This window comes from Mytilus edulis, chromosome 7, assembly GCF_963676685.1.
Source record: "Mytilus edulis chromosome 7, xbMytEdul2.2, whole genome shotgun sequence".
Taxonomy (NCBI): Eukaryota; Metazoa; Mollusca; class Bivalvia; order Mytilida; family Mytilidae; genus Mytilus; species Mytilus edulis.
The window spans coordinates 55,136,681-55,208,769 of NC_092350.1; the positions used below are offsets into that span (position 1 = coordinate 55,136,681).

Consider the following 72,089-nt stretch of genomic DNA (forward strand, 5'->3'; position numbering starts at 1 on the left):
GTAAAATTTGTTGATTGATGCACGTGGCTATTCTAGTAAATGAATTAATCCACAAAGCGAGAGCACTTTCCATTTTCATCAGCTTAGAGTCGACTAGCCCTTTTTGAAAGGCTAATGCTTGTTAAAATGTATTTGATTTTTTTCCTTGTTCATCTCTTACTTTTAAAAGGGGCCTCTAAAATAAAGATATACAATTTGGAAAAATCTTGACGAACATGCCCTTATTGACCTATCAAAAAGGTCAAAACTATATTTCCAAAGTTGAGACAGGAATAAAATACAAAAATATAGAAATTAGAAATGATAATTTTTGTTTGCTTTTACCTTTTTATTTTGTATTTCGGTAGTTGTGTCCATCGCCATTTTCCTAATTGTTATCACTATGAAAAAAAACTATATGCATTATTGTCATTTTGCGTTTGGACCCCAAATCATATTGTCTTCTGAGACCAATCTATAAAATTTGCGGATGATCTTAATTAAAAGTAGATGAATTTATTAGAATGATGCGTTCCAATAATCGCAATGTTAGCGTTTACATTTATACTGCATGTACTATACTTAGATATATGTATGATTTATATTTGCGGAAACCATACCCCTGTATTGCAAACAAAGCACAATAGAATTTAGTAGTACATGTTAGTAATGTGATGTTGTCTAAGGTCAAAGGTGGATGAGCGTAAAAGACGCATTAACAATAGAAAAAAATCAATAATTTAAAAGAAGCACATAGTTACGCATGATACAGTTTATAAACATTAAATAGGGTACAGGATGTTTCCATTGAAGAAAGCAAATATATTGTTAAATCTTCTTTCGCAATTAATACTGCAATACAATTAACACCAATTACAAATATGATACGAAGAGAAATCAAACGAAATACCCGGAAACACCCTTTTTATATCATAACCGAAAACATTTTGGGTTAACGTCATTGAAGAAGCAACCCCACAACAAAAAATAACCGAGATATCTAGTCAACAGTGTCTAACAAAAGACAGGTGTCCACACACAATGTCAAACTTTTAATCATGCCGAGTCCATTAAGGTTAACATGTGTACATCATCAGCTTAAAATCGAGAAATCAAAAACATATCCGTTATTCAAATATTCTTTCCCACACATATCGGACATCCTCTTGGGGCTTTTAGTATTTCTCTTTTAGTGAGCAACAGCAGGTGAGATGCAATGTGTTTTTGTCTTAATGGCAAAATTCACTTTAAGACGCATGTTGGTAACTAAAATACACATTGCCATTTGGTCGCTGAAGGAGAGTTTTCTCATTGACAATCATCTTCTTATACAAATGTAAACTTGTACTACTACCGATATACAATTTCCATTTTCAACTTTGTACTTTATTTGGCCTTTTTAACTGTTTTGGATTCGAGCGTCACTGATGAGTCTTTTGTAGACGAAACGCGCGTCTGGCGTATATACAAAATTTAGTCCTGGTATCTATGATGAGTTTATTTATGAGCCATACGTTTATTTGTCTTTATCCTTTTATCATTTACGTTTTATCAAAAATAACTGATCAAGAAGCACTCAAATGCCTGATTACAAATAACGGTTCATAATTTTCAATTAATGGATAACATATATGTACTCTTAAACTGTGGAAAAGAACATATGCTATGTTTTCTTATACATTCAAGTGATCATGCTTAATTAAAAATAAATCTTGTACACAAGCTACTTATATCTAATGACGGTTCATAATTCTAATTTAAATGAACAGATAATTTCACTCTTTTTCAACACCAACACAAGCTTAAATATATTTAATATGAATATAAGAAGATATGGTATGAAACAACCCTCTACTAGTGACCAACTGACGTAGAAGTTTGCAACTACATGTCACCGTAAGGCATTCAACACTCCAAAACAATGCAAACAACAAAATAAAGGGGAACAGGAGGGTCCCTAATTTCAAAAGATAAGATTATATTGATCATTTATTTGAAAATGTTATTAATCAAGGTAGGAAATTGCAGGGTAGTGGTTCCAATGCAATAACTTGTATTCAGTAACTATAGTATGTGTGTAAACTTCTCCGGCGTCTCTGTATCATAACGTTGTTCATATAGTGATCAATCAGGGTCCAGCATGTGTCCCTTATATATGTCTTGTATTTCAATGTACAATTTGTCAGATGCTTTCGAAACATTATATTTTTTATGATTTTGCTGCATCTCCCTTGGCAACTTGAGCAAGAAAACAAAGTAAAAACTATTCTAATAGTATAGATACTAGAATTGCAGAAAATGCGACTGCTTTTGGAAAATGCGATTATGCTGGATTAGGGAAGAAACTTTACCTTGCAATATGCTACATGCGGAACCATCAATTGACTGTTGAAAGGGTTGAAATTATTTTACATCCAGAGAGTGTGACTCACCACTTCCAGGAAGCACACGATTAAACATTTCGGCTGTTCGCGTCAGCGTATTTTCATACTACATCTCACACCCCTCTTTATATTGGGTTTATCGATAGATGGGAGAAGTGCATGAAGGACCATATTCCCAAACCAAAGTCAATATCTTGAGATGCGAAACTTCAATTGGAATCATATAATATATTGTCCAGATACGTGCCAACTCATGTTCTTAATCAAATAAATGTTCACTATAATTCGCCTTATTCTATAAATTCACGATGTTTAATTCATTTTCCTTGATTTTGTATTTATTTCGAAAGAAAGTAAAAGGCTGATTGGGGAAAATTTACCGTTTTTGAAGTATAAGATTTGCAACTTTTCATGGATATTAGATTTAGTGGGCATGGTATATAAACACTCAAAATCACCCGCCCTCCTAAATAAAGGCAACAGTAGTATACCGCTGTTCAAAAGTCGTAAATCGATTGAGAGAAAACAAATCCGGGTTACAAACTAAAACCGAGAGAAACACGTCAACTATAAGAAGAAAACAACAGAACAACAGAAACACTGAAGTGCAACAAATACAAACATAGAAACGAATGCAACAAACATAGAAACGAACTATTTGATGACAACTGCAATATTCCTGGCTTGGTACAGTACATTCTAAGAAAAAAATAGTGGATTGAAACTGGTATTATTGCTAGCCAAACTTCCCGCTTATATATAAATGTTACACATACCTCTAAAATGACAATATTACGTGACAGGAATGCAGTACAAATAATTTCAAGAACACTCAGGTCAGAGAAATACATAAAAAAAAATATAAATTAAAGTATATTTCGAAATGTAAATCACAGTTAGCTTAAAATTGATTCAAATAACAGTTACAACTGTACAGTAATGTATCTTTTGAAAAGTAAATATTGAAAGTCTTTAGACCCTTTAATAATTAAGACAAGATTATTTTATAGGTTTATAGGTAAATTTAGTAATGGGGAGGTATCAACAAAAACCAAGGTAATCATAACAGAAAAAAATACTGATGAAGAAGTGTTCAACTATTCCCCCTTTGTTTTTCTTTAATAAATGATAGAAAATTCAGAAATAAAACAAATCATCACCTTTAATCTGCAAATTCCGACCACATTTCGTAATGTTTTTGGCATTCCATAGAGCTAATTGTTTGCCCTGGCACTTCCGAAGTATCTTAATTTGTATCGAAGTATCTTAATTTGTATTATTGTGATTTTTATCGAATCCCTGAGTATGTTATTCAGGTAAAATTCATTCAAGGTTGTGTTCACGGTGCATATGTGACGAACATGTTAAGTTCATTAAATACATCGAAAAACAGGAGACAGGTGTCCGACACTTCCTCACAAGTTTGAACTCATCATCGTCATCCTGCCTACCAAATATGAAGTAATAATGTACAGTATATCATGAAAAAAAGTATGTCGGAATAAAATTAATTAATAAAATTAAACATTTTTATCAGATTTATAAAGCGTAAAACGTTTAAAACCAAAGCAAACTGACAATTTATAAAAGAACGGTCCAACAGTGTAATTCCGTTGAGAGACCTATTGGTTTTGTTCTGGTTATTATTTTGTCACCTTCCATCAATTTTTTTTTTTTGCGTTGTGTAGTGGTTTAGCAAGAAGAAAGTCTGGTAACAAAAATACCAAACTCCGAGGAAATTCAAAACGGAGAGTCCCTAATCAAATGGCATAATAACAAGCTCAAACACATCAAACGAATGGATAAGAACTGCCATATTCCTGACTTGATACAGGCATTTTTTGATGTAGAAAATGGTGGATTGAACCTGATTGTATAGCTAGCTAAACCTCTCACTTGTGTGACATAATAGGTAAAAATGTCAAAAATAGGGGTACAGCAGTCAACATTGTGTTATAATCTTAATCACTATAAAAACAAACAAATATGCCAACAAAGAAAAACTAAAAGGCATATAGACAAACGCACATAAGCAAACACGAAAGACAAGAACAAAAACATTTGCCAAAGCACAATAATACAATGACGGGATGAATAAATACCGAGCCATGTTAAATGGATATTACCACCGACCATGCAAGGGCTGTATAGCCAGTCAGGGTCGTTAAAAACTTCCATCGTCGTGGATATTACCAAAAATAGACTAAACAGTAAAAGTAATAATTTATAAAGACAAATAAAAGAACACTATAACACTATAAAATTTCGCTTAGATTTGTTGCTGTTGAAATCAAACAGATATTGCTCTTTTAGAACTCTTGTTTATCCGGGGGCATTTCATTGTAAGAGTTATATATTGCGAAACACTATTATTCTTATTACTGTATCTACTTCGAAACCAAACGAGATAACGACAACATGTTTTAATTATTCATTACATCCTCAGAAATGATTGGCTGATTTGGATCGAAGCGATTCAATGACATCTTATAGGAGTTATCTGTCTTTACCGATTTAATTTATCGTAAGGTTTTGGTAACTCTTTTACCATAAGCCGTATAAGACCTTGTGTTATGTTTTCTATGGTGTTGAGCCTGAACTTACAAAGTAATGTCAAGGTCAAAGGTAAAGGGCATGTTCTTGGTAAAGACGTGTACTCATTTCGTGATCTACTCTTTTTAAAGATATATACCGGTAGAAAAGAAGTAGTGCAAAATGTTTGCTTTATTGTGATGAAGATAATTTTATAATACATTTGTTATGAAACTATCAAATTACATCTTCTAGGAGTTATTGCCCTTTACATTTTTTGTTTGTTTGAGGTTAATTGAGTATTACTTCAACTTGGTATATGATAAAGTCAAAGGGTCTTTTACAAAATGTTGGGTGACAAACGACCTTGAAATAGTCAACTGAAAGTGACCTTGTGTAAACTGGACTTTATGCATGTTTATGGACCTAAAAACCATTGGCATACATGTAATATTGATTCATTAATAGTTATTCCACAAGGACGCGGTGTGTCAGTGTAAGATCACCCCGATGGTCAGAGGTCAGAAGGTGATCTTACACTGACACACCAAGTCCGAGCGGGGTAACTATTTTACATCCCAGCTCTTTTAGATTGGACGAAAAAACATTTACAATTCATAAAATCTAGTTTAGAATGTCACACAACCATTATAATATACTTTATATATTACTATATGACGTATACCCTTTATGACCCCGGCCCGAACACGATGAGTAGATTTCAAACAATGTCAACTCGTCCCACTTGCCTATCGGCCCACAATATATCGCCACTTTATACAAAAATCGCCCCACTCTTGTTCACTGACTCGCCAAACTTTTGAAAAAGTGTAAAATCAAATGGAACAATCAGTCTGACAACTCACTTATTAACGAAAAAGGTTTAAACCCCACTGAATAAAGGTCTGCCAACTCGCCCCACTTATAAAAAGATCTTGCTTCCTTTAAGTATGTTAAATTATTGTGATTTCGTATCCAGTCCTCCTGGTGTAGTGGTATGTGTCTTGAGTCTTGAGTTCGAATCCAAGCATATACACAGGATTTTTTCTACGTGAATTTTGATAGATAGTCTTTTCCGTATAATTAATTATAAGTTTCATAGTGGATTTACATTCCCGCCAAATTGTAACAGAACAAATGAAAGCATGCATAACAAAGAAACTCAAACTGGGTGGATCTGGTAGGGACGATCCGGCTCAGATCACCACTGTTAGAACAAAGGAGCTGGGATGACGGCATGTTTTTTTCTGTGGTATATTAGCCTGTGCGCTAGCACCTTGGAACATTGTGTCGGTCTGCACAAACCATGATGAGTAATTTAGACGAGTTATATGCGAAAACATATATGAGTTTCATTAATATGTATATGTAATACTTGCTGCTGAACGTCAAGCGCCCATTTTTTAATCTAATATACAGAGCACTGATTCCCTGGCCGGCTTTGGTTATATATATATTTGTAGGATCCTTTACTATAGATAATTTAGCTGATCTGTAACAATAACATCTTCATGCCTTATATATCATGTACTGTAGTACGCCGCTAGATTAAAACTGACGTGGAAAGGTAACAAATGGCCAGCGAAAGCTCTTTTTTTGAGAGCCCAGGTGGTCGTGTGGTCTAGCGGGACGGCTGCAGTGCAGGCGATTTGGTGTCACGATATCACAGTAGCATGGGTTCGAATCCCGGCGAGGGAAGAACCAAAAATTTGCGAAAGCAAATTTACAGATCTAACATTGTTGGGTTGATGTTTAGACGAGTTGTATATATATATATATATATATATATATATATATATATATATATATATATATATTTGGTTAACAAGGTGTTCATTTTTTTAATAACTTTGGATTTTCAAATATTTTGGCTTCAGGCATCACTGAAAAGACATTTATTGTCGAAATGGACATTTGGTACAGTAAAAATTGGTACCGTTAATGCTATTATCTCTTTAAATTTACACACTATTATTATGTTAAAACATTTTTTAAGCCATATTTAATATTGGATTTTAACACTTAGTGTAATAGCATCACAGAATATCAAGGAATAAACATTTGTTTTCAAGTACTAGGAGAGAAAATCTGATCAGTTTTATATGTTAATGACACATAGTTATATAGAATGAAATTCAAAACAGTGTAGCTGTGGCCATTGATTGACAAATTAAAATCATCCATTGACTGGGACAATTTAGGTGAACGTTTGTATGTAACGACCAATGCTCACTATGTACTTTTTAAAGGCACTTAAACTATGGGGTCACCAAAGGTTCTCAACACCTAAATAAAGTAATTCGAAAAATTAATCAGAAATAACACGATATTTTGATTTATATCAATTATATAAATCAAAACACAAAGGTTATTCCTGATTAATTTTTCGAATTATTTTATAATTAAAGGCGTTAAGAAACCGTTGGTGACCCCACAGTTTAAATGTCTATCGTAGGTACATTTTTTGTACTTCGTGAATAGTGGTCGTTACAGACAAACGTTCACGTAAATTGTCCCAGTCAATGGATGATTTTAATGTGTCAATCAATGGTCACAGCTACACTGTTTTGAATTTCATTCTAATTTATAATGAAAAACTTAATCTGAACTTAAGCTCTTTGCCTTGTGTACTATCAGTAATATCGTATGGAAAATGTCCAAATATTGTGATTATTGTTATTGCAGTTTATATCATTTCTTCGCTACAAAAATTATTCAGACGTACAAAATGTAGGTTTGAAATGTTCACTGCATCTGATTTAACTCACTAGTAAACACAAATCTAGATTATTTGTAAAGCCCTTCATATGAACGGAAAATTACTCAACGAAATTGTTCAGTTACAATCATGAAATTGTTCAGTTACAATCATGAAATTGTTCAGTTACAATCATGAGTAATTGAAATGATTGGCACATTAAATATTGATGAATTAACCTTGAAGTTTACTCTATGATTACTGATAATAGATCAGATTAGTATTCTTATCAGAAAAAAAAATTAACTGTACTTTTAATAGTCCGGCCGATTGGTGCAGATATAGAGCAAAATTGCTCACTTGATGAGGAAAGCATGAAACTTTGCATGGTAGTTCTTGGTTATATACCCTTTGATTTCAGCTATGGACCCACTCTGAAAAATCCAATATGGCTGCCATTTTCAAGATGGCGAAAAAAAAAGGAATAAATATCAAGATTGTCCTAAAGGTATTCCACATATTATCGCAAATTAAAGTAATGATTCTTTAAAAATGAGTTTCATGTTCTTGAATTTTTTATCAATTAATTTTAAAATATAAAAAAAATAATTTGGTTATTTCTATACCACATACATTTGCAAATATGGTTGCATATACAAAAGCAAATAGTGAAATTCAAAATGTTAATCAATATGTTACATGTTATTGTAATTGTTCTTTAAACGCTTTCAGTTTTGATGGTTGGAATGAAATAGGTTGAAACGAGTCGATTGAACGTTAATATAGGTCGGTTAAATGTGGTGGAATAGAAGGTAACTCATCTGAACTTTGAGGCAGTGCCGAGGGCACCTTGTCTCGTGTCTCTTCAATGCCACGTCTTACGTCACTTATCGCGTTTTCATCTGCCGTACCCACTACATCGTCAAATTATTCTATGTAATCAATAGGTTAGACGATTGCCATCATTTAAAATGGTTAAAGGGCAACCATTTCCTTTTCCAACTACGTGCGAAACCAGTTTGCAACTATTTAGCGAGCATGGTCCTAAAATACACTCCTGATCAGCAATTTTTTTTATTTAATGGTAACAGTCATTTTTGAGTTTGGCGGAACTGTAATGGTTCGTTTTATGCAAACTTGCTGAGTTGAAATCTCGTTTCGACTGTTAAAAAATGCCGCATTTATCACTTTATTGTTGATGGTAATTTTGATAGTACTCAGGTTTATCACTGCGCTCAGTGTGTCCAAAATATCTAGCCTAAGTATAACATCGTCTATTTGCACACATCCCATAGTATGTTCCCAATAACAAGCTGTTAATCCAAACCACGTAGCGTTACGTTCTCCAAATCTCCATTTTCTGCCGGAATTAATTTCTCATTTACAAATGTTATCATTGCAGCAGTGTCCACAATCATGCTCACATTCTGGTCATGCATAGTACCTCGTACTGCTACGCTCTTTCAAATGGTTCGTCGGATGACAATATCGGACGAGGACGTGGGCCTCTGTTCGATTTTGTGATGAGGTGATGTTTCATGGTCAATATACTTTGGAATCGTGCGTTGGCCTACTGGCCCGACCCCTTGCTGTTTAAAGACTCCATTGTTGGGGATGCACTTTGATTTGCTCCGTATCCTGGTGAAGGTGACCGTTGTCTGAAATAACCGGGATTTCTGGAGTTTGTCCGTGGAGATGCTAACCGTTGTCTTTAGGAACTATATGATCTTGGGTGTATATCTATTTGGCGATATACCGCGATTGTATTGCTCAGGAGATCTTTCACGTGTATATTGATCAGGTCATCTTCCATTGAACTGGTGATCTTCCATGATTATTTGATCAGAAGAACCGAGGTTATATTGATCGGCCAATCCACGGTTATGCTGATTAGTTGAAAGCATAACATCAGCTAGTTTTGTGACTAATTGTGCGAGGTTATGCACCTCATTATCCAAAGGACTGCTCATATTTCCTTTATCGGTCGGTGATACTGCGCCATCAGCAAAGTAGACTTGTAGATGTCATAAATGGCAGTTTTTGATCCATATATCTCTATCTGGTTTGCTATTGAGGTTTTCAATGGTTTTTATCGCCTTAATGAATGTTTTTGGTTCCTCTCTATTACATGCCTTGACGAATCTTTGTCTGTACTTCCTCGGAGGAATGATTCGGTTCCAATCTGGTCAGACCGTCTTTCTTGCTAAAGCGCTGCTCCAAATGAATGCTTTTTTTTAAGGCCTTGAAATCATCATCTGTGTGTACCTTGCTAGCGTACTCAAAGCCAACATCGGCCTGTCAATCTGGGGCCTACACACATTTTTCCTATTTTCCCATTGTCATCTACCCGCAGTTCGTTCAAATTGGTAAATGAACGTCTCCCATTTCAAGGATCCTCTTCAATTGAGTTTTTGTATTTTTGGGAGCTGTGGGCTTCGGCTCCGGTCCCGTGCACCATGATTTTCTTGCCATCGGGTATATTCTCTCTCCAATGAGAAGTCTGAAGAAGAGCTGTTGCCAAACTCTTTTGGTTTACTCTGCCCTTTCCTGGATCGGTCAGTGGAGTCGGCTTGCTGTTATGGGAAGCATGTTAGAGCTCCAGGAGCTGACGAGGTTGTCATAATTGGAGTGATATATGTGGGATTTGCCATTGACTCGGCGGGGATGATACCGTAAGTAGGCACTGAATTTAGCATTGGAGAAACTTGATAAAATCCACTTGCAGCCGGTTGTTTCTGTAATGGTGTGCTGCTCTGAACCAAATATTATTGACTCATAGTAGATGGCAAATGTGCGTAAGAAGACACATAAGCCTTTTGCTGCTATCCTTGATTAGAACTAGAGGTTTATAGTATGTTGTTAAATTGAGATTGTTGTTGTATAATTTGAACTGTCTCATGTAGGGCCAAGGGCCCTGACATAGGACTTTTGATTAAAATGTGAAGACACCTTCAACAGAGTTGGTGCGGTACAATAGGGGAAAGACCCAAGACACGGATTTTTTGTATACTTTTGGTAAACTTGGGTTGTACTGGCTAAGGTCAAATTTTGGCTAAGATGGTGTGTCAATTGCAGGAATTTTAACTCCTTTATTTCGATTGTCCACTAATTCATTTACAACAGATGCCAGTTGTAGGAAGGTACCCTGCTGTTCAAATGCACTTTTGAATTGAACTATGTCTCCTTCCTCATTTTGTCCACCCGTCTCACCACAGCATTGAATATCTTATTGTTCTGACCATCATTTCCGCCAAGCAATTACCACAATTACCACTAGCCTTCTGGTCTATCCTGTCTTCAGACTGCTGACGTTGCTGAGATATTGCTTCCATCTGTTCGTTATTAATATGCATTGCCTCTTTCTGTTCAGCTTGAATCGTAATGAGACCAAAACATATTTTATCAATTCGCGCTTTGCTCTGTTTTATATTGCGGTAAATCTTAGCTGTTCTTTGAGCATTAGATTTTCTATCTGCTAAAAATTCTTGGTACAATTGTTTAATAGTCATTTTTTAGCTTTCCTCTGTCAAAGCGTCTTCAGTTGTGGGTTTCTCCATATCCCCAAGTGATTCAGTTTCTGCCATTTCAATGTTCTTGTCCTTGTTGTCCTCAAGTCCTGCCATTTCACTAATATGTGTTTAATGATTCTACATTCAGAGTATAATATTTCAAGTTGCAAAATATTGCGACCCAAGAAATAAGATAGGCACTGAATAATATCTTAAGGCAGATAAATCCCAAGTCACAGATATTTTGTTTTTGTGAGACCCAAGACAACAAATAGTGCAGCTTTTAATGAAAGCTACTTCTGCAGCTTTTTAGGAAAGCGACTATTTTGTGTATGAAATGACAAGCAAGCCAAAATCAAAAAGGACAGAACTGTGACAGATACTTAATGACCATATACATCAATAAAATGCTTATATTCAGGTCAATTCTCAATAATGAATATTGGCTTATTTTTCATGGCGGCCATTTTGAAAATAGCCGCCATTTTGTATTTCAAAGATAGATCAAAACAAAATCTTGCTTAGTACACCAAGTCATTCAAATATGTTGATTTTTGTGCTTCCAGCATCAAACCCACTGTGGTTTGTGCAATACTGGAAAATATTTTAGAACTTATGGCAGCCATCTTGAAATAAGCCGCCATATTGAATTTTGAAGGTGGGTCCATAGCTAATACTGCTCAGTACACAAAAATGTACCATCATGCAAAAATTGGTGCTTTCCTCATTATTTGAGCAATTTTTTCACCGATCGGCCGGACTATAAGGAACATACCATTCTCAGTTAAATATACCCATGTAGAATGAAGTGATCTTCATAGAACAGTCCATTCCGGTGAAGGGGCGTGACTGTAAGGAAAAATCCATTTCAAACAAAATTATTTAAAATGAGGTTATCGTTTCAAATGTACTTAACTTTTTGGGGATATTCGATAGTCAATTCAAGTTTCTTAATGGACTGGATATTCATAGAATAATATTACATGTCTAGATGTTAGACGAAATGTTAATTAATGTATGTAATAACAATGATAATTGTATTGATTTTATGGTTCTGATCCTGCCTGGAATTAAATGTATATGATTTTTATAGAATGAAGATAATAACATCTGTCTGATATTTTTTTTAATGTTTCATTTTAGTTTATAAAAATGTTTTTCTGTTACAAATCATGATGTATTGTTTTATGTGTACATGTTATGCTGCCCATCAAGGGCCCTTGATTGGAATAATAAATATTCTTATTCTTAATATTCTTATTCTTATTCTAATAAGTCTTTCGAGATTCACTTGTTGTCGAGTATCGAGTTGCGAGTTACGAAAGTCGAGTTGCAAGCTACGAAGGTCGAGTTGCGAGTTACGAAAGTCGAGTTGCGAGTTACGAAATTAGATTTGAGTGAAAACGGGGAAAACTTTTTACATTTTTTAGTTTACCTCTTTACCATTTTTGAATGATGATTGCTTATAGAATTTTTTACAGTATTGTTGATTCTTTGTGTTGTTTGGACTTCATCTGAGTCTCGTGTAAAACAAATGAATGGATTGCTTACATAACCACTTCGCAAAGTATGGTTATTTTCTGTAGAAACCGATAGCCTTTTGAAGTACAGCGGATGGCTTGTTGTTTGATTATTATTAAAATTTCATAGCTAGCACCGTCATATTAAACGTAAAGGGAGATAGCAACTAAATCATAGAACATATATGTAAAAAAAAATACTTCTGCAGATTTCGTTAAAAGTGAGCTCTTTCAGGTAGCTGCAGAGTCAATATTCTTTAGGCACCCCGAAATGTAATCTTTGGCAGTGACACTCAAAATTGTGGTCGTTTAAGTTATATATGTCTACATTGGCTAGAGGTAAAGGGGAACAGTTGAGCGCTCATAAAACCTGTTTAACCCCGTCGCATTTTTGCGTATGTCCTAAGTCAGGAACCTCTAGCCTTTGTTTTTTTAATTTTGGTTAATCTCATTGTTTCGGAGGATATAATGGCGTCGATTTTCTTCATCTAGTGTACATAGTGTTTCGGGTCCTGCTCTGGGCTGCCTCTGGGTGTTGGATTTCTTGCTGTGTTGAAGACCCATCGGTGGCCTTGGATTGACTTGTATATTTTGGTTGGGTTGTTGTCTCTTTGACACATTCCCCGTTTCCATTCTTTATTCTATACATGTAGCTGTCGAAGATACTTTTGTAAAAGAGACAAACGACACAGTTTTGGAATATGAAACTTCTTTCTAAAAAGCGGGTTAATCATCAATAATATACGATCGATACCAAGCTGATATCTGAAACTACAACATTTGTATCAAGGCTGCATGCAGGTAAAAAAGTAAACCTGGGACAGACAAGGCTTCCGTGCTCAGATCGTAAAAACACACGCCATTACATTCCTTAAAACTGTTCCTTTATTTTTTGTAACAGCATTATAGCTTATTGTATAATAACGTCAATCCAAATAAAAAAAAATCCATATTAATATGATATATGCCAGGAAGTTACCATAATGCCATATAAAGACATCTATAGCATGCTTATTTTTGCGTTGACGTATTCCAGATATACATGTAACATTAAACAACTCAATTATTAACTATTTGGTATATATATATATGCACTCTCCGCTCGGGGTTCAATCACAAAGTTAACAAAGTTCAAAATTATTTAATATCACATAAAGCACATAGCATATCACATTTCTGGCTAATTCATGAGATGTTTTCCTAAGGTAAATGTGCAATTGGGCCTATATCACCCTAAACCTTTGCGAAAGAAGAAAAGTTAGCACTTGGTATGATAACGGGATGAGTCTTGTATAGACGAAGCGCGCGTCTGGCGTATAAAATATTATGAGCCTGGTACCTTTTATGAGTATTTACTTTAGGCCTAACACAGTGCCATATTCTGTGAGATGTCGATATGCAAGTATATTTCATTTGTATACATGATTTATTTTCTTATGCTTGATTTGTTCAGTACGGTATACATTTTGTCTTATACATGTATCTACATTATATCCTGTTTTATTTTAGAAAAGGAACAATGTCGCTCTCATGAAAGAAATCTAAGCGTGCGTGACTTTGCAACATATAGACTCTTTAAATAAGTATCACTTAACACTTTCAAATCCTGCAATCAAAATACTGGGAGCCTTCCCAATGCAGTGTATAACTAAGTTCGGGTACATTAATTTTATGCTTTGTTTATTAAATGCGAAGTAATTTAAAACCTGAAAATTTGGTTTCAAAAATCAGACGACACGACCGTTTATATATAGTTGTTCCGGACGATATGAGTATATGGTAATGACCATATAGGTATATACTCATATGGTCCGACCATACGCATATGGTCCGGCCGTACGCGTATGGTCGGGATAATTAACAGGTTTCCTTTTAATACATAACTCTTCATATAACCCTTCTAGTTTCCACGTCATTAAAAAGACTCTATCAAAGGTCATTTTATTATAGATCTATTAGAAATTAATAATAAAAAGATTAAAACTAAAACAAATAAGCAGTTTCACACAGTTAATTTCATCAAGGATTTGTATATTTGTATAGTGATACATAAATCCTTGATTTCATCACTAGTCAAAACTATAGTAAACACATTTTATTTTTTATATTTTCATTACTGATATGTTATAACGAGTGAATGGCAAAATGTCGACGTGGGAAAATCTCTTCCATAAATATTTTAATGATCTGTTACCCAAGGAGTCAACTATAAACTTACATTAAATTCGACAGGATAAAGAGTCTAATAATTTTCTTACTTTTGAAACTTTATACAATTAGCATTAGCAGTGCAATATTCAGAATTTTGTTACTCATACGTGTTTTTTGTTTTAAAAAAATGAATGATGTAACTGGCAAGGACACTAGTTTATTTTTAAAGCTGTCTGGTAATATGATGTGATTCAGTCATGGTTACACAATTGGAGATCTAGAGATTTTTAAAAACACCGTTGACACATCGGAATGACCTTGGACACAAGAAAAGCTATGGTACCGTGTGGAAGTCATTGTCACCCTATGCATACATGCAAGAATACAATTAGCGATGAAAACTAACTTTTTCCTCAATATTAAATGTTTATGTAGCCTTTGAATTGTAACTAATAAATTTGCATATAGCCATCATTTTTTTTTATAAAGTTTTCTAATGCATATTATTTAAAAAAAATATCTAATATATGGTCCAAATAAACATATGGTCCGGCCCGTTAATAACCAAACTAGTCATGACCATACGCGTATGGTCCAAATACTTGTATGGTCCGGAACATATATATAAATCTTAATAAATTAGAGAAACATAATATTTTTGTAACTCGTAACTCGACTTTCGTAACTCGCAACTCGACCTTCGTAACTTGCAACTCGACTTTCGTAACTCGTAACTTGCAACTCGATGATAAGAAATCCTCAAGTCTTTCACCTCCTAAATTGTCTGTTTTTAGGTTTTATGATACATTGCCTAATTTTAAAGAACTGTTAAAACAAGTAATTATCTAGTTGTTTCTCACTCATGGCCTTTCTCTGTTCAAATGATATGTAATATTATTTAAAAGCTGTTGAAATCTGAATAGGATAACTTTTATTATATGTCCTTTCGTGATTTCCTTGATAGAGGGTTGCTGCTCACAAGGAAGCTATTGAATCAAGAGTTCCAAATGGTGAAGTTGAAATCATCCCTTTATAAATTTTATGGGCGCCATCACGAGTTGGTTTATCGTTATGGAATAATCGTTTCACAGATGATATCGGATATGTTCCGTATGTCGTAACTGCAATCCCCTTCTGTTCCCTTTTCACGAATATGACCTACCGAATTAGACTATTTACCGGGTTTGTAATACCATGAGCCACACGACGGGAGCCACATGTGGAGCAGGATCTGCTTACCCTTCCGGAGCACCTGAGACCACCCCCGTTTTCAGTGGGATTCGTGTTGCTTAAGGTGGTACCTAACACTTTAACTAAAATTAATTTGGCTCGTTTAATTTTCTTAAAATTTTGACAAAGTATTCACTTTGACCCTTTGACAAAAATATAAAAATTTCAAAAAATTTGAACCAACCGTTTAATCAGAAAAATTTCACTGCTTATATAGCAGTTTGACAAACACTTATTTTGATCATTGAGAAGCTTAATATTCCCTTATGAACACAACGTCATTAAAACGTTCTGCTGATTTTACAGAGTTATCTCCCTGTAGTGTTAGGTACCACCTTAATCTTTAGTTTTCTACTATTTGTCTGTTTGTCTTTTTCTTTTTTAGCCATGGCGTTGTCAGTTTATTTTCTATCTATGAGTTTGACTGTCCCTCTGGTATCTTTCGCCCCTCTTTTATAACACTAACTACTCTGTGAAAGTTTCAGGGAACCCGATTTAGTTGAGAAAGCTACACTATGTTTGAAAATACCATTGAAATAGTTCGACTCATTTTGTGGAAGTTGGAATTTAAGAATCAAATATTTTCCCGGAAACATCAATGATTTACAAATCAAAGAGTTTGATGAGTAACTTGAACGCATGATTTATCTTGAGATTGTAAAAGTTGTATTTTTTATAACTGTTATCCTTTTCAAACATTCTGACAAGTGCTAAACGTATTTCGCCCTATTTTTTTATTGTTTTTTTTTAATATGAAATAGCATTTTACTAACATGCATTACTTATTCTAACGACGTTGTTCTAAATGTTGAAAAAATTAAGGTAATTTGATACAAAATTAAGAAGAAAATGATTTAAAAACAGCTAAGTTATTAGTCTCAGTCAGTCATGAAATGAAAAATAAGGGACACGACGCATTATTTGTTGATAACAAATCAGTAAATCTTATTGACCATAAGCAGAACAGCGCGTGTATTGCTGTTCTTCATTCTAAAGTCTTCATGGGAAAGGCCCATGTTTCTTTACAATCAGTGGCTGTCCTAATATAAATGTAGTAACTATTGCAATTCATTTGGACGTATCGACTACGCTTCATTTTAATCAATATTGACGAAAAGATATGCTGGCTTAAATTATCGAATTATAGACAATAATATAACAGACACTTGATCTACAATGTTTACAGATTTCGGGTGAAATCTTCAAAATAAGTCGATCTGGAAGAATGTCGGAAATATGTGATTGCCATTTAAAACTAAGAGTATGCTGGATAGGGGCAAATCTAAAGAGTTTTTGCAAAGGCTTTTTAACAAACAGAAAGTGAGACATCGAATTTAACGACCCAATTCTGTAAATATGAATAAAAAATTATGTTTTAGTTCAAGCACCGGTATACAGTCGTTTAAGAGAGAAATGAAACTCGTGTTCGATCAGTAAGTCCTCTATATACAATAATGAACCAAAGATGGGATCAATATAAACAGGCTTAACGAATAAAAAGTCTTGCAACTTTTTGCTTTTAGACCGACAAAATGATGCATGGACATGGATATAAAAATGGTATGCTTTGACGAGATGGAATGGGTGGCAAACACACACGTTTTAAATGATATGAAATCGTGCTTACCGTCGCTCTAATATTGACAGCTGTACATAAGCGTACTTATTTGCTTTGCGGAGTATGGTGTTCTGTGGCAAATATATGTTGGTAAGTGTACGATGGGAATCTACTCTGGTAGAAAATCTTTTTTTCTAAAAGTATCAGAGTTATCTTTCTTCATACAATGTATCTACAAACTATGCCCGTAGTGAATATAAACCATTTCGAAGCAATTGTATTTAATACTATTTTACGCTTTAAAAATAATTATGTAATTTACTTTTTATTTTTCATGGGTGTCATATATTTACTAATAATGATTTGATAATAGCTTACCAGAATATCAATGAATCGGGCCAGGAGCCTGTTTTTTAGTGGTTGTCGTTTGTTGGTGTGCTTCAGAGATGTTTCTTGTTTTCTATATATAGATTAGACCGTTGGTTTTCCAGTTACTAGTCATTTTGGGGCCATTTATAGCTTGCTGTTCGGTGTGAGCCAATGCTCTGTGTTGAAGGCCGTACTTTGACCTATATATACATGTAGTTGTCTGATTGGCACTCATACCACATCTTATGTATACACAATTTCTTTCTTCACCAACTTACTCTCAATAAATACAATGTATTAGATTTACATGCAGCCATATTTAGAGGTCTTTGGAGCAAGAAAATGCAAATAAAGAACAAAATTAAAAATTACATCTATAGTGCGATATTTTATATGCTTATTTATTCAAAAATTGGCTTCTGCTTAACCCCGCCACATTCTTTGTATGATTTTTTTTATGTGATGTTCCTTACTTGTGAGTATTCTTATTTCAGTGCTTTGTGTCTATGCATGGTTTTTATATGAATTGTTTTTGTGTGTTGTAGCAATCTTTTGAGTGGAGCAAATTGCATAAGATTTTTCAAGTTTGCTATTATACTGTGTTGTTAAACCACTGTCCCAAGTTAGGGTAGGGTTGAGTGCTCACAAATTTGTTTTTTTTATTAATAGCTATTGGCATGAACTAGTTGTCAGTCACTGTGAGTACTAACATATGTGTACATTGCGTCTTTTCTGTTATGGGGGATGTATAAATATCCTGCTTAGTCCGGTCTTTGTTTTTGATTGGCGGGAAATTGGCGCCAGCAAACATGTTCAACCCCGCCAAATTTTGTGTGTGCCTGTCATAAGTCAGGGGCATCTCATGGAGCAACCATTTAGTTTCAAGGGGAAGGGTTATTTGTCGGAGTCAGAAATTTTGTCGCGAACATGTTTATTTACTTTTTTCAAACAATAAATCATTTTTCTTTTTTTTTTCAAAATGAACCACCATATAATTATGGGGAAAATCTTTGATCAGTATAATTTTTGTTGTCGTCTGCTAGACCAGAATTATTTTTTTTCATCAAAGTGGGGATCAGAATAATTTTTTTGTAGGAAAAAATCCTATCCCCCCGTTTGCAGTTAAATGGTCGTTCCCTTACATGTTGAATTTTACATCCCTCCCTCTCTAAAAAAAACATTAAACATTTCACACTGCATTGATTTTTTCCTAAAAATTCACAATAAATGGTACAATCACTCAGTCGTGTCCCTTTAAAGGATATCAAAGTGTGTGTTTACAATATAATATTTTTATCTGGCATATCTTTTAAAATATATTGCATAAAAGCAGCGCTCACTTATTTTTTTAGTACACTTTAATTAGCATGTTGCATATCGTGATTTGATAAACATAATATGACGGACTACTCATAATATAAATTCATATAATCAACTTCGGTAATGTAGTTTTTTTTAAATGCGTAAATTTTAAAAATCATTCTCTAGTTTGTGTGTCTATCTAAGTTAATAATTTGATGATTTTGCGAGGTTAACTAATAGGCTCCTCCTCAAGTCGAACAGATTGTTCAATTCCGAATCTGAATTTACAGTTCCCTTCAATATCCCAAGTTATTGTTCTATTCTCGACTACAAATCCTTTTGCACCCCTTTTAGCTTCGTCTTTCATCATTTCTGAAAAATCTCCTTCCACAGACTGAATGAACGAATTATTATCCTTTAGATTTGTAATAGAGACAAAAACAATTCCGCGGACTTTCACATTCATTTTATAACTTGCGGTAAATTCTTTTTCCTTTACCTCCATGACAGCTGTTGTTTTGGTCTTTTTCGGTACCTTTACTGTACTATTAACAGCCCAAGTTAATGATTTCTCATTGGTATCTTCAAATCCGGTTTCCATAGTTGTCTCCCTTCCAAAACCAGCGGTAATACCTGCTACTTCATCCGGAAGTCCAAGTTTCAGCTCTACATTAAAGCCTTTCGTGAATCCTTTGGTTATATTGGTCGTACTAACGCATGTCGTTGTTCTCTCTGTTTGGAATGAATGCTCCTGTTCAGAATCCGTATTATTTTGAAAAGTCGACTGAAAAACAACTTGTACTGTAGGCACATCTTCCATCTTTTTATCTAAGTATTCCTCTCCCTCAGAAACAAAGCGGACTCTGGACCAATTCACGTCAAGTCTCACGTCGTCATATTTTAATTTACTAAGTTCTTTTGACCGTGTTTTCATGAATGCAGTCCATGCCCAGGTCTTGGCGATTTCTTCCAAATCTAATAAGTTAGACATTTCGGCACTGAAAAAAAAAGCAAATGATAGATAGAACGAGATTATTTGTTTAACATTCACATATTTTATTCTATACAAAAGTAAAAGGCTAAAGGGACGTTTTTATATTAATTTAAACTTACTTATCCTTGTTGTGTTGTTGGGACGTACAACACTATAGCAATCAATCAATCATATGCTAGATAGATTCCATACAACGACAAAGAATTAATAACATTGTGAAGTTTACATGACAATTGTCATAAAATATTAATTTAACTATTGTTTTGACAATAAGAATTTGACAAGCGTGAGAAATCCCGTCAGTCAGATATACATTTTTGTTATACATTTTTGTTTTACATTTTGCTATTTTGCATGTAGGCGACAAATGTACAATCGTAATTAGCACATTTGACAATTATATTAAATAAAATAAAATAAATAAACTCAGTGGATGTAGGTGTAATCATCATTAAACTTTTTGGATCATTTTAAACAATAATTTTTGTAATGTGTGCCCTATTTATTGTTTTGACACATCAAAATAATGATATGGACGGAATGATTTAAGGCCTCGTTTTAGTTAAAATTGTAAAAATGTTGTTTTATTACATAACAAAGGACAAAATTGTGCTTCTGGACAATACATATTTTAGGATTACAATTATAAACATTTTCGAACTAAATACGTAATTACAGAAGCCTAAAGTAAATCGGTCAATAGGATTTTATTTCTACATGAAACTTTCAAATGTTGTTTACACGAAAGATTACGGGATTTTTTTTCCTTCAATGATTGAAAAATAAACATGACGGACAAAATAAAGATAATATTATTCATCATTGTAAAATAATTGAAAATATTTGAAGTGTGAACCAGTAAATAGATTAGCAACTTTTATTTTATTTTAAATTTATGGTGTGGTTGTTAAATGTTTATAATACTTATAGTTTGACTCTATTGTGTACTGCATGTTGAAAAATGTCACGTATTGGTAAGGAAAAAAAAGGAAATTTTCAGAACATTAAGCAAAATCCCATAGTATTCTATCCCCCTTACCTTATAAAAAAAAAAAAAAAAAAAAAAAGTCATTGTTCAAGTTTCAAACTAAACATTCGCTGAAATCATAGAGTTTACTGACGAACAATTCGGAACGAAATTATAGGCATTTTGAAACCTTGGGTATCAATGCCGGATGCGCAAAGAGTTAGACCGTTGGTGGTTGGGGGTGTGAGCCGAAGGGGCAATTTATCCAAGAACAGGCAAAGTGTACAATAATTACAAAGTAAAAAAAAAGCTAGACTTATTATATTGCGTCCATGCTTTAACATATATACCAGTATGAGAATGAAACGTATTTATGAAATGATGATCACTATTGATTGATAGCATTCCTCCAATGATTACTGATAGTTACAGTGATGTAATTGACACACCGGGTGTTAATTACCTTACTCATAGCTATAATTGATTAAGTTGTAGTGATGTATCGACATATTCAACATATTGTATGTTTTCACAGATATCTGTACAGCTGGGGAATTATATTTCTTTCCAGTTAATTCATAATTATATAGAGCGTGTTATTAGACAATGTAAATAATGCGGTTGATGATGCTGTTGTATTGTTGTTTAAAGTCCAGTTGCAAATATCACATACATATCAGCACGAGAGCATGGACCCTGCTTTGAAAATGTACGAGAACAACAGTCCACAACGATAATGCTTTTTGAATATCAATATTTTAAAAACCAAAGTAAAGAAACAAGATACATGTACATTGTAATTTGTACATATAGTAGGATACTGCAATATCATCCAAGTTTGCTGTGATTCATTTATGAGAGTATCCAAACTTTGTACTTATGTGCTTAGTTATAGAAGAAAGAGGACACTTTCCACACCATTTATTAAATGTGGACGACAATTCGCAATCTATTTTACCATTATTCAAAGGTAGCGGTCTTTTTGTTAGAGAGAAAAGGGGTGGGGGCGGTATAACAACCTTTTTGTTTTGAAGCTTTACCAAATTATTTTTGTTTTGTATCTCATTCATATTTCTTAATTAAAATTGTTGCATCTACAAGTTTAGTAAGTATTTTCCCTTTAAATCCGACCTTCTTTACAAAATGATAAATGCCATAATCATAAGATGTGACTAATATGGACAACAATGAACGAATTTAGAAAATTGCATCGTTAATATCCATCGCAAATTACTATTGACAAAAAAATTATTTACACTAAAGTAATTTAATAACCTCTCTCCTTTATCGAGAAATTGGATTGTTTGTGATAAAGAGAACGGAATGTATTTGTTCATTACGGAGACCAATAACTGGAGAAAAGACGATTTGTTTTATATAGTAAACCTTCAAAAGATCGTCTTGATCAATAAATGATCGCATGATAGGAAAAGATTTCTGTGATGTGGGATTTCATTTTCATCTTAATGTTATTTTGAATATCTGTCAAGGGGTTAAATGGTAAATGAACAACAATAAATGTGCATTTATACTTAAAAGAAAATTGAATATATGGTAAGATGATTGTGTGATTGAAATCGACTTTTCTTAAGCTATTTTCCATATACCAATAGATATAGGAAGATGTGGTATGAGTGCCAATAAGACAACTCTCTATTCAATTTATAACAGTAAACCATTATAGATCAAGGTACCGCCTCCAACACGGAGCTTTGGCTCACACCTACCAACAAGCTGTAAAGGGCCCCAAAAGTTACTAGTGTAAAACCATTCAAACGGGAATACCAAATTTAACGGTCTTATCTATATAAAAACAAAAAACGAAAACCATAATAAACCACATAAACAGACGACAACCACTGAACATCAGATTCCTGACTTAGGACAGTTGCAAACAATTACACGTTTTTATATGTACAATAACTATTGAAAAGCAGATTCTTAAAGAACTAAACACTCCCCCCAGACCCCCAACCCCCAATACCCCATTTACATATATACCGAGACGATTTCTGTTTGATAAATACAATACATATCGATAGGCTAAAGATGCAAGAAGTAAAAAAATCCCCCCCTTTTTTCACCAGAGACTCAATCTGTGTAAAAATCTTTTTGACTTGAAGCTAGAAGATTTAAGCGTCTGGCGTAATAAATTATAATCCTGGTACCTTTGATAACTATTAAGATCGTTATTACCTCCATGCCACATCAATTAAAAGAGAAGAATTTGTAAGAAAGGATAAAACAAAATGTTTTGACATGTTTTGAACAGGAAGATGTGCTGATCGTGTGTGTATGTAATTAGTTTCCTTTTCCTCGTTAATGAACCGCATCGACGTTTTATAGTGGAAGTCTGTACTTCATTATTTCCTATGTGTTTATAATAGAATTATTAGGTTTAGACAGAAGTTGATCTTCTCGGTATTATTATAAACATGCTCAACACATTTACATGTGAAAAGTATATAAAAACTATAGAGAACACATTTTGTTTCATTAAAGAGGGGGGTGAAGGCCGGGGTTATAGGTAGCTTTTTAAGAAGAGTGAACAATAGAGAGGGGTGCTGTATGTACTTGCATTTTATCAATTTTGATGACTCTTTGATCGTGTAAGATACATGTACACAAAAGAAAAAAAAAAGGAAGAAGAGAGCTTGATATCGGATATACTGATGAAACGACAAATAGCCTTGTCTAAATAAAATTAAAAAATGACAAAATTCTTTTCTTTCATTCAATTATATTTCGAACAATTTATATTGTATATATGATATGATGAGACATCAAACAAAAAGAAACTAATCATTACAATCTTCAAATATACAACAACCTATGAAATTATCATTACACATCATCTGGAAATTTGGTCCTTGAGTATATATCATTTTACCACTTTGCCAAAAGCAACATTTTTAATAATCGTCTTCACTCAAGCGTTTTTATCACTTTTGTTTCAAAATTATGTACATACTATCCCCTGAGACTGGGGCAGTCAGTATTGTATATACAAGTGTCAGTTTGTAAATGTTGCACCAGGTACATATAAAGTAATTAGTAAAACACAGTAAAGATGTAATATCCTTTTGGGTTATACACATACTAGTAGATGTAATGCCATTTGGGTTATACACATATAGAAAAATTGGGGGGGGGGGGGGGTCTACTGAGATTTTCAGAAACGTTTATCTGTGGAGCAAAAATACGAAACAAAACAAAAAACAATTAGTGATCATATATTCATATAATTTGTCCAGTTTTTTTCTCCGATTTCGAATCCACCAAACACTCAGATAACATGAAAAAAATGAACTCGCTCTTTATCAAAATGAATGTCTTCCTCTAAAATCTGATTAAATAATGAAAAAAATTATATATATCTTCTAATATATATGCACATCCTTGCAAAAAAAATCATTAGAATTAAAATGTCGGAATCCGTTCAGAATGCCGAACTTGTCAAACTGAGGGTAGACGGATGAAACAATTTAAAAGAATTGAAATATTTTGGTTATTGTTTAAAATATGTTTTATTGTTCATATAATGCGCTTTATTCTAATATTTAAATATTTATACTTATCAAAAGGTTTTTATAAAACCATGTATCATAAATAGACAAAACAAGTCGGCCGCCATTGTGAATATATTTGGATTATTCAATAATCACACGGAAATATCTGCTTGAAAATTTGTAGTGTTTTAAGTCTCATGTAAAAGTGTTAAAATAAACTTATTTAAAAGGAAATAATTTGTAGATTATGGAAACAGGAATGATAATGGTAGTGATATAAAAATCTAAGGAAATGATATTATTAAATTGAAAACAAACGGGGAAATGAAAAAAAAATGGAAGCCCGACATTTTCCTCGCATTTAAAAAAAATAGTATCCGTGCTACACGTATAGTAAAATATATCAATAATTATCTTTTTTCTGATAAATCAATTCCCATTTCATAATCAATGATTTCATCCCTCGGCCTATATCGAATTCCTAAAAAATAAGTATCCACCCTTTTTCCAAAACGGAAAACACATACAACACTAGAAATGTTTGACTCCATTTCACGAAGATTCGTTCTGATATGTTTTGATCATTAGAAAAAGATGAAGAATGCTTACCTTTATATATAATTACCGACAAAATTTACTGATCCAGGAAAAAATCCGATGTAACAGGCTGAATATGGATGATGATGACTGATAAAAAGAATTGCGATTGGTTGAGAGCAATCACATGACTTCGAGTATTGATTTGGTCTGGCAGGTAATTTTTGTCAGGTGATTTATTTGTTTAATAATCACAGATGGTTTAATTAATTATTTATCAATAAAATGTATAAATGTCACGATTTTCATTTCAATTATTTGAAAATTAATTAATTGTCGAACTACTTATTAAACTACACCCTTAATACATGTAGCTATAGAATTAACATACTTACACATTTTGCTTTCAAAATACTTTGTTTTATCGATTATTAAAGTAACTTAACCGGACCAGCGGTCATGGCAGTATTAGATGCACAACCTGTAACGAAAAACGGCGATTTCTTTTGTAATACTCGAATATTAGAGAAATCAGACCCGTAAATATAGTGCAAAGTCTTTGCTGGGAGTTGCTTTGAGATAATCCAAGTTTCTTTGGCCTCAAAGAGTCAGATGTAAACAGATGCAGGACTACATCAATTTTGTAGTTTAAAGATATTTGAAAGCTTTTGGCTTTGGACTGATATAACATGTTAAGTTTCTTTGACAATTTTTTTTCAGGCGACTGTTACAAATACTAAAAAAGTTACTAAAAATAGGGTTTCGGTTCAAAGTCAACTGACACGAACAATTAATTTTTTAATGTTACTTGTACCATAATCTATTATTTATCATTTCATTTTTCGAAGAATTAAATATAAGAGATTAGAACATTCCGGCAGCACTTGATTCAATTTTTTAAAAAGCATGTAGTTTCTATCAACGCACAAACTTGCTTCTACATGCTAACAGAAAAACTGCAAAATCTGATAGCTAAAGATGGTAATTTATTATACAGAAAGTTCTTCTATAGTTTTACTGTTACCATGCAGACGTTTACTCAACACAATATTGTCAAGCAAATTTGTAAATGGAGATGTTTGCGCGTGTCTTTATGTTATGAAAGTATCCAAAGCATCAAACTGCATTTTCACAACAAAGTAATTACAAATTAAAAGTCATTTATATAGATGCCGAATAAAGCTTAGGAAATAGGAAAATGTTGCAGGATTGTTAATAAGACAACTACCCGTACAAACTCAAGATAAAATTTGTGACTAAATATACTGATGTTGATTTGATTAAATGGGCATGCATAAAGAAAACACTCTACCAACGTCTTTTAAGTGGTTCGATTCAATGTAAATGGCTTGTTGTTAATTTTTACTTTATCCTTCCATAGCTTCCAAAAGCTATGGTGGCCGGTTAAGGCCATTTCGCGTTTCGCCCTTCATATTCTATAGGGCGAAAACTCGAAAATGCGAAGTCGAAAATGTGAAAAACGTGAAAACGCGAAATATTTTGTCTTTCTTTTCGACTTTGAGATTTCGGCGAAAACTCGAAGTCGAAAACGTGAAAAACGTGAAAACGTGAAAACGCGAAATATTGTGTCATTCTTTTCGACTTTGAGATTTCGCGTTTTCGTGTTGTCGCGATTTCGCGATTTCGCGTTTGCAATTTTTCGATGAACAATTTACAACTGTAGGTCGTTCATTTCGGGCAATTCATTAAATCAATAGCTGGTGACATTTCATTTTCAGAATGTTACAGACGCGAAATGGCCTAAACCGGCCACCATAAATAGTCAATACTACTGCTTACACTTCACCATCTATTACACTATGCTATTCTAACTATTGTATAACTTGAACTTGTACTTGTACTTAACACGTGACACTCATTCAGTTGTGTATATCTTCATAAACTATTTCGTAACTTGGTTTTTTTTCAGTTGAGGTAGTTTAGCCAAGACGTGAATACCCCTAAAGAACATGATATATCTGTTTAATTACACAGAATGTTAACTTTCAAACACATATTGATGATCCAGACGTTACAATAGTCCAGTCGGATAGAGTATTTTTTGGTAAATACCACGGCAGAGAGGGTAAAAAAAGCATATCCTTTTGCATATACCCCGGCGGCGTTAAAAAATAAACGATATTCATTTGATACAGTAGATTGGTGAAAAATACACTGGCTATAAACCCAGGATTCTTACATAAGGTGTAATTATTTATATTATAAGTTATATGGTTTGCTACTGACCCCATATGGATCCATAGAGGGTTAGTAAAATTCATAGGGGGTGAGGCCGGAGGCCGAGTCCCTTATGGATTTTATTCACCCTCTATGGTTCGTTAGGGGTCAGTTGTAAACCGTATAACGAATTTATCGCATGCTGGACTTTTTCTGCTGCGTTATGTTGAAAAATAAACCATGAAACACAACAACATTAATAGATGACGCCACCATTAACGCGTCATGAACCCCCTATGAAATTTACTTACCCCCTACGGTCTCATAGGGGATCACCACGTGACGGCGTTAAACCAATCACAACGTGATAATTTACCCGCCGTGCGATAATATGGCTTAGTTGTTGTTTAACGTTTAACGTCCAGTGACAGTTATTTCATTCGTATTTAGGTTGAAGATATGTTTAACGTTTACAATGTAATCTTCAAAGCTTAAGACAAATGTGTATTGGTTAATTTTGATGACCACTAGTTCGATTCAGGAAAGAGAGTGCCCCTCAGGTCTCACTATGGGGGTCCTAAATACTGAATAAAAAGGGTCCATAAATGTGGATAAGGTGTGACAACAGACAGCTACAGGTATATTATGAATTCAACAGGTACCTAGTCGTTTTTCGACAAGTTTGACCATACTGAAAGGTTTACTGAATATTTTACGGAGGGAGTTAGCCTATACAGTGAAACCTGACTAAACCGAACCCTTTCGGGACTTGAGATTTCGTTCGGTTTTGGCAGGTATTCGGTTTCATCAGGTTCACAATGCATAAAATGTGATATGATTGGTCTTCAGAACAAGCTGGGATTAGACAGGTTTCCGGTTTATTCAGGGTTTGGTTTAATCAGGTTTCACTGTATATATATATATATATATATATATATATATATATATATATATATATATATATATATGTGTGTGTGTGTGTGTGTGTGTGTGTGTGTGCTAATCACGAATACGAATACTCGGTGGATGTGATTCTTTTGCATCTCTCACAAACTGACATCGTGTTAAGCGCGGGTCCTTTCTGTGGGACGGAAAACGTCAGGTACAACACTATACATGTACTATAAATCTCAAATTCCCATCAATTGGATTTCAACGAAAATATGTTGACATATTTTATTTACATACAAGGTGTATACCATTCAATATCTATATATGTAGATTAAGGGACAATTTTTTATCAAAAATTAAGGTAATTAAAGATTTAATCTTCAAATAGAATTGTCATAACGAGATTTAATTCTACTCTACATGGCCTATTAAAGATTGACAAAGATTACAGAGGAATTTGCTATAAACTACATATGTACATGTAGCAAATGTACATGCAATGATTCATCTCGATCTTATTTGAAATCTTGTGAACTATCTAACCTAAGGTCATATGTGATACTTTAGATTATTTAGTCATCTCTCACAAACAAGACCGTATATATATGTGACCGTATAAAACAATGCGGACTGACTACATTTATACTCCTTTTCATCTGTCGTTTTTCTCCCATACTTGAAGTTGTTTCTTAGGGGACTGTTTCGTAGGGGACGTATAAAAGCTGTTTATTAAAATATGTTGGCTCTGAACATACTTTTGAGTTATTAAAGAACTTATGTAAAGTAAAAATAACATTTATTTCTTCATTTTTTACGATATTTTAGAGTATGAATGTTGAACAGGCGGTCTAGGGACATGCCATTTTGGTTGTTTTGGACCATTCAGGAGTCAATATCTTATCAATCCCTCTAAAAATAAACTGTTTCTTTGCTTTAAAATGTTAAATCTACTTTCAATGTACTGACTGCACAAAAAATTACTTGCAAAGATCAAACACATTTTTAGCTCACCTGGCCCAAAGGGCCAAGTGAGCTTTTCCCCTCACTTGGCGTCCGGCGTCCGTCGGCGTCGTCCGTCGTCTGTCGTCCGTTGTCCGTCGTCGTTAACTTTTACAAAAATCTTCTCCTCTGAAACTACTGGGCCAAATTAAACCAAACTTGGCCACAATCATCATTGGGGTATCTAGTTTCAAAAATGTGTGGCGTGACCCGGCCAACCAAGAAAGATGGCCGCCATGGCTAAAAATAGAACATAGGGGTAAAATGCAGTTTTTGGCTTATAACTCAAAAACCAAAGCATTTAGAGCAAATCTGACAGGGGTAAACTTGTTAATCAGGTCAAGATCTATCTGCCCTCAAATTTTCAGATGAATCCGACAATCCGTTATTGGGTTGCTGCCCCTGAACTGGTAATTTTAGGTAATTTTTGCTGTTTTTGGCTATTATCTTGAATATTATTATAGATAGAGATAAACTGTAAACAGCAATAATATTCAGCAAAGTAAGATTTACAAATAAGTCAGCATGACCAAAATGGTCAGTTGACCCCTTTAGGAGTTATTGACCTTTATAGTCATTTTTTAACCATTTTTCGTAAATCTTAGTTATCTTTTACAAAAATCTTTTCCTCTGAAACTACTGGGCCAAATTAATCCAAACTTGGCCGAAATCATCTTTGGGATATTAAGTTTAAAAAATGTGTTGCGTGACCCGGCCAACCAACCAAGATGGCCGCCATGGCTAAAAATAGAACATAGGAGTAAAATGCAGTTTTTGGCTTATAATTCAAAAACCAAAGCATTTAGAGCAAATCTGACATGGGTAAAATTGTTAATCAGGTCAAGATCTACCTGTCCTGAAATTTTCAGATGAATCGGACAACCTGTTGTTGGGTTGCTGCCCCTGAATTGGTAATTTTAAGGAAATTTTGCCGTTTTGGGTTATTATCTTGAATATTATTATAGATAGAGATAAACGGTTTACAACAATAATGTTCAGCAAAGTAAGATTTACAAATAAGTCAGCATGACCAAAATGGTCAGTTGACCCCTGAAGGAGTTATTGCCCTTTATAGTCAATTTTTAACCATTTTTTCGTAAATCTTAGTAATCTTTTACAAAAATCTTCTTCTCTGAAACTACTGGCCCAAATTAAACTAAGCTTTGCCACAAATATTATTGGGGTAATTTGTTTAAAAAATGTGTGGCGTGACCTGGCCAATCAACCAAAATGGCTGCCACGGCTAATAATAGAACATAGGGGTAAAATGCAGTTTTTGGCTTATAACTCAAAAACCGAAGCATTAAGAGAAAATCTGACAGGGTTTAATTGTTTATCAGGTCAAGATCTATCTGCCCGGATGTTTTCACATGGATCGGACAACCCGTTGTTAGGTTACTGTCCTGAATTGGTAATTTTAAGGAAATTTTGCCGTTTTTTGTTATTATCTTGAATATTATTATAGATAGAGATAAACTGTATACAGCAATAACGTTCAGCAAAATAAGATCTACACATAAGTTTACATGACCAAAATAGTCAATTGACCCTTTAAGGAGTTATTGCCCTTTATAGTTAATTTTTAACATTTTTCATAAATTTTTGTAAATTTGTAGAAAATATTTTCCACTGTAATTACTGGACCAAGTTCATTATAGACAGAGATATTTGTAGCAACAAGAATGTTCAGTAAAGTAAGATCTACAAACACATCCCTATCACCAAAACACAATTATGTCATGAATTTATCCGTGTCCATTATTTAATATGCACAAGACCAAGGTGAGCGACACAGGCTCTTTAGAGCCTCTAGTTTTTAAAGTGGCTGGGACAAGAAAATACGTTTTTATTGAAAAACGCCCATATATGCTGTTTTTCCCGCGGAATCACGGAGCAAACATTTGTCTTTGTCTTTTATAAACAACTCTCACGTGACATGTCTCCTGCATTTTGTGTTGCAGAATATTGGTTTTCATTCTGTCTGTTGAAAAAAGTTTTTTTTAAGCTCTTATAAGGCCAGAATACTCCTTTTCAAAAACCCTCTTTTCTTCGTCCCCAGAAAATCAAATAATCGTTAACCTTAAAATATAAATACAATCAAAATGTTATTTAGCCTTGCGCATAATAAATACTGAAGACAAGTGTTTTTGATAAAACAAACAAATACAAATGTACAGTTGAAGAAATTTGGAGCCAAATATACTGAATTAAAAACTTATATCTATTTTAAATCTCGTTTAAATTTCTCCAAAAAGATGAGTTAGAAAAACGCCGGAAATACTTCAATATGCACAAATGTTGTCAGAACCTCATTGCAATCGTTCAGATGCACCTTTGTTGCCGAACCCGAAAAAGTCGGTCCCTCTCAAAATTGGATCTCTCCTTATTGCAAAGTAAACGTAGATCAACGGGAAAAGAAATTTTCAAAACTTCTCTATATCTTTAACCAAAAGCTTTACATTGACAATAAGCGTTTTTGACTTTTCAAATTTAAATAAAATTTTCCACTCAGGATGGGATGGACGTGTTGATTCATAATTCAGGCTTTCTTCCCCACATTAAAATAGTATTAAGAAAATATTGCATCAAAACGATTTTGATCTTATTACATATGTCAAAGCATTCCTCAACACAGATTTTTGATATCATAAAAGCATCATATTTTTCATTTTTGTGAATGTTTTGATTAGGTTATTGTAACAAAAAATGTTCGTCGCTTCAACCCACCACATTCACATATCTTTACAAAACTATTAGAAAGTTAGAATATGAAACCAACTTTTACCCAGAACGGTGCTTCTCAATGCGAGCTGTATAAATCTGTCCCAACACACATTCGAGTCGGTAAAAAGGTTACTAGATCCATTGTTTTCCCTTTTGGAATGCTTATAAAAAGTCTGATGAATGGGAGACAACTCAACTTTCTAAAATATTTATGAAATAACCTGCACCACCGTGCCAACTACAAAGTTAGGACTGCTATACTAGAGGGGGCACACGAGTATTTTCCTGAAAAGATTGTTATTTTTTTGGGGCAGAATACAGCATCTTTTAAACTGGAAGTCTATGCGACCCCCGCGGAGATGATGTAGCTGTGTACTCACCCCGAGAGTGAAAGATCAAGATTTCGAACCCCGCGGCCGGTCATACTAAAGATCTCAAAATTGGCATTTACTTAGCACGAGCCATTTAGGAACATTTTTTGATTGAGTTAAGTCTGCCAATTGATATTTTATCGTATGTTTTTCTTTGTTGTGATGTTATGCTATTGTTTCAGAAAAAGGGAGAAGGTTTGGATCCATTAAAACGTTTAATCCCGCTGCAAATATTTGCACCTGTCCTAAGTCAGGAATCTGATGTACAGTAGTTGTCGTTTGTTTATGTAATATATACGTGTTTCTCGTTTCTCGTTTTCTTTATATAGATTAGACCGTTGGTTTTCCCGTTTGAATGGTTTTACACTAGTAATTTTGGGGCCCTTTATAGCTTGTTGTTCGGTGTGAGCTAAGGCTCCGTGTTGAAGGCCGTACTTTAACCTATAATGGTTTACTTTTTAAATTGTTATTTGTATGGAGAGTTGTCTCATTGGCACTCACACCACATCTTCCTATATCTATCTACATATATATATATAAAGACTGATTAAATCAGAGTCAGGTTAAGCTAGGTGACATGAGTAGTCGCGGACTTATATTTTGAGAAATAGCCATCATTCCAAGTATTTGCATTTAGGATTTACATGCTTGGTAAAGAAAAAACAAAATTGGGAATGGCATCTTCTTGCACGCAATAAATGGAGCAAGCAACCCGACTGAAAGTGACATGCACCGTAAAAGAAAAGAGGATAATATCAAAGGAACATTCAAACTCCTAAGTCGAATACAACTGACAAGGCCATGGTTAATGTATGCTCATTAAACTTTTTGTGTTCTTAACTAATAGATAATTGGTAGAATTAAAAGTGGGCAAACCAGGATATACTAGTAAACCAGATATAGTATCTTCAACTTATTCTTTATTACCATAAGAAACATTTTTAAATTTATTCACTTTGGTAACAGGAAAGAACTGGAATTTTTAATACCATTTTTAAAATAGCTATTGTTACCACATTTAACAATTGTTTGAATTACAGACCACAGTTCTCGAATACTCAATGTTTGTTCTTCGATTTGTGCTATTAAAATACCGGTTCTAAAGACATTTTATGGGATTTTTTCCTATTTCCAAAAATTAGACATTTTCAGATATTGTTTCATGTGCATGTCCCAAGTCAGGAGCCTGTAATTCAGTAATTTTTGTTTGTTCCTGTATGTTGATTTTGTTTTTGGTAATTGTTTTGTACATAAACCAGACCGCTAGTTGTTTTACATTTGTCACTTCGTGGTTTTATATAGCTTACTATGCGGTATGGGTTTTGACCATTGTTGAAGGTCGTACGGTGACCTATAGTTGTTAACTTCTACGCCATGTTGTGTCTGGTGGAGATATGTCTTATTGGCAATCATACCAAATATTTTCATTTTCGTATTTATAATGCACTCCTTGGTGTAGAAATTCTGATTGTATGCTAAAAGAATCATCAATTACAAAGTGCAGATTAATTACACACATATTATAATGCCCATAATTAGACACCAACCAGACATTATTACAGCAAACAAAAGAAATTTAAAAGTGTGAATCAATCTAACATACACTTCCAAAGATGTGTCATTAATAAATAAATTATTGAAAGAATAACACAAATTAATGTAAGCAAACATAGCTACTTTCTACCATATTTGATTTTCGTTTGTTTCAGAAATCAAATCGGGTTTCTAGTATGAATTGTAATTGTGTGAATTGTTTAACATTATTTTAAATGCCGGGATTTTATAGTCTACAATACGGTGTATGCTCTGCTCGTTGTTGAAGATCATACGATGATCTATAATTAGCTACATCCAAATCCTTTGGTGGATAGGTGTCTTGATAGGTAATCATACAAGTAATAGCTTTTCTAAAAAGCTTGCCGTATTTTAGCTGATTATATGGAGATCAGTGGTTTGTGAGTAGTTTATTTTTATTGGAATATTTCACTTCAAGCAATATAAAAACATAGCGCTTTTTTTTCTACTAATTTGTCATTTTTGTTGTATTGTTGGTGGAGCCGTGTTATAATGGAAGGAGACTTAATAAAATTGAGAATGGAAATGGGGAATGATATTATAATAAAATGTATTTGTGAGCCAAAATTTGTTCCTGTGAAAAAAGTTCCAGTGGAACTAATATCACAGGAAATATGTTCTGGGAGAACTTTTTTCATAGATAATTTCAATATAATTTGTTCCATCTCTATGAAATAAGTTCCACACTTTACCTGGTGAAATAAGTACCGGGTTGGTGATATTTGTTCCTTACCTAGTGAAATAGGTTCCAGGTTTATGAGATTTGTTCCTTACCTGGTGAAATAAGTTCTGGGTTTGTGAAATTTGTTCCTCACCTGGTAAAATAAGTTCCTAGTCTGTGAAATATGTTCCACTGGTTAAACAGGTTATCTTATATACTGAACATTTGTCATCAATGAGTTTAAAGTTATCATTCAAGGGCATTATAAAAATAAGTATAATATATTGATAATATAATAAATGAGAAATGTAATTCATCCAATAAGAATCTTAAGGACTATAGCAAATGTTTAATTATAAACGTAAAAAATATCAAAATGACCACTTTAAGCAGAAAAGAATAGGATAAGAAAAATCTTTTAGAAAAAATTAAAGTCAAAGAACATGAACATAAGAATTAATTTGAAAAGGACGAAATAACTGATTAATGATTGTAAAAGACATGAAGAAACAAAAGACACACTCTTTTGAAACAGTTCCATGACAAGTACATGTATGACTAGAAACAGGGCCATGACAGTTAACAAGAACCAAGACGGAATACCACATAAAACATAGATACAAATTATGATAAATTACCACAACTTTATCCTGTAGAACTTTACAGTCATGCCTAAAATTGCACATGTATCCTATGCCAGCACACTCAGTACAGCATTTAGCTTGCTTTATAATTTAAGTGTAACTTGAAAATGTTTCGCTGTGCAATATGTTGCAAAGGTACATGTTCTTATTTCAGTGAAAATAGGTTTGAGAAGAACTTATTCATTGGTTTCTTTGAAATATGTACATATTGGTCTTAAACTAATATCACAGGAACTTATTTAAAACTTTTAATATTTACTGGAACAAAATTCATGGAGCTATGATATTTGTTCCGGAACTTATTTCATATTTGGTCAAAAAATTAGTTCCGGAACAAATTTTACAGTGCTGGAACATATTTTCTGTGATATAAGTTCCGGCGGTACATATATCCTATGAAATTTTTTCCAGCGGAACAAATGTCACGCCGGAACATATTTTTGTTACATATTCTGTGTCTATAATCAACTTGATAAAAATAGCATATAACCTACACATACTTTTGAGGATTACTACTTGACAAAATGGACAACAACAGAAGGCAGTGGCGGATCCAGAGGGGGACGTAAAGTGTGTACGCCCCATCCCCCCTTTTGCTCGGTTTTTTTTTAATGATTAATCATACGCGACTATGTGAACTTTGCCATTTCCTGTGTACTCTATTATTTAATTTTTATCCGACAATTCTTTACTTATAGAGATATTTTTCGCCGGAATTTACTGATTGTCAAAGTCATGTGATTCGCTATGAGTGCTTCGAAAAACGTCGCTCAGTCATTTTGAAATTCAAATTACAGTAACACATTGCTTTAGCTGAGGATTACAATCATGACACCTTCAAAGCGACATAGGATTGAGCAAGAACGTATTGATTTCTATTTCACTATTCCACCAAACAGGAAGTAATACTCTTTAGACTATAACACTCTCATGAAAAAAGTTCCATGGCAATATTATTTACCTACGAAAACATGTTTAACCCCAAACGCCATTGTCATGATTGATATGGACTATATAAAATTGCTGTTTGGTGTGAACCAAGCTTTGCGTTGAAGACCAAACTACAACCTTTAATAGTTTACTTTTATAAATTGTGACTTGGATAGACAGTTGTCTTTGGTACTTACATGTATATGAGATCCAGTAATATCTATTTACAAGATTGAGAACACATTTTTTTGTAATAAATTTAAAACATATTTAATTCTGTAATATCTGATAATATGTATCAGTTATTTGTGATTTTTCTTTTGATGTGTACTCTCTGGTAATGTCAGTATCAGCATGATCAGTTGATTGGTTGTGATAAGAAAAATGGGGCAGTTTGCAATTGTCATGTGCAGGTACACCACATGTGGATCTTCTTTCCCCTCTCATTTATAAAATTGTGCATGATATTTATCACAGAAACGCACCAGTATTTTGGTGAATGAAACACTTGTCATATTAAATTAAAGTCAGAGGTGGAGTAAGAGGGTTTTTCGGGGGGCCTGGGCCACCCCTTTTTTAGGAAAGATTTTGTTGTTTTTATAGGGAATCACTGAAGCATGACTGGAGTTGGCCCCTTCTTAGGCAGTCAGTGGGCTCCCGCTTATGAAAATTTATGGATCCACCACTGAAAGTTTGAGTAAAGTTAGATAAGGATTTATGACAAATTATGTTGAAATTTGCACAGATAATGAATGAAAAATCTAGTAAATTAAAAATAGGCACTATTATTAAAAGCTTTCCTTGCTTATTCACAAGGACATATCATATCCTCCATGCTATTCCGATCTGAGTTTTTATTCATATATGTACATACATGTAGTCTGGTGCTGTTCCAAGTAGTCTTCTTTTTTCTGAATCTTGAGAAGTATTTGTTTTACCTGTTTAGTCACTGTAAAGTGTTACAATTCATATTTAAACGCAACACATAAATAGTGACCAAAAATGTATGGCTATCACATGAGAGAAGCTAGAAAAAAGTCAAATGTATATATTTTAAACATTTTTGTGGGACCATGAAAATGTGGTATATAGATAGATATGCATAGATAGACCATAGCACAAATAAGCAAACAAATTTAAAGGAGATGTACATGTAAGATGAATTATGAAAAAAAAGAGCCATGGCCAGGGGCCCCAAACTTGACAGCATTTGGTGTTGAACAGGTAAAATGTTTGCAGTGACAATAATTATAGCCCTTGTTAGAGGTGACCCATGTCGCCGTTCTCTAAATCAGCTATATTAAACATATTTCTGGGCCGGGTTGAAAAATAAATGAAAATGACTTTAAAAAAAGCTAATAGAAATACACCAAATTTGGGAGACATCTATTTAAATGTTTGAAATAATAAGAAAGTTGACAAGAACTAAGCTTTTTCAGATAATGTACAGACTATTGCAGTCAGCCTATAATAGACTCTTTGCCTCCTGAAACGTTTGCTTATACATGTACACTGTGCTTTCCTATAATGATTTAAAATCAGTGTGATAGTTTTCATGAAGAACACTGAGCGTACAGGTATTATGACAAGATAAATGTTGTTTTACATGTACATGTATCTACCCAAATAAGTAAAATATAAAAATTCTTGACTTCTAAAACCAATGATTGATCTCCTGATTTATATCTCATCACCATGATCACTCTATGCAGATGCTGTGTGAAAAAAAATTTGACTTACCAGTATGCTTCTATCCATTGAGTTGATTTATTATTAATTATTTTGCTTTGGATACACCTTATTGCTACAATATGTATATGTCTGCCATTACAAACTGTACATGCATGTACATCACATATATTCCATGTAAAATTTTGATGTTTTATAAATACAAAATATATGATGCCACAATGAATAAGTAATTGTTGTATGACGTTAATGGTTAAAATGGGACAGATTCTCAGGTCAGCTGACAATAAGGGGGGGGGGGGGGGGAGGGGGCGACTTCTCCAGTCATGCTTCAGTGATTTCCTACATAATCAACCAAATAGTAATGTTCATCACGAAAAAATATACTAAGTGTAAGACCTGATGATGTGAATAAATTGAAATCAGACATATCAAATGAAGTTTTCAGTGCTTTTGATATATCAATGGGCAATCTGATGAGTTAAGCCTTTTTTGACTGATTTTTAAAGTTTGTTCTTATGTTGTACTGTTATACATGTACCACTGTCCAAGGTTAGGGGGAGGATCGGAATCCCGCTAACATGTTTTACCCCGCCACATTATTTATGTATGTTTCTGTCCCAAGTCAGGAGCCTGTAATTCAGTGGTTGTCGTTTGTTTATGTGTTACATATTTGTTTTTCCTTCATTTTTGTATATATAAATAAGGCCTTGGTTTTCTGGTTTGAATTGTTATACATGTCATATCAGGGCCTTTTATAGCTGACTGTGTTGTATAGGCTTTGATCATTGTTGAAGGCTGTACGGTGACCTATAGTTGTTAATGTCTGAGTCATTTTGGTCTCTTGTAGACAGTTGTCTCATTGGCAATCATACCACATCTTCTTTTTTATAATGACTGATGATCACCACTGTGTCCATACTGGGACTATTATGGTCCAACAACCAGTGGGGGATCCAGAAATTTTCATAAGTGCAGGCCCACAAAATTTCCCAAAACAGGATGGCAAGCCCCCTGGCCTGGCCCCCTTCTAAATCAGCCTCCTGACAACTCCAAAGAATAAATCATCATGTACGAGTACATCAAAGATCATCAAACTGTCTACCCCACATGCAAACATCGTTTTGGGATTTCTCTGTGTTGCAAGTTTTTTGGGTTCGAAGGATCGTATAAAATGATTGCCTTTGGGGTCATTGTCAAATATAGAGCTGTGCATTGTAAAAAGCTAAATTATATAATTTGCAACAGCTGACACTATAGTATCCTATAGTGCACTGAAACCCTTGTCTATAACAATACCGTGATGCTTGGTGTAGGCTTCTTTGCACATAAGAAACCATATTGCTCACCTTGTAATTTGTATTCTTCTAATCAGTATCGTCGGGTTTGTTTATTTACACCAGAAATCAATGAAGCGATGAAAGTGCTGGAAACGAAATTACATCTTCGGTAAATTCCGTGATTTTAATATTTTCTAATCAATATGTCCAAGCAATGAAAAATAAAGTGCTATTATTTTTATACGAAGCAGCCATTAGATAGTATTTATAACCAATGAAATAACAGAAATACCGTTAACAGATTTACCCGAACCTGACGTTTAGCCTCTGACTAATCAGACCGTGATACGGTAACAACATATCCTTATTTTTATAACGATGACACTTCTGACTTCATTATTTGTTTCAACCCTAGCCATTGACCTGTATTACAATATAATGCTAGCCAATTACTAAAGACTTAAATAGTAAACTTATAAGGTTTACTTCATGATTTGAGGGGGGATAAAAATACAAATACAAATATAAAAACAATAATTATTCCGAATGGTGGACATCAGGTCATAACAATAGTCTATTTTAATAATTTTAGGCACAAGTTTAATATAATTTCTTTTGGACTTTGTATTGTAATTTATAAAGTCCACCTTCCCGACCAAGGGGACTAGGGAATAGTAATATGGTCACTTTTGGTCTTCTTTCAACAGGCAGTAAAACCTTTTCCAAAGAGGGGCGTCGGTTTTGCTGGGTGGGATGTACATGTATAAATACTCAGCCAAGTCTGGTAAGAATTGAAACCTTAAACCCGATGACTCGTGTAGGGAGAGATCGAGAGTGCCACGCTCTCTAGATCTGCACGAGGAATCAACAACTCTAATGAGGGTACCGTAGCCAGCCGGGTGCAAGATAATATTTCCGTCCCTATCAAATTAATCATTATTTTCCAGTGGAAGTCCACATTTCCCGACATTCACCCAGGACGATGCCTATTCTATTTATTGTTAGTTTGTTCTCGTCCTGCACATAGGTTAAATATGTCCCACGGTACGTTTAGCAAACAACAATCAACCAATTTAAAACTCCATCTTAATTGCTCTTGCTATCAAAGAAAAGAAAAATACCAGAAAACGACTGAGGAATCTGAATTTAGAGTTTGTGTTGATGTCAGATACTGTCTATAACGTTTTTTTTTACTCTGAACAACTTATGTATTGTTAAAGACATTTTTTTATTTGACATCCAAGTGTTTTTTATGTTGTTCTTATTGCTAGATTGCTGTCTGATTACGAATACCTCTAATCCCTAAGTTTTCATATAATTGGCATAAATCATGACCGCCTGGTTTCCAAACACTGACTAAAGAGTCAATAAATATGTCGGGTACTAAAGTGAAAAGGCCTTGAAAACAACCCAATGTAGTAAATAAATGTAAATGTTGCTTCGTTCGAAGTATTTTGTTAGGATAAAGCATCACCATAATAACAAAGTCCAAGAAGACCCTGGAGTTATACAAAAAGGGAGGAGGGGGCAAGAATTTTTCCCATTGATAAATATTTTTTGACTTTGTGATGCCTGCAATACGTGTGTTTAATTGAATTACACATTTTTCTTGCGTCCTTTTTTCTTATTTTTGCAATCAGATTTTATTTACATTTTAATTAATTACATTAACGTTTGATGATATCAAGAGATTCCGGTGATTCTCATGATTCTTTCTCATTATTGAAGATCGCATTTTGATCGCGACTTTTCTGTAAGTTGCTGATGTGTTGTTGGATTTTTAAATAGTATTCAACAGTTAAAAACAACCATGATTGTTTAACTTCTTCCTTTGCTCAATATTCTGATATCACACTTGCCATAAAATTCAAAAAAGAAGATGTGGTATGATTGCCAATGAGACAACTATCCACAAAAGACCAAAATGACACAGACATTAACAACTATAGGTCACCATACGGCCTTCAACAATGAGTAAAACCCATACCGCATAGTTAGCTATAAAAGGCCCCGATAAGACAATGTAAAACAATTCAAACGAGAAAACTAACGGCCTTATTTATGTAAAAATTCAGTGTGTTGGAAAAACATGGGGACGATTACAGCTTATTTGCGACATTCCAAATAAACAAAACAAAGACCTGATTAATGTAGTCAGTTAACAACGAAATCGTTAGGATTAAATTGAATAAAATAAACAAGATGCATTTCTAGTATGAAAATAATTTATATTTTATTACATACATATATTAGATAAGACATTGCACAGAGAACACAACATTTCATGTTGAACCATTAAATAAAAAAATACAATACGTACACTAAATTAAGTCTTATTGTTTCTGTACAATTAAATGCAAACAACAAAATTGGAGTATTGTAATACAACACAGAAAGTCAAGTTACATACATCGGACCTATTTACTCCGAAACAGTCCTCGTCAATATTGCACGAAGAACACAACACCAGTCTTCATATAACAATTATAACCCATATATACAGTGAAATTAGTTTGAACGTTTCAGTACAATTCAATGCAACAAACTTTATGTAGTTTAATTCAACACGTCATCATAACTATCAAGTTACATAAATTCGCTTATCGGACCTATTTTCTCCAAAACAGTCCTCGTCAAATTAAAAGTAAATATTTACACATGGAATAGCTTCCAGTTCACGCTTCTTTTTCTGGTTGAACATGGTTTCATGCAGCTGAGCATTTGTGTAGTTGCATGGTCTACGCATACGTCATTTGAACCTCCGTGGATTTTACAGCTGTTTACATCACCCTGATATTTGTGTGCACAGTTTGTCCGACATGTTGCAAATGCTGTACCGACTAGAAAAAGTACGACAATCAGAATTAGTACTTTCCTTTCCATTTTCTACAAAAGAGTAGCGAAAAATTAGATAACATCTAACATGTGATTGTTAAATGATACAATAGAACATGTGAATGCTAAATGAAATACCAGAGCATATGACTCTAAAATGAAAAAAAAAGAGAACAGAACTCGTGAATGTTAAATGAAATAACAGAACAGAACATGTGAATGTTAAATAATAAATGAAATAACATAACAGAACATGTGAATGTTAAATGAAATAACATAAGAGAACATGTGAATGTTAAATGAAATAACATAACAGAACATGTGAATGTTAAATGTTTAATGAAATAACAGAATATGTGAATGTAAAGCAAAATGATTCGTCCTTATATTGTGTGCTTAACTCATAACACAGCAAAATGTGTATATTTGACATAGGCACAGAACTAGAAGCCGACATATTATATTGTGATTTCGGACCGGTTACATGTATGTAGCATGATATATATCTTAGATATTATTATAGGGTATAAAGTCATTTCGTACCTTGACCATTTCGTACCTCTGCCATTTCGAACTCCAAAAAATACATCAATGAGACAACTTAACCAGAAAATCAAAAACATCTTACAAAATGGTATACAAAAAAGTCATATAAATTTTCAATGAGGTACGAAAAGGTATACATGTAAATATTCCATGAGATACGAAATGGCCAAGGTACGAAAAGGTCAGGGTACGAAATGACTATAATTCATTCAAAGTCACAGATTATCTTCTGTTACAGAATATTTCGATATTAAAACCTTCAATTTGCACATTTATACGCTACATATGTTAAGGAGTGTGTACGACGATCTGTTATTTGGGAAAAGTTCATTTACAAGCGCCAGAAACCTCAAAGAAATGGATACAAATGAAAAAATATTGATGCGTTTCTTCTGAAAATAAGTCTTTTAACAATTAAAAGTCAAATTCAATTTCATTAATGTAACGTCCAAGATAAAAACATTGTAAATGTTTTACATTTGTTATTGTGTGACCATATATTGCTTGCTATGCGGTATGGGTTTTGCTCATTGTAAAGGCCGTACTTTGACCCGTAATTTTGACTTCTATGTCATTTGGTATCTGGTTGAAAGTTGTCTCATTGGCAATCATCTCCCTTTTTTGTATTTCCGAAAGAAAAAAAATGTCAGAAAAGAAACACTAAATTATTTAAAAAAAAAAAAAAAAAAAAAATACAGAGACATTCATGAAAGAATATATAAGTTAGAAATGAAGTGTACTTACAATTTCGTCTGCTTTTTGTGTATAATAAAAATGATAGCTTTGTCCAGTTTTGACTTTTATCTGGACAGTGACCAGTTTATATAGTTACTTTATTAGCCGGTAATCTCAAGTGACTAGATAAATACTCAGATGAAGATTGGAATATTAAGGCGTAATACTTATACTCAATATGTATGTTGTAAAAACCGCACCAATTGTATTTTAATAGGGGTATTCATTGTCAATAAAAAAATAAAAAATAAACGAAGCAGTCGGCAATTTTTGTATTCTCCAGACTTAGGTAATAGTTTAGATAAGATCGTTAAAAAATACCTTGTAGACGTAATGAATGAACGTTCTTTTCAAATTGATAAGATTTCCAATGTATAATATCTTGAACTGTGTGTGAACGTTTTTAGTTTTAAGTTTGATTTTTTTTTTTTTAATCTTTTATGGATGAAAGATTTTAAAGTATTTATGCATATGAAATTGTCACTGTAATGTACTTTTACGAAATAACCAATTTATTATGATATTTTAGCGTTAATGTATTTATAAGACTTATACTTATAAAGTCTTTTGCAAGTATCTTATATTATTTTTACTACAATCATATAATGTTGTTTGTAAATACTATGATATGCATGTTTGATGACGCAGGTGTCAGTACCCCGCTGGCGCTTGTCCCAGTTGTAAAGGGGTAGTTTCACAATAAAATATATATATATATTTGAATATGCTTGAAGCTGTGAAGTGGTTCCCGAAAAAAAATAAATTTAAAAGGCATTGCTTTTTGTTTCAAGTTAAGGAAGCTTTTAATTTTATTTGATGGCGACTGAGTTAGTCTGAAATTTCTGATGCTTGTTAATGTAGTTCATTACTGTATCCATGATTAACATGACAGGTGCCACATGTGGGGCAGGTTCTGCTGGCAGGTTCTACTTACTATGTAGAGAACCTGAGATCACTCCTTGTTTTTGTTTGGGATCGTGTTGCTCAGTCTTTAATTTTCTATTTAGTGTTCTGTGCACTTGTTTGTATTTTCGTGATTTATATATATATAACGATAAACGAGACAGTTTGGGAAACTAACCGTTTGGGAAACACTTGTTTCTGCATGTATATATGACAGTTCTTTTGTAAACAACATTAATTTGCTGGAATTAAGTTTCCAATTTAGAAGGCTTTAATTATAACATTTGATTGAAGTTGAATTATTCTGTGCATGTTTCTGACGCTTGTTAATGTAGTTAACTACCATGATCAATATAATAGGTGCACATGTGGATCAATATCTGCTTCCGAAGATATTGAGATCGACCCCGGTTTTCGGTTGTGATATTCAGTCTTTACTTTCTGTAAAAAGGTTTGATGAACAAGTCTTGAGGTTCAAGTATTAGTTATGTCGATTGTTACGGGAATTTAGAACTAAATGGGATACGAGTCCAAGTCTCAGAACAGCTTAGATCCGTCCCTTATAAATACTAATTTGATATTATGAAAAATTGGGAGATATGGTATTATTGCCAATGGAAATATATCCACAAGAGACCAAAGGACGTTGGTATTAGTAACTAAAAGTCACGGCCTTCATAAATGAGCAAAACCCTTACGTATAGTAAGCAATCAAAGGCCTCGTCATGACTACTACAAATATTTGTATTGTTCCGATTCAGGGCCATTGATGAGCAGCATGACATTCACATACAGCACATTACAATATGATTTTCCAAAAATTTTCACATTTATGAATTTAGGCAACAGTAGTTTACCGATCTTGTAAATCGATTAGGAAGAGACAAATCGTCACAACTCGGCCGATTCCGTACCTCATATAACGGAGAAGGAGAGAAGCGGAGTCACCCGAGGATTGCCGATTAGGAAGAGACAAATCAAGGTTAATATAACCAAAAAATAGTGGGAATCGTAGGAACTTCATAAGGAGCGAGACTTGAAACAAGTCAAACTAGAAAACCAAGACGGATTTATGCTACAACAGTAAACGAAAAACAAATATGTTAGACAGCAACAATAGAAAACCACTGAATACAAACGCTCTGACTTTGGACAGGCATATGCAAAATGTGGCGGAGTTACATCTATTCGTGTCAACTCTCTCTATACATTAATGATCAGTAAATTGTTATCAATTCCAATTATCTACTACAACACTAATTTAACAGGTGTGTGTGTGTGTGTGGGGGGGGGGGGGGGGTTCAATAGACTACTGTCGCGTATTATGAACATAGCGCGGAACATATTCGATTAAAGTAAAAAAGAAAAAAATACGTTATTTGATGATGGAGGGATTTTTTTTTATAACTATATAAGGACATGCCATCATACCATATCAGTTAAGTTAGTCCAACAAATCATGGATCTGGTTCCTACCTCCCTACATTTGAACCTACTCTATATTGTTATGCCAAACCTCACATACATATAATATGGACATTTCCAGTTATGCGCTGTTAAAGGCAGACATGTTTTAAAACATCTTAGGTCCAGAATATTTCCATATAATATACAGTTTGTGTAAATTATTTTGAAAAATGAAATTTCATTTCCCTTCCTACCTTTTATTTTTTGCCAAGAGACAAGAAAGAAGTATAATTACTTTGACCCTATGAATTCTGCAATTACTATTGCTTTACGACGTGTCGTTTTAACTTTTCTATTACGTACAGTCTGCTTGATGCTTTTTTCTAGTATCTGAGTATATATTTTGTAAAACGTTTGTATAATCGCGGTTAAGCAGTCAAGAGCTGCGTCATCCATGATTTTGACATCTTCACCGATTAATAGTGTCATTGTTTCAGATTGATCCAGGTCAATCTTTTGCGTCAATCGTCGAAATTTCTTTTGAAATATTCTTTAAAATTAGTTGGATGAAATCTAAATAAATAATACACAAGATTAGATACCCTCGTTGTTTACATTTGATGGATAATTATTTTCGGACCACGATCTTGACAATTATGTACAATAGGAATCATTATAATGCAATACTAGCCATAGGAGAGTCATGTGCATTGTGTAGGTTTATTATGTACTGTAAAGTACCGGTATATATATACAAAGAGCGGAATCCGATCCAGATAGTTTTTTCACTTTCATACGACAGTATAACTATTGCAGAATGAAGGACGATGATCATGATGGGAAAAACTGTGTTTGTTTACATTTTGAAAAATAAAACCCAAAATAATTGATTTGAATTTATGTTTTAACACAATATCATTAGAATATGACTTTATATTGTTCACTAACAGAATTAAAGTCCCAAAATGTGTTATCAAAGCAACTGAATGTAGACCATCAAATTTTGTTTTACAACTAAACAAATAAATTCTTTTGTATGGTGACCTAAGGTTGGACCCCCTTTTATATGACTTGAATGTGTTGGAACCCTACTTTTTGAAATGGCTACATGCATCCGCGCCTGATATCGATTAATTTAATCACTGCAAGTGCGATTATTTCTGATGTGGGATTTGTGGAGGTGTGATGAATTTTCATTGTTGTTTTATATAATAATTGGACATGCAACAACTGGCAATATTCATTTCATGACTTCCATATTGATGATATTTACAATTTAAAATCCAAAATTATCGTACTTGCTTACTTGAATATACACGGGGCATAACTGCCGTACACTTGATTAGATTCTGGATATTGTATGTTCTGAAGCGACAAGCAACATCAAGCTGAGAGAAGCTGATATCTGATATTAAAAATATGCCGAATTATATACACAATTTGTATATAAAAATGCATGTACATGTTTTTTGCAATCCATGTCATATCAATAAATTAAAAAAATTCAATCTTAACTCGAGCTGTATTAACTGTTTGAAAAACGCACGTATGTTTACAAAGCAAGGTCACAAAAACGCCTTGAAAAATGCATAAAAATAAAATAACTTTAAATAACAACCGATATATGGGCAGATAGTTAGCGTATCTTCCTTCTGAATATATGATCTCTCATATCTAGTCTATTGTAATATGATGATTCATTTTCCTCTAATATTTATCCGTTTATGAAAATGTGTACTGTACCGTTTCCTAACAGTACTGTATCATTCTATGGTAAATACATTGAGAATAATACACCTTTATGTAAATTAAAATGTCAAATTATTTGACATTTCTAACATTTCAAATTAAAAATTAAAACTCCTGAAATTTGGTAAATGTTTAACGTGGATCAGAACTAACGGGAGCTAGATGAACCCACTAATCGGGAGCACCTGATTGCAATCCAGTTTCTTAGAGACTTCGCGAAAATACCCCTAAAAATTTGTATCTTCAGGTCATGGTCAAACGAAGGTCATGATGGTATGACGTTACGTCCGGTATTCGGTCTATGTTTCATTTTACTATTTCTTGATGCATAAGTAAGACAAAAACAAATCAATTCTGCATATTACTAAATAATTACTTATCTTGATTTATCATTTGAATCGAAATTAAATAAAACCTGACTTTATTAAATTTAATGTTAGGTATTATTACATAATAAAGCAACGATTCCGTGTTCATATGGTCATTTTTGCCGTGTAAGACGATACAACACTTAGTCTAACTAACCATCCAAATATAAACGAAGAAAAAATAAAGACTACTGAATGGATTTCGATGAAATTTGAACATGTGGGATATAAAATGATCATATTCATGGTATGAAACGGTTACGATAAATCGTCTTGAGGTGATATACGTTCATATCATGCATATTCAAAGATTTTCGGTAAGTGCTATTAGTGTGACATGGATAAGAAAATACATTAATCCATTTCCCTAAAAAGTTTAAGTTATTGTTTAAATAAGATTAAAAAGTTGTCATGCAGTAGTTTTACATACATATTTCTACCATTTTGATCGACTTTGAATAGTCAAAATGCACAACAAACTGTTCAAGAATGTACAACGAGTGGTACTAAACATAAAAACTATAAAGACAACGAACCGCGTACAGTGACCAAAGTCAGAGGTTAGTCTTTAAACATCTATAAATGAAATATAACAACGGGTTTCCCATTCATTGTGACTATTGTAAAAAGACATGTGTATGAATTAAACTATAAACAAAAACATAGTATGTTGACTCTAACTTGTGTTTTGTTATTTGTTTGTTGCTTGAATTAATAATTGGTGTTTATGTAATATACATGTTGGCCTCGATACGCAGCAACGTCCGGAATCAACTGTATGACTGTTATACCCGTGATATAGAAGCATAACAACGTGTTACAATATTTAGCTGTTCTCAATATGTCATTGTAATTTTAAAATTGCGTATTCGCTTATTTGTAACAACTAACTGTAAGACATTCAAACATAAATATATGTGATCCGATTCTTGCTTGATTTTTTTACTGTGTAAGAAGTGTGTACTGCAAAAGATTCAATATCATCACGTGATATACAAACTATCCAAAGTCATTCAAGTGTGAAATGTAAGCCAAAGTGTGTGTGTGCGAGCTTTTTGTGTCCAATACATTTGCACTTATGAAGCTGCATCGGTACATGATGTAGCCCTGAACTGAAAAATTAACATAGCCAGTCATTCAAGCTTGTTATATATAGGTCGTTGTGTGATCGCTTTTTGTGATATATAAGATGCATCTATTAATGTTTCATCAGTATGTGATGTATAGTACCCTAGATATAGACCGAAACCGGAAACTTAAGCAAATTAATTTATGTTTTAAAAGATGAAAAATGTCATTAGAATGGATAAATTTTACCGTACATATAGATCCAGACGAATTATTAAAGAAAAACAAAGTTTAGTTTTAGCAATACATATACTAATAGACGTGTTAGGAAAGTCGATACTACTGCTGGCGCTCGTGTTGGTCGGAAGAAATATACAATATGATTGGGGACCTTCTCAATGAGTATAAAAACTTAACTCTTTTGTTACCTGTTTGGGCGTGTTTGATACCGCTGAGACAAATCTGTAACAATTGTATTTATTAGAGTACGCAGGAAAAGATCAAATTATTTGTTTAAGAACCAGAAAAGATTCAATAAATACATTTTTAGACAAATTAATATTAGTTTTGTGAATAATTTATCTTGTTTTAACATCTTGTAAGCCTTTGTTATTTTATTAATACTTTTACTTTCAGTAACTGCAAGTACTTTGATATTGGTACTTTGTGTCTATTGTCTTTATGTTATTTCTTTTAACGATTCCTGCCGATATAATGAGTCATGCCATTTTCAATCGATTTGCATAGTATGTACTTATGAATTACTGTTACAATTACACGACTGTCCGATGTTAGAAAAGGGTTTCGTCAAGAGCTCTTACGAACATATTTAACCCCGCAATATTATGTATGAACCGGTCACACACCATCAGCCTCTTATTCAGTAATTGAAGTTAGATTTTGAATGCGCACACTGGTAGTATACAGCAAATAAAAATAAGTACAACACAAAACAAATAAACACAAAAATAAATACCCCCCCCCCCCCCCACACACACACACTTCTCATCTGTTATAAGACTATAAAAAGGTGTCCACGATTTTTGATTCTACATGTATATCATAAGCATACGTCTTTGGAAAGATCGTTATAAGCTTTTCTGATAATTCTGATTTTAGAAACAAAAAGTTTAAACGACATTTAAAGAACGATACAAACAAACTTTGCTTTAGTTGACATTTGACGATTTGAACCCCATTGTCTTCGTGTAAAATAACATCTGTCTGCATTTCCGATTCCAATGGGTTCAAGTTTATTCTCTCGCCTACAAAATTCGAGGGTTTCTTTACCCTCGGTCCGCCTTTCCGTCCGTAACACACTTGTTGACACTCTATATTTAACAACGTTCTAGGAATTTGACCGTACTTGATTCGTTTTTAGTCCTTATGAAAATCTAGAATCCTATTAATTTTTGAAGACAAAGGTCAAGGTCACAGTTGGAATTATTTGACGCAATAAGACGTCTAGAGACAGTCAGAGTCGTTTGTGACCTTATGGGAACAGCAAAGGAACGAACTAAAACAAACAGTTGAATTGTTTGGTGGACTTTTCGGGAGACATTAAACAATGCAAATGCTACCCAATCATACAATGCTAAAAGTTATTAGGCAAGTGAACAACAAAATCCCAAATTTGCATTATAAAATAAATCATCGAGCGTTCATATTGTGAAAAGGGGATTTGTGTTTTCCAAAATATTTTTTTTTTTTTTATTATTTTTTTAAATCGTACCAGAATGAAGCAAAACGATACTAGTAGTTTGCTTCCATTGAGAGATCAAGCGGGTCAAAACCCTTATCAAATTTTTTTTTGAAGGAATTTTGTTGATTCTGAGAATAAAACAAAAACATCCCCTCTTTTTCATGTGTATCCTTAATTTACAAATGTACCACGTAATTTATTTTAATTATCACATTTGAAAATTAATTTTGGTTCTTAACAATGCCCGATCGGTCATGTATTGCACACTATAAATAACGTATTTCAGTGGCCATACAGGTAATAAAAAATAGAGTAGTTATAATTTTGGAGATGACCCCCCAAATCTTATTGTATTTATCTTCCATCCAACACGAGCACCAACAGTAGTATCGACTTTCCTAACACGTCTATTTGTACGGCATTTATTGATCTATTACGATAGACTTTAACTTACATAATAAGCATTATCGAATCCTTCTGACTTTATATAGTTTTGAGTGAGTCAGCTGAATTAAGACTCTACTAGAACACACCCGCGGGCATTTAATGCGTTGTTGAAAGTATGTAAGCTGTTGTAGGATGAATTTTCGTTAAATATTTTATGACTGAAAGGCATCAAAAGTCTTAGCCTGCGGTTTTGACAGGAAAATTTTGTTTTAGACCTCCCACTCTTTTTTCAAAGTCCGTTATTGCTTGTTTTCTGTTTTCTGTATACTACGAACATACATATACCAGAGACATATTATAAATAATGTCTCTGCATATACTAAAAATAAAGCGTATTTGTCATTTACTATCCCTAGTCAACTAACTATCCACAGCAGTCACTAATATAGCTATATATATAGACTCTTTATATAATATATCAGCGACCACATCAGCGACAGCCGTGGATAGTAAACTTTGAATTGATAGTAAATAGCAAATACATTTTATTTATTGTATATATGTATGATCATAGTATACAGAAAACCGTGAAAATAATTGTTCTGTCCCAAGTACTTTTGAAAATTATGTGCTATTTAAAAACAGTTCTAAACGGAAGTCTTGTTTATGACTTAAAAGTCCGTTCGATGACGGAATCAATATCCGGACGCCTTTTTTTCTTTTTTCTCCCAAAATAACCAAAACTGAATAATCATAAGAATGGATGACAAATGCGACTATCCATGGTGCCTATAGGACACAGGTGCACGATGATTAATTCATTGTGGCAAGAAAAGATTTGTCTTATTGACAATCATACCATAAATTCTCATTTTATATTTATAATGAACGTCTTGGTGAAGAACTTCTGATTGTAGGCTAAACGAATCAGCAATTACGAAGTGCATATTAACACCACTATTAAAATTGAGAATGGAAATTGGGAATGTATCAAAGAGACAACAACCCGACCAAATAAAAAACAACAGCAGAGGGTCACCAACAGGTCTTCAATGTAGCGAGAAATTCCCGCACCCGGAGGCGTCCTTCAGCTGGCCCCTAAACAAATATATACTAGTCCAGTGATAATGAACGCCATACTAATTTCCAAATTGTACACAAGAAACTAAAATTAAAATAATACAAGACTAACAAAGGCCAGAGGCTCCTGACTTGGGACAGTGTAAATGTAAAGGTAGTAAAGAAAGTAAAGAAATAATATAATAGTAAGCAATTACGGAAATAATGTGAATGTGAAGAAGTGAGAGAACTTATGTAAATGTACAGCAATAGACTAACAAAGGCCAGAGGCTCCTGACTTGGGACAGGCGCAAAAATGCGGCGGGGTTAAACATGTTTGTGAGGTCTCAACCCTCCCCCTGTACCTCTAACCAATGTATAAAAGTAAACGCATAACAATACGCACATTAAAATTCAGTTCAAGAGAAGTCCGAATCTGATGTCAGAAGATGTAACCAAAGAAAATAAACAAAATGACAATAATACATAAATAACAACAGACTACTAGCAGTTAACTGACATGCCAGCTCCAGACTTCAATTAAACTGACTGAAAGATTATGATTTCATCATATGAACATCAGGCACAATCCTTCCCGTTAGGGGTTTAGTATCATACCATCATACATGTAACATATACGAGAAGAACATAACCCGTGTCATGCCAACAACTGTTTTTAGAATAAATGTGTTTAGTTCCGATGCAAAGACCTTATCAGTGACTCAATATTAACGCCAAAATATGCAATCTTTAATGACTTGACAACAGTATCGTAATTATATCCCTTCTTAATAAGTCTATTCAAAGGTAGGTGAATACTGACACCTTTGTGCTTTATAAAGAATATTTCCATAAAAAATTGGATGTGAAATACCTGAACGTATTAGAAGTCTGCATGTTGAGCAATATTTACGAATGATGTCTTTATACCGATGATAAAATTTAGTAAATGTTTTGACTAGTTTGTGATATCGAAAACCCTGGTGTAATAATTTTTCAGTAATACATAAATTTCTCTCGTTAAAATCTAAAACATTGTTACATACACGAGCGAATCGTACAAGTTGAGATATATAAACACCGTAAGATGGTGACAAGGGAACGTCACCATCTAAAAACGGATAATTAACGATAAGAAATGAAAAATCATCCCTTTTATCATAAATTTTAGTATTCAGCTTTCCATTAGTGATATAGATATCAAGATCGAGAAAAGGGCAGTGGTCATTGTTAGTATTAGCTTTATTTAAAGTAAGTTCAACAGGGTAAATTTCATTAATACTATTACATGTATAAAATGCCTATAATTACACACTAACCAGACAACAGTAAATAAACGAAATTTAAAACTGTGTATCAACCCAGCATTCATTTCCAAGATGTGTCATTTACCGAAAGGATAACAAAAATTAATGTAAGCAAACATACTAGATACTTTCTGACTTTGATTTTCGTTTATTGTTACAGAAATCAAGTCGGGTTTCTAGTTTGAATTGTAACAGTTTCATATTTTTTTAAATGCCGGGAAATACGGTGTATGTTCTGCTCGTTGTTGAAGGTCATACGATGATCTATAATTAGCTACAGTGGAGATCACTTCTAACCTCTCATTAGAACTGTCAGAATATCTGTCATAGAACTGTTCTAACCTGTCCTAGAACAGTTCTACCTAAAACAGTTCTACCCTAGAACTGTTCTAGGTAGAACTGTCAGAATCAGTTCTAGGTAAAACTGACTAAACCAATTCTAGGTAGAACTGTCAGGATCAGTTCTAGGGTAGAACTGTCTAAATCAGTTCTAACCGTAGAACTGTCAGCAGAACTGACTAAATCAGTCAGGACTGTAGAACAGTTCTAAATGACGTCACTGCAGTAAGGGCACTTTAGAATTTAGAAGAAATAAATCACTTCCAATATTACTTCGCTATATAATAGCAGATTTTCTATATTTTTTACTGATCAAACGTTACATGTACATATATCGAAGTGAATAGAAGGTTATCCAACTCATCGGAGAAATATTTTTATAAGATTGAATACGGAAACATCATTGTTTACGTTTCTTTGTTCCCCGTTTTTAACAGTCTCTTCCTAAATATAACTCCGCATTTAATTCATGGAATTTTATCGTAATTTACCTTGTTTTCCTTGGATTCTGTTTTGACAAATGTTCAAACGAAAATTGTACAGTGGATGAATTATGGGATATTAATGAAAAAAGTGTTGTATAACGTACAAAAACTATATACATTTGCACCTAGTCCGAGATTACTCTGACGTCCAACGGCTGTTTTGCCAGACAAGCTGGGGCCGTGGGACGTCAGAGCTCGTCCCATATAAAAAAGTGGATATTTGCCCACCCAAAATAGATGCGCTGCTTCGTCGCTTTTGGTGCCGACTGGCGGCCTTGGAATTATATAAATAAATCAGGCATCAATCTGTTCATTTTTCATTTATCTCTTTATTTATGCATGTTTCACCTTATCGCTATTTGTCTGCCATTACTGGATATCACACAGGTTCCCGTAAAGTTTTGACGTCATAAAACAAAATATCTGACGCCACAATGGAAAAGTGATTGTTGTATGCTTCAAACGTTCAAGAGGCCGGGTCAGCCATGATTAGCAATAACTGAATAAGGTGTATTGTGTTCCAAGGTTGGTGTCATTTTTATCATACGATCCGTCCTGACATAGAAATATTATTGGTTTACAATGAATGAATGAGGCCATATATATATTTACATGATAAAGTGTAAACATGGTAAATAAGTTCAGTTTTGGTTGATGTGGTCAAATAATTTTGTTAAAACGACTCAGTTTGATACATGTATATATGTTACAGTGAATTTGTATAATCAGGGATTATGTAGAATCCCTGATTTTTCAGGGAATATGTAGAATCACTAAAATCATTAGTAATTATATATAATCCCTGAAAATGACCAGTGATTTTACATAATCACTGAACATTTTAATAATTATTCTACAAATTCCCTAATATTTTTTTCAGGGATTATGAATAATTTAAGGATCCTTTGTTTGATAAAAAAGAATAATACATATAGAATAATCATCATTTTTTACTTTCATAGTTTAGTTTAAACATATTTTATTTGCTGAATTAAAGCAAAATGGATTAGACACAAGTAAATGATACTTTCATATTCCTTGTAGATGAAATAATTTTGCTTTTAAACACAGAGGACGATCTTAAAGATACAACCAACTGAAGGTTTAGAGATTAAGTTGAAAACTTTCAAAATTAATATTATCAAGATTCACTTTAAAGCGATAACTTTACATGTATTGTTTGTTTATTAAAAGCCAGAGTCCAATGGATATTCATGTTCTATTTGTAAATCCACAGAGCATGTTATTTGTGGTACATGGAAAACAAATTATGGAACATCTGTTTTTTTTGGTTTTTTTTCTTGTTTTGTTTTTGTTCAAATGAACAAGAAAATTTAAACAGAGCGAACTTACGCATCTAAATGTATAGAAAAACTAAGGATTGACAATTAGAACGAAAGTTTAGAGGAAACTGGCATTTGGTGCAATATTCTCTTAGCATAATTCCACAGGGTGAAAAAGGAAAGGGGATACCAAAAAACTTAATGATAATTGTTCACCAAAAGTCTGAAAAAGGATATCGCCTGGCCAAAAAACATTAGTTTCTTGCTTGAACCAGTTCGGTGTTGCTAATTCCCTTTTTGGGGGGTACCTACATATTTTTTAAGGAACACTTTATTTCTCTTAAGCGGGTCATAAAATCTGATTCGATATGTGAATGAAAATGGTTTCTAAAATGTGGATATTGTGGTATTAACAGATGTAAGGCATTTATTTTAATATATTGTGTTTAACATTTTAATATATTGTGCCTAACATTTAAAAAAATAGGGTTATCATTTTGATATTTTGTGCTTAACATTTTACAGTTTATGTTTGTACAGTGTAATGCTGTTTTCTTATGATCATTTATAGCATAAATTATTTGACGTTTATTCATTTTCTTTATAAATAAAACTATTTCTTCACTTCAGTTATTATGTATAATCCCTGACCTTTTTTCTAGTGATTATACATAATCCCTGAAAATTTTAGTGATTATATATAATCCCTAAACTGGCCAGTGATTCTACATAATCCCTGAAAATTTCAGGGATTCTACATAATCACTGATTAAACAAATTCACTGTAACATATATACACATGGAAAAAAGTATTGCAACACCTTGATTTTTCAAAAATTGAAAAATCAGCCTCTTTTTTTGGATGATATATAATAAGATATTTGTATAATATTATTGAAACATAGTTTATGATAACATTGGCATTGAAACGAACAAAAAATGTTTAAAAAAAAATTATTTATATAACCACAATTTTAATAACAAAATGAAGCGTTTTTTGTACAAAAAAATGCATTTTACAACTTTGACTGTAGTCGAACTTTACAATGTCAGACATTTCAAAATTAATCTTCAGATGACTGTTCACATCATGGTTGATCGTTACACGCCAAAGAATTAGTACTTTGTGCGCAGCCTCCATTCAAACGGATAACCGCATCTTAACGTCTTCTGATTCCTGCCAAAAATCGACTAATTTGTTGCTAAGGTAGCAGCAACCATTTCTGATGAAGGGCATTGTTTATTTCATGATGTGTTTGAACTGGGGTGTCCTTTCGCGCACTTCCCGCCCAATAGTGTCCCATATATGCTCGATATTGTTCAAATCTGGGCTACGATCCGCCCACGGAAGATGACCCGAATTCCATTGGAACAATGAATCTTCCTCCATGATGCTAATTTTCAATTTTAGCGAGCTCTGCACTACATTGGATACGGAAAACTGTGTGTCTGTTCGGGAACAAAGGTCTCCGAAATGGTCTTATCGCACGATAACCAGTAGCGATGAGTCAATCTCGAACAGTTCTTGTTAAAAGGTCCCTGTATGCCAAACACTCTCTTTTTTGGATTGTATTGTATGCAAGGGGTTTCCTTCTGACCAACCTTTTTTATGCTTGATTTTCCCTAGCAAATGGTATAGAGGGTCTTCTTTATTTCGGAAGGTCTTTAACATCGTTTAGTGCCATTTTTAATTCTCAAAACGACTTCTAGTGGAATGGTGATGACCAACAATACGTGCAGTTATTACAGCGACCTCCTGCTTCACTCATGCTGATAATCTGTCATCTTGCTGCAGTTAAGAGTTGTCGATGACCCATTACAAGGTGTCAATCACATAACTTTAAAATTTTGGTTATTTAAAGTGTTGAAAACAATTAGGATGAAAACACCTATTTTGCTGTTTACGGGTACAGTAGCTGCATGTGCAGATAAAAACTTACCGAGTCGATATTTATTGATTAAACTCAGGTGATACTTAAATAATGTTTAAGTAGTTCTATTTTACAAAATTATATCACAAAAAAATAAAAAGTGTTTTTTTAATTTCAATTTCAATTTGGTGTTGCAATACTTTTTTCCATGTGTATAGAAACTACTGAAATTTGTTTACAATTCAATATTTTGAATAAAAAGAGGACTTGCTGGTACTCTAATTGGATGGGGAAATTTTTTTGTAGCCAATGTGTTCCAATATTGCTGTCATTTGAATTATACAATCCATCGTGATATGTAACTATAAGTGATTTACTATGCCGCTATATATATATATATATATATATATATATATATATATATATATATATAACTCGTCTAAACATCAACCCAACAATGTTAGATCTGTAAATTTGCTTTCGCAAATTTTTGGTTCTTCCCTCGCCGGGATTATAAGTACGTCTGAGTCAGTGACAACTGTACAACAGATGTATCCATCGGATCGCCATCAATGATGGTGATACATGGCTGTGTACATAATGTATATACAACTCGTCTAAACATCAACCCAACAATGTTAGATCTGTAAATTTGCTTTCGCAAAGAGATGTTTAGACGAGTTATATATATAAAGATTTACATAATAAAGTGTAAATATGGTCAGTTTTGGTTGATGCTGTCACATATCGTCAGTTTTGGTTGATGCTGTCAAATATGGTCAGTTTTCATGGTTTTGGTTGATGCGGACAAATAATTTTGTTATATGCATGAGTCAGTCTGAGATATCAAAACTACTGAAATTAGTTTACGATTCAAAATTTTGAATAAAAAGAGGACATGCTGGCACTTTAAACTGATGCGAGCATAATTTTGTTTTCCAATATTGCTTTCATTAAATTAAACAATCCATCCTGATATAAAAATATAAGTGATTTACTTTGTGGCTATTAAGATTGACATCATGTACATAATAATGTGCAAATACAGACATGTATGGTCAGTTTTGGTTGATGCAGACAAATAATTTTGTTATACCAGTCAATCTGAGGTATGAAAACTACTGATATTTGTTTATGATGCAATATTTTCAATAAAAAGAGGACATGCTGGCACTCTAAATTGATGCAAATGAAATTAGGTAGCATTGTGTTCCAATATTTCTATCATTTGTATTTTCATGATTATACAATCCATCCTTACATAAAAATATTACAGATTTACTATGCGACTATATATATATATAAGAGTTACATAAAAAAGAGCAAATATGGTCAGTGTTGGTTGATGCGGTCAAATATGTTCAGTTTTGGTTGATGCTGTCAAATATGGTCAGTTTTGATTGATGCAGACAAATAATTTTGTTACACGAGTCAGTCTGAGGTATGAAAACTACTGATCATTTGCTGATATTTGTTTCTGATGCGATATTTTGAATAAAGATAGGAAATGCTGGCACTCTAAATTGATGCGAGAAAAAAATTTGTTTTCCAATATATTGCAGTTATTTATATACTACAGTCCCTCTTGACCTAAAATTATAACTGAATTACTGTGCAGCTATATAGATTTACATAAAAAAAGCAATTATGGTAAGTTTTGGTTGATGCGGTCAAAAGATTTTATTACACGACTCAGTCTAAAGTATAAAAACTACTGATATTTGTTTATGATTCAATATTTTGAATAAAAAGAGGACATGCTCATTGGAGGATCAAGGGGAGGGGGTCCAGGTGTTGGAACCTCACTTTTTTTTTACGATCAATGCATTTGAATAGTAGCATAGAGTTGGAACCCCCCCTTTACTCATGGTTGGGACCCCCCCCCCCCCCCCCGCCTTTTTAAAATGGCGGGATCTGCCCCTGCATGCTGTCACTATATATTGATGCGAACAAAATTGTTTTCCAATATTGCAGTAATTTGTATATTACAGTCCCTCTAGACCTAAAATTAAAACTGAAGTACTGTCCAGCAATATAGATTTGCAGAAAGAAAAGGCAAATAATGTCAGTTTAGATTGATGCGGTCAAAAGATTTTTATTAAACAGGTCCGTCCGAGGTATGAAAACTACTCTTTAACAGATATTGCATTTGGTTAATGAGGTCTGATAATTTTGTTATGTGATTACGAGCCATCCTGACTCCCGGAATAACAAATGTAAAACAATTCAAATAATAATGCCCCCTAATACTAACGGCCTAATTTATGTACAAATAAAGGCAACAGTAGTATACCGATGTTCAAACTCATAAATCCATGGACAAAAAACAAAATCGGAGTAACAAACTAAAACTGAGGGAAACGCATTAAATATAAGAGGAGAACAACGACACAACACTACAGTGTAACACACACAGAAACGGACCAAGCATCAGACAAAATCCCACGAGAGTAACAAATATAACAACAAAACCAAATACATGAATTTGGAATAGACAAGTACCGTGACACGTCTTATCGCAATGTCAATTTACACTCAAAAATAAGAGAAAACAAACGACGCAACGTTAAATTGTAACACACACAGAAACGAACTATAATATAACAATGGCCATATTCCTGACTTGGTACAGGACATTTTTAAAGGAAAAAATGGTGGGTTGAACCTGGTTTTGTGTTAAAGGAAAAAGATGGTGGGTTGAACCTGTTTTTTTTCTTAAAAAATGAAAGAAAAACCAATAATTTATGTAACACATCAACACAAGAAAAACACTGAATTACATGCTCCTGACTTGATGGAACAGGCACATACATGCAGAATATGGCGGGGTTAAATATGTTCTCTTGCCGATTATAAATCTGAAATAAAACCGGCAAAGTAGCAAAACTCTATATAGTTTAAATCGCTATTTTACCCAAGCCTTTATATTAAGTTCTTAAAACTTATAAATAAACTCTAGCCGTAGAATTTATTAATCAATTTTAGCCGTAGAATTTATATATCAATTCTGGCCGTAGAATTTATAAAAATCAATTCTAGCCGTAGAATTAGAAATCAATTCTTACCGTAGAACTGTTCTAGAAGTAGAACTGACCAAATATCTGGTCAGTTCTAGCTAGAACTGTCTAAAACTGTTCTAGGGTAGAACTGTCAGGATCAGTTCTAGGTAGAACTGACCAAATCAGTTCTAGCATGGAAGTATTATATTGACAATATAATACTTCCATGGTTCTAGCTAGAACAGTTCTAACCTAGAACTGACTAAAAGGTGTCCGGCTGACAGTTCTACGTACTGTTCTAGAACAGTTCTCCTGACAGATTTACTGAGAGGTTAGAAGTGATCTCCACTGTACATCCACATCCTTTGGTGGATAGTGTCTTGATAGGAAATCATACACCATATCCTTATATTTATATTGACGAGACTTCATTAACATTTTCAACCCTAGCCTGTTTTACCATTCTTCCTCTAGAACAGTTCTACGGTAAGTTCTCTTATATTTAATGCGTTTCCCTCAGTTTTAGTTTGTTACCCCGATTTTGTTTTTTGTCCATGGATTTATGAGTTTGAACATCGGTATACTACTGTTGCCTTTATTTACAATATATTTATAATGCTAGCAAATTACTTCAGACTTAAATTGCAAACATGAAGGTTTACTTCATGGTTTAAGGGCCGGAAAATAAAAATACTCTGTAAATAATTCCGAATGGTGGTCATCAGTTCATGACAATAATCGATTTCAATAATGTTAGGCATAAGTAACATATACATTTCCTTTCGGACTTTGTATTGTAATTCATAAAGTCCACCTCCCCGACCAAAGGGACTGGAGAATAGAAATATGGTCACTTTTGATCTTCTTTTAATCGACAGAAAAACTTTTCGAAAGAGGGCGCCGGTTTTACTGTGCGGGATGTATAAATACGCAGCCACGTCTGATCAGAATTGAAACTTTAAATCCGATGACTCGTGTAGGGGGAGAAAGTGCTCTAGATCTGCACGAAGAATCAACAACTCTAATGAGGGTGCCGTAGGCAGCCGGGTGCAAGATAATATTTCCGTCCCTGTCCAATTAATCGTTATTTCCGAGTGGAGTCCACATTTTCCGACATTCACCCAGGACGATGTACATTACAATCATGATTTACCTATTGTATTTATTGTTAGTTTGTTCTCGTCCTGCACATAGGTTAAATAGGCCTCATGGTACGTAAAGCAAACAACAATCAACCAATTTAAAAACTCCATCTTAATTGCTCTTGCTATCAAAGAAAAGATAAATACAAGAAAAGGACTAAGGAATCTGAATTCGGAATTTGTGTTGATGTCAGATAGTTGTCTATAACTGTTTTACTTACTCTGAATAATTTATGTATAATTGTTAAAGACATGTTTTTATTTGACATCCAAGTGTGTTTCATGTTGTTCCTATAGCAAGATAAACTAATCGTAAGTTTTCATATAATTGAAGTTAATCATGACCGCAGCTGGTTTCCAAACACTGACCAAAGAGTCAACAAATATGTCGGGAACTAAAGTGAAAATGTCTTGAAAACAACTCAATGTAGTACTTAGTAATCAAATGTAAATGTTGCTTCGTTCGAAGTATTTTGTAAGGATACAGCATAACCATGACGACCCTGGAGTGATTCAAAAGTGAGAAAGGGAGAGCAGATTTTTCCCATTGATACATATATCTTTTGATTTTGTGGTGCCTGCAATACGTGTGTTTCATTGAATAATTACATTTTTCATTGCGTCCTTATGTCTTATTTTTGCAATCAGATCTTATTTACATTTTAATTAATTCCATTAACGGTTGATGATATCAAGAGATTCTGGTGATTCTCATGATTCTTCCTCATTATTGAAGATCGCATTTTGACCTCTAGATGTGACGTTTTGGCGACTTTTCTATTTTTGAGAAGCTTGTTTGTTGTTCTTTTCCTAAGACATTCAACAGTTAAATACAACCAAGATTGCTAAACTTCTTCCATTGCTGAATATTCTGATATCACACTTGCCATAATAAGTCAATGTGTGGAAACTGGGGACGATTACAGCTTATTTGCGAAATTTCAAATAAACAAAGCAAAAACCTGATAAATGCACGTAGTCGACAAAAGAATGACCAGGACAAAATAAAATTAAATCAGTAAGATTCATTTGTAGCATGAAAATAATTTATATCGTATTGCATACACGTAATAAATAAAACATTGCACGAAGAATACAACTACAATACGTACACTAAATTAAGTCATATTGTATCTGTACAATTAAATGCATAAAAAAAGGAAAACAATGGTGTAGTGTAATAGAACACCAGACATTATCAAGTTATATACATTCGTATATCGGACCTATTTACTCCGAAACAGTCCTCGTTAGTATTTCAAGAAGAACACGGCATTTCATGTTCAACTATCAAATAACAATTATTATGCATAATGTACACTAAAATTAGTTTGAATGTTTCAGTACAATTCAATGCAACAAACTTGGGGTAGTGTTATACTACGCGTCATTATAACTATCAAGTCACATAAATTCGTTTATCGGACCAATTGTCTCCAAAACAGTCCTCGTCAAATTTAAAAGTAAGTATTTACACATGGAATAGCTTCCAGTTCACGCTCCTTTTCCTGGATGAACATGGTTTCATGCAACGGAGCATGCGTGCAGTTGCCTTGTCTACGCATGCGTCATTTGAACCTCCATGAATTTTACAGCTGTTTACATTATCCTGATATCTGTGTGCGCAGTTTGTACGACACGTTGCAATTGTTGTACCAACAAGAAACAGTACTGCAATAAGAACTATGATCACTTTCCTCTGCATTTTCTACAAAAGAGTAGCGAAAATAAAGTAACATCTAACATGTGATTATTAAATAAAATTAAAAACCAATTGTTCAGAGAACAATTGAAGGTCTTTCCACTGAAAACAATGTATTTTAATATGAAAGTTGTAAAATTAAGTTTAAAATGTCATTTCAATCGTCAACTGATAGGTTATTGTACGCTGATTCCAGAAATATATGGTTTCTATACAATATTTTTTAAATAAGGGAGATAATTTGTTACTTTCGGTTTGAAAAATGTTACTTCCGATAATATTTGAATATTTAATTGACACTGATTCCAAAAAGATCTGGTTCTATATACTTTTTTATTAATAAAGTACAAAAATAGCTACTTCCGGTTTACACAAGGTCACTTCCGGTTGCTTTTTTCAAGGTTAAATGGTTTGATACCTTTCGCCAAAAGTCTCATGGATATATCATGTATAAATATGAGCTGAGAGCAAAGGTCAAAAACTAGAACGTCAAATTAATCTATGACCTTGAGATCAATTTCAAGGTCATTAACCAAGGACCTCAAATCAAAAGACCATAGGACTTAATTATATTTGGTTAATCAGTTATATCACCATACACGTATTTTTAAATACAAGAGGGGAGAAAACTCACTTTTACGTTCAACGTACCCTTGCAATCAAAATTTACGTGTTACAACATGTCGCAACTAACAATTTAGAAAAAAATAATTTGTCGATATCTTATACAGTTTCTGGAAATTAGTGGAAATAAGCCAAATTCAAAAATTGGAATATGACCTTGACCTTTGACCTTGACCTAATTTTTATTTTTTTGGACCAAGGACCTCAAATCAAAAGATCCTTGGTCTTTAGCACTTATGGTTTACAAGATAGAAATGCATATCACTTATATCAAATGCATAAGGGGAAATAACTCTCATATGGAGCGTTCATATCACTTCGGTCAAAATAGGACAAATCATGCGAAGGATATAACGAGCAATTTTGTAAAATAAATTTGTCATAATATTTTACGGTAGCGAAGGAGATGCCCTAACAAGGAAAACAGTGTTTGGGGAGATAACTCCTACAAAGAAAAGTATTCGTTTACGCAGGGTAAATTTCAAAAGCGCATAAACTGTTCGATATCATATACCAAATATCTAAGCGACATATTGCGAAACAAATGTTTATCGCAAGAACAAAATTAGGCGGAAGAAAAAAAAAAAAATTAAAAACCAATTGTTCAGAGAACAATTGAAGGTCTTTCCATCAAAACAATGTATTTTGATATGAAAAGTTGTGAAACTAAGTTTAAAATGTCATTTCAATCGTCAAATGATAGCTCCTAGTAAGCTGATTCCAAAAATATATTGTTTCCATACATTTTTTTTTAAATAAGGGAGATAATTTGTTACTTCCGGTTTGAAAAATGTTACTTCCGATTATATTTGAATATTTACTTGACACTGATTCCAAAAATATCTGGTTCTATATACTTTTATATTAAAAAGTACAAAAAAATAGCTATTTCCGGTTTACAAAAGGTCACTTCCGGTTGTTTTTTACAAGGTTAAATGGTTTGATATCTTTTTCTAAAAGTTGTATATCTTTATCATGTATACATATAGAATAAAAGCAAAGGTCAAAATCTAGAACGTCAAATTAAGCTATGACCTTGAGATCAGTTTCAAGGTCATAAACCAAGGACCTCAAATCAAAAGACCATAGGTCTTTATTATATTTAGTTAATGAGTTATATCACCAAACGCGTATTTTTAAATACAAGAGGGGAGAAAACTCCCTTTTACATTCAACGTACGCTTGCAATCAAAATTTACATCTTACGACATGTCGCAACTAACAATTTAGTAAAAATAATTTTGTTGATATCTTATACAGTCTTTGGATATAAGTGAAAATAATTTAAATTAAAAATATTAGAATATGACCTTGACCTTTGACCTTGACCTAATTTTCATTTTTTGGGACCAAGGACCTCAAATCAAAAGATCCTAGGTCTCTATCACTTATGATTTATAAGATAGAAATTCATATCACTTATATCAGATGCATAAGGGGAAATAACTCTCATATGGAGCGGTCATATCGCTTCGGTCAAAATAGGACAAATCATGCGAAGGATATAACGAGCAATTTTGTAAAATAAATTTGTCATTATCTTTTACGGTTGCGAAGGAGATGCGCTAACAAGGAAAACAGTGTTTGGGGAGATAACTCCTACAAAGAAAAGTATTCGTTTACGCAGGGTAAATTTCAAAAGTGCATAAACTGTTCGATATCATATACCAAATATCTAAGGGACATATTGCGAAACAAATGTTTATCGCAAGAACAAAATTAGGCGGAAGAAAAAAAAAAAAAAAAAAAAACCAATTGTTCAGAGAACAATTGAAGGTCTTTCCATCAAAACAATGTATTTTGATATGAAAAGTTGTGAAACTAAGTTTAAAATGTCATTTCAATTGTCAAATGATAGCTCCTAGTAAGCTGATTCCAAAAATATATTGTTTCCATACATTTTTTTTAAATAAGGGAGATAATTTGTTACTTCCGGTTTGAAAAATGTTACTTCCGATTATATTTGAATATTTACTTGACACTAATTCCAAAAATATCTGGTTCTATATACTTTTATATTAATAAAGTACAAAAAAATAGCTACTTCCGGTTTACAAAAGGTCACTTCCGGTTGTTTTTTTCAAGGTTAAATGGTTATATACATTTTTCTAAAAGTTGTATATCTTTATCATGTATACATAAAAAATAAAAGCAAAGGTCAAAATCTAGAACGCCAAATTAAGCTATGACCTTGAGATCAATTTCAAGGTCATAAACCAAGGACCTCAAATCAAAAGACCATAGGTCCTAATTATATTTAGTTAATGAGTTATATCACCAAACGCGTATTTTTAAATACAAGAGGGGAGAAAACTCCCTTTTACATTCAACGTACGCTTGCAATCAAAATTTACATCTTACGACATGTCGCAACTAACAATTTAGTAAAAATAATTTGTTGATATCTTATACAGTCTTTGGATATAAGTGAAAATAAGCCAAATTCAAATATTAGAATATGACCTTGACCTTTGACCTTGACCTAATTTTTATTTTTTGGGACCAAGGACCTCAAATCAAAAGATCCTAGGTCTCTATCACTTATGATTTATAAGATAGAAATTCATATCACTTATATCAGATGCATAAGGGGAAATAACTCTCATATGGAGCGGTCATATCGCTTCGGTCAAAACAGGACAAATCATGCCAAGGATATAACGAGCAATTTTGTAAAATAAATTTGTCATAATCTTTAACGGTTGCGAAGGAGATGCGCTAACAAGGAAAACAGTGTTTGGGGAGATAACTCCTACAAAGAAAAGTATTTGTTTACGCAGGGTAAATTTCAAAAGCGCATAAACTGTTCGATATCATATACAAAATATCTAAGCGACATATTGCGAAACAAATGTTTATCGCAAGAACAAAATTAGGCGGAAGAAAAAAAAAAAATAATCAGAAGAAAAACAATAGGTCTTTCCACAGAAAAGTGGAAAGACCTAAATTAACAGATCATACGCATGTCAAAAGAAATTACAGAACATGTGAATGTTAAATAAATTACCTGAACATGTGATTACTAATTAAATGAAATAAATGAACAGAACATGGGAATGTTAAATGAAATAACATAACAGAACATGGGCATGTTAAATGAAATAACATAACAGAACATGGGCATGTTAAATGAAATAACCTAGCAGAACATGGGCATGTTAAATGAAATAACATAACAGAACATGGGCATGTTAAATGAAATAACATAACAGAACATGGGCATGTTAAATGAAATAACCTAGCAGAACATGGGCATGTTAAATGGAATAAATGAACCGAATATGGGCATGTTAAATGAAATAACATAACAGAACATAGGTTGTTAAACGAAATAAATGAAATAACAGAACAGATCATGGGAATGTTAAATTATATAACAGAATGATTTGAAAATAAATATAACAGAACAGGACACGGGAATGTTAAATAAAAGAATAAAACAAACATGAAATAACATAACAGAACATGGGAATATTAAATGAAACAATAGAACAGAACATGGGAATGTTAAATATAAAAGAACAGAACAGGTCACGGGAACGTTAAATTCAATAATAGAACAGAACACGGGAATGTTGAATGAAATAATAGAACATAACATGTTAATGTTAAATAAAACTGGATACAAATAAAACAGCTTAATTCTGAATCATTTCTTCTTGAAATAAGTTTTAACAATAAAGCCAAATACAATTTCATTTATGTAACGTCCAATATAGATATATTTGTTGTTTTGGGACCTTAACAGCTTACTAAGCGGTTATGGGTTTGCTCAGTGTTGAAGTTCGTAATTTGGCCCATAATTTTCAACTTCTACGTCATTTGTTGTTTGGTGGAAAGTTGTGTTAATTGTAATAATCTTCTTATTTCTATATTTTGTCAGAAAAGAAAAAAAAATCAATTTAATAATAATAAACAAATAGACACGAATATATATATATATATATATATATATATAAATTAATATATAATTATACTTACAATTTCGTCTGCTTTTTCGTGTATAAACAAAATAATAGCTTTGTCCAGTTTTGTCTTTTATCTGGACAGTGACTAGTGTATATAGTTATTTTATTAGCCGGTAATCTCAAGTGACTAGATAATACTCAGATGAAGATTAGAACCTTACGGCGTAGTACGTATACTCAATATGTATGATTTAAAAACCGCACCAATTGCATTTACATAGTCGTATTCCTTGTCAATAAAAAAAAATATATACGATGAAGCCGGAGATTTGTGGATACATTTGAAGTTGTGAAATGTTTTTCGAACATAGAAATCTTTTTGAAAAGTAATTGCTTGAATTTTGTTTCAAGTTAAGGAAGCCGTTAATTATGTTTGATATCAGCTGAGTTGGTCTGCGGTTAAAGGCTTGTTAATGTAGTTAATTAATGTATCAATGATCAACACGAAGGGTGCCACATGTGGAGTCTGCTTACCATTCTGAGCACCTGAGATTTTACCCAGTTTTTGGTTGGGATCGTCTTGCTCAGTCTTGTCTTTAATTTTCTACTATTTAGTGTTCTGTGCACTTGTTAGTCTTTCAGAGATTTAACAAAAAAAGATAAGTAAGGTAGTTTTGGAAACTACCTCTTGAGATAACACTTGTACCTGTGTAAACGATCATTTGTAAAAGGTTTGAATTTATTTTCTAGTTTAAGTTGACGATTTAACGTCCCTATTACATGAAACATAACTTTGTTTTTATAAGGTTTCAAGGGGAAATCATCGAGAATTGGAGCCTAGCGCGCAACATATTCAATAAGGTAAAAAAAAAAAAAAATATATTAAACCGATTTTTGATCGGGTAATATTTGTTTCTTAAATAGGAATGGACACGTATGAGTTTGGTTATGCCAACAAACATACTAGTTTATTGTCCTGCCTCCCTATACACTTTCACGCCAAACCTTACAAATTGTATAAACATTTTCTGTTTACGCATCTTTAAATCATACATACTATCTAAGCACAGTCAGTTCAAGAGTATTTCAGTATATAATTTATTTAAGAAATAGAAAAATTAAAAATGAAATCATATCATATCACCTTTAATGTCTACCTTCCCATTTTTTTCCATTCAAATAACACGAACGAAGTAAAATTCATTTAGCCTACGGAATTCCGCACTAATTTTTGATCACGACGTAACATTTTAATTTCTCTTCTCACGTGCAGTTGGTTGATGCTTTTTTTTCTTTCGCCTCAGTATATGTTGTGTGAAACGTTTTCGTAATCTCGGTTAAGCAGTCAAGATCTGCGTCATTCGTGGTTTTAATAACTTCAAAGATTAATAGTGTCATTGTTTCATATTAATCCAGGCCATTATTTTGCGTCAACAATCGTAATTTCTTTTGAAATATTTTCTAAAATTAGTTAGATGAAATCAAAATAAACAATTCACAAGATAAGATACACCCGTTGTTTACATTTGATGGATAGTTGTTTTCGGAGATTTTGACAATTAGTTACTTGTATAATAGGAATCAATAATGCAATGCTAAACATAAGTGATAACCGTGCATTTGTGTTTTTGTCTTTTATATGCCTTTTTGTGTTTCTTGTTACATCTTACGTGTCTCTGTAATTTTATTGTTGTTAATATAATGAAATTTTATGCGACTGTCATACAAGTGAGAAGTTTACCTAGCCATAAAATCAGGTTTAATCCACCATTATGTACACCACGAAATGCCTGTTCCAAGTTAGGAATTTGACAGTTGTTATCCATTCGATTGATGTGTTTGAGATTTTGATATTTCGATTTGATTGTGGACTTTCCGTTTTGAATTTTCCTCGGAGTTCTGTATTTTTGTTATTTTACTTTTTTGTAGCTTTATAACGTACTGTATAGTAGCAGTGTATACAAAGTCAGATATTTTATTTTCACTGTCATACACGAGTATTCTATTGCAGATAAAGGAGATATAATGAGCGATTATTTTCTATATCGGATATTTAGAGGTGCGATGGATTTTTATTGTGAATTTATGCCATAATTAAATATGCAACAACTGATCACCGATTTTAAATTCATTAAAGATGTATTTTTCTAAATTGGTCAATTTTTATGTTCTTTCTGGCCTTTGTTAGTCTTGTATTATTTTAATTTTAGTTTCTTGTGTACAATTTGGAAATTAGTATGGCCTTCATTATCACTGAACTAGTATGTATTTGTTTAGGGGCCAGTTGAAGGATGCCTCCGGGTGCGGGAATTTCTCGCTACATTGAAGACCAGTTGGTGACCTTCTGCTGTTGTTTTTTTTTCTATGGTCGGGTTGTTGTCTCTTTGGCACATTCCCCATTTCCATTCTCAATTTTATTTTTAAGTTAAATAAATTTAAACAAACTTTATCTTGTGAATCTGCTGTAAATTTTAACAAACTTTTACTTGTGAATCCGCTGTTCAGTAGGTGCCGTTTGTTTATGTGGTTTAATTTTTTTTCCATTGATTAGACCGTTGGTTTTCCCGTTTGAATGATTTTACACTAGGTTTTGTTGTGGCCCTTTATAGCTTGTTGTTTTGTGTGAAGGCTCCGTGTTGAAGACCGTACCTTGATCTATAATGGTTTACTTAAACAATTTAAAAATTGGTATTTGGATGGAGAGTTGTCTCATTGACACTCATACCCCATCTTCCTATATCTATTTGCCTAGACAAGTAACATTTCTGGATGATCGAATTTTAAACAAACTTCTTTAATGTTCGGACACACATGATTACATGTTAGCCTGTTAAAAGTCTATCAATTATTTTTTTTAAAACAAACAATCGATTCTATCGCTGTCCTAAAAGTTAATTCTGCCTTCTCTCGAATTATAGAAATTCTTAAAAATAAAACTAGAACACCCCAGCGAACCTATGCCTTGTTTTTTAGACAGGATTTTTAGTATTCGTAGTTTCATCTGATAAAGTTATGCTGCTTATATATTTTACAGTTTGGTCTGTTTTGAAAACCTTTCCGTTTGAACCAGTTTCTTAATACGATCGGAAATTGGGCATTGATTGGTATAATTTTTAATTAACATTTGTCAAGATTACAGTTATACATTTTCCTTTATTAGTAATATATTAGGTTGGATTCTTTGGTTCGTCGTTTTTACAACATGCTGGCTAAAAAATAAAATCTTTGTTATTTTCAGTTCTTTGAATATTTACCAAGATTCAACTATAACATCGACGAACTGTAAACTATAAGGTTAATTTTAATGTCGGCACATAGAGAAAAAAACATGAAGACTATCTCCGGCGGTGAGCTGAGAACATGGGATCTTTCTGCTGCCAGTTGCTCAACTCACTGCTGTGTCAAAGTTTACAGTCTGCAGCATTCAGCTCTAAGGTTCAGTGTAGACATATGTCATTGTTTTCTTTTGCAAAGATCGGAGTGATGCTTAAAGAGGGGCAAAATATACCAGAGGGACTTTCATACCAATAAATCGAAAATAGTCAATGTCTAAAATAGAAAAAAAAACAGACAAACAGTAGTACACCCAACACAACATTAAAGACTATCAAACACGAACCCAACCAACACCTGGTAGAGGATTCCCAAGTGCTCCGGAAGGTAAGCAGATCCTGATTCCCATGTGGCACATGTCGCCACATATGGATCATTGCATTTAACCTAGTCCCAGTTAACCTTCATACAAGTTAGAATTATACATTTTTGACGTCCAACAATGCCACCATGAAATATAAACATGTTGATACACTTGTAGTTCAGTATAAAGAAAAACATCTAATATAAAATTTAACAGTATTAATTGCTTTGTTCAACCTTTTTGCACCTAATAAATTTATTAAAAGAAGCATTCAATTCTTTCTGAAGTCAAAACATTTACACATGTACGATTTATCAAATTTTAAATAGAATGTGTTTAAGAGTCATGCGACATCCAACATGCCGTACAAAGTATCAAACAATATATATATAAACATGTGACTGTGCTAGATTATAGCTATAACATTTTCAAGAGTCAACTGAAGTAAAAAAAAAAAGATCACAGTCCTTTTTCACCAGTATTTTTTTATACTCATTTCATCATATAAACTTGGAATCCATCTACTTGCTGGACTCCCTCACACATAATGGTGTAGCTGTTATACAAACTACACTGTCCTGTTTCTGTGGAAATCACATACACCTTACAGGAGTCCAATATTTTGCAGTACAGTGCACAATCAATGTTGCTACTTGATGTCATAACTTGGTTGGCCGGTGCTGTAAGAATCGTGCTGTTTAAAAATAGCTTATACTGAATATGTCCTTGTTTTAAGGGAAGATATCCTGAAATGCACATGTAAAAGTGTAAGTAGTTAGTTAACTCTTTTATACAAAAACCTTTCATTATTAGTAAACTGATATAACTTTTTTTTAAATTCTTTCTATGTGT

General features: G+C 33.2%; 2 protein-coding genes and 2 long non-coding RNA genes across 5 annotated transcripts in view; all 4 read right to left on the minus strand.

Annotated features, from left to right (window-relative positions):
• Window positions 1-18,925: 18,925 nt before the first annotated feature.
• LOC139481801 (uncharacterized) lies at window positions 18,926-25,425 on the minus strand. Of its 2 annotated transcripts, none has more exons than XM_071265307.1 (2): window positions 25,312-25,425; window positions 18,926-20,230 (listed from the first exon to the last, which is right to left on the minus strand). In XM_071265307.1, exon 2 carries the CDS (start codon window positions 20,221-20,223, stop codon window positions 19,462-19,464), a length of 762 nt encoding a protein of 253 aa, XP_071121408.1. In that variant the 5' UTR covers window positions 20,224-20,230; window positions 25,312-25,425; the 3' UTR covers window positions 18,926-19,461. The 2 variants fall into 2 exon arrangements, with proteins under 2 accessions (XP_071121408.1, XP_071121409.1); XM_071265308.1 differs by lacking the exon at window positions 25,312-25,425 and adding an exon at window positions 24,768-24,836.
• A 15,963-nt stretch (window positions 25,426-41,388) lies between these two features.
• On the minus strand, window positions 41,389-43,415 carry LOC139483518 (uncharacterized). Its single transcript, XR_011655016.1, has 2 exons — window positions 43,307-43,415; window positions 41,389-42,067 (listed from the first exon to the last, which is right to left on the minus strand). It is a non-coding gene; the product is annotated as an uncharacterized lncRNA (long non-coding RNA).
• Window positions 43,416-62,394: 18,979 nt separating this feature from the next.
• Window positions 62,395-67,761, minus strand: LOC139481802 (uncharacterized). The gene is made up of 2 exons (XR_011654690.1): window positions 67,674-67,761; window positions 62,395-63,074 (listed from the first exon to the last, which is right to left on the minus strand). It is a non-coding gene; the product is annotated as an uncharacterized lncRNA (long non-coding RNA).
• Window positions 67,762-71,550: 3,789 nt separating this feature from the next.
• LOC139483519 (uncharacterized) overlaps window positions 71,551-72,089 on the minus strand; it is a 4,588-nt gene continuing 4,049 nt past the window's right edge. Inside the window, exon 3 of the mRNA XM_071267539.1 lies at window positions 71,551-71,983. Coding sequence (XP_071123640.1) covers window positions 71,730-71,983 — 254 coding nt within the window. The 3' untranslated portion in view covers window positions 71,551-71,729. The remainder of the gene's footprint in view (window positions 71,984-72,089) is intronic.

Coding starts and splice junctions, on each gene's coding strand:
- LOC139481801 (XM_071265307.1), bottom strand. CDS start 20,223: ATGTCTAACTTATTAGATTTGGAAGAAATCGCCAAGACCTGGGCATGG.